The sequence below is a fragment of the Thunnus maccoyii genome, chromosome 22 (genome assembly GCF_910596095.1).
Source record: "Thunnus maccoyii chromosome 22, fThuMac1.1, whole genome shotgun sequence".
Taxonomy (NCBI): domain Eukaryota; kingdom Metazoa; phylum Chordata; class Actinopteri; order Scombriformes; family Scombridae; genus Thunnus; species Thunnus maccoyii.
In genome coordinates, this window is record NC_056554.1 from 14,641,307 (window position 1) to 14,702,254 (window position 60,948).

Genomic DNA, 60,948 nt, shown 5'->3' on the forward strand with positions numbered 1-60,948 from the left:
GCATCATTCATCAAAAAACTGATCAAAAGTCAATCTCCTCCATGATGTCCTGTATACATGCATATCTTGGCGTTTGTGCAAGTTATCTATCCTCACAGCCAAAGCTGAAGATATACAGTAGAAACTTCATCTTTTCTGTTTCATCCTGCACAGGGGTTCCTGCACTGTGTCACCACCGAGCTCAAAGGGGGAATCTGTGACTTGATAAGTCCGGGTAACATCAAGGAGAAGCAATGTTTTATTCATTGGCACAAAGCTCCTGAATTCGCTCAAATCAAATTCGCCCGCCTTTGTTTGAGAGATCAAGCTTGAGGTTTGACACATATAGAAATGATTGGATTTCTTAGACTTATAAAAAAAAAAAAAGGAGGGGGGGTGAGAAGGAGAGTTATAAGTGCAGGGGAGGTGAGGAGAGAGGAGGGTGATGGTTTTTGGGGAGTTTAATGAGAATAGATACATTTTTATATAATGTACGAATTAGCTTAATAGCTGAACATTGTTTATCGTCTGTTCCACAAACATATTTTCTATGAATTTCTATGAACCAAAATCGTGCACAATACCTTTTATTCTATTCTGTTTCACCTTCAGTTTTTCACTCTTTCACACAATCTGCTCCACCGTTGTCTCTGGATAAGTCAGCCGCTCTCACATTCGGGTGACCTTGGCACCCTGCTGATTCACTTGTTTTGTTGCGATTCTTTCATCCTGTGTGTTTCTCTCTCATGCCTTTCTCCTTTCAGATTCCATTTTTCTATCCCACCTCTCCCACTCTGATCTCCAGCTGTCAAAGAAATTCAAATAACTTTTGAGTAGCACACACTCAGGTCAGATGTGAGTTGCAAAAATTTAGGGTTAGTTTTACTTTCAGATTGGACAATGCGGTAATTGCCAGAAAGGTCTCATCACATGATAAGTGCTCAGTAAACCTGAGCCGAGCCCTGCAGGAATTAAAAATGATTAGCAGTGAATTTTTATTAAGCACCTTTGGGTTTTTATCTTATCTACTAAAATGTTCTCTTTTTTTTGTACTTTCTTTTGTTCTCATTTTAGTTTTTTGTCAGGTTTCACTGTGTTTCATCAACTAAAGCAAATTACACTAAACCCCTAGACTCACTTCACATATCACAGCAGCGACTTAGAGTGTCAGATGGGCTCATAATGTGATCCAGGTCACTGCAGCAATGTCACAGTACTGTCTAAGTCTGAAGCTATACAACTCCTGTGCTCAGCAGTTACTGTTGCAACATGCATGATACTGTAGTTACAGTATTAGTGTCAACACAGAACTATTTTTTGTAAGAATCATCATATTTTTCAATGCGAGACTGCCTGTCTTTGCAGGGGAACATCTTTGGGGAAACATGTTTCAACAACAAAATCACAAACTTGAAAGGCTTGTCAGGTCTTAAAGAGGATGTATCATGCACATTTCTAGTTCTATATCTTTATTCTGGGGCTATATAGAAATATCTTTGCATGACTTACAGTTCCAAAACTTCTTATTTATCTATTTATTCTTATTTAAACTTCTTACTGACTCTTTATGCAGCCCATTAGTTCAGGCTCTGTCAGAAACAGGCTGTTGTACTGTACGTTCACATAGATATGCTATAACTGTAAGGAAAGATGATAAAAAGCATAAATTGAGTTATCCTTTAATGCGTCTGTCTTCTGAGCAGTTTATGATCACATATCATTATGCAAAATACACCTCCTGGCCCCTCATTACCCTAACATTAAATATTATGCAGAAAACAAGGTGCGATGTAACAGCCAGTGTTGCACTCATTGCCTGTAATGCTTGTGATGTCAAAGTGTAATCTCAACCTGGCATTGCACACTAATACCCAGAATGTAAAATGTAATCAAGCTGGAGATGAGGGATCAAACTCCTCTGAAGCTGCTGACTGGCTTCTCAAGACAACATCCACATGTATTTTTTCAAAGCCATGCTGGAAGAAGCTGAGCGTCTGTCTAAGTGGAGGTGTCCTTGTCACATCTGTTAGCATGGCTCAGTCACACTAACTGTTTGGACTTCATCTCGTCTTCATCTTGACACAGTGTTGACGGTAAAACTAATTGCCTCAGAAAAGAACTTAACACCTGTTAAAATACCCACACTCGCTTGCTAGGAGGTAGTTTTTTGATACATGATCAAGGCTTACTTTGTCACTCTTGACTGTAAACTTGACTGTAACTATCAAACGTAATTTCAGGTGACAGACAAAAACACTACAATTGGGACTCAGCTTTTGGCTTAGAATGAGCCCTTTATATCAACATTGGGAGTGGGTAGCTTTCCACAGAGGCTGCCATGTTGCACCGCCATGTTTCTACAGTAGCCCAGAATGGATAAACCAAACCTTTTGCGTTTTTCATGGCCACCATAAGTTCTCCTAGACACTTGAAAGGAAAGGGTGAGGGAAGGGGTATTCAGTTGGTTGCAATCTGCAACCTCAACACTAGATGCCACTAAATCTTGGTTATTTAAGTACCACTAAACCACAAAAAAGACAAACCAAAAAAAAAAAAATTACTGACAGTTAAAAGCATTATGACCATGCATATTTGAGTTTAAAGGTTATTTAACCTTGTTCACCTATAATACACAGGTGTCTTCAATTATTTGTCTGATTAGGCCTCTTCCCAGCAGTTCATTGTTCGTTTTGTCAGTGAAAACTATGATAAACGATATTAATTGACGAAACAAAAATGTAACGGTTGAAATTTTAAAATGTGACAAAATGTATCACAATTAACAGTTTATGAAAGAAAACAGCTTCTGAATGATTAAACTGCTCTGCAATGGAGAGCACAGGTAGCTACAATAATGTCAAGTAAGTGAGAATGCTCTGTTCAAGTAGTTCACAGTAGATATTTTTAATGTAATTTCAGGAAAAGCACAGGTGTAATTGATAACATTATTTATGACTTCACTCCAGTTAGATATGTCAGTTTTAGAGCCCTGCTATTGTGCATGTTCATTCATCGGCCTGGCTTACTGGGACACTTAAGAGGAACAGAGCCATCGTTAACATGATTAGCTCCACCTGTGCTTTTCCTACTATGACCATTCAAAAGGTCTGCTGTGAAAAAAGGTCCATTACTGAGGAGAGGTAATCCATTGCATTATCACAAAGCAGGGTGATACACTGTGAGCATGAACCATCAAAGTCTGGTATAAACAGGTAAACAGTGGCTTTTCCACTAACCACACAATAAATGAGAACATCACGGTAACCATAGTAACTGTACACATAAAAGATGGTGACAGCTGGCTGTATCCTGAGAATACTTAGAAGAATGAAATGTTTTAAATAGAAATAAAAAATTGAGACTGATGAAAACTAAACTAAAATGTCTTTTTGTTTATTAAAACTAACATCACTCAAATTATTAAAGGGGACTGCATAAAGGGTACTTTTTAAGATTGAACAACACCAAAATCAGGTGCCAAAATTAACACTGCTTCTCAAGAGTCTGTAGGTGTGTACAGACTGTTTTATGTACTTGTTAGGAACACAGACTGTATATAAAGATGGACGTAATGAGGTGTGACATCACCTATTGGTTTTCTATTGGAGCTGGTTTGAAACCCAGAGTTGCTGCTTATGGTCGTGTCTGTTTGGAGCCAGGACCTTCAAAATAAGGAGTACGGGGTGTTGCCTTTCATACTCTGGACACACCCTGCTACCTCGGACCAACGCTATCACTAGTATGTGGCATTGCAGTTTAAGGTACTTCCACAGTGGCTTCAGCCTCGAGTGGTAGTTGCAACTTGGGGTTAGGATGTGACGACCTAAACACCCGCATGACAGCATAGCTCCACCAATTGTGAGGTGAGGTCTAACCAGCAAGAGTGATTGAAAGGCCTTTATGTAGTTTGTTTCTGAGAAGGCTTCATAAACTGAATATTTCTAATAATGTTCAATAATAGTTTTCTTAACCCACAGAGGAGTATCTAAGGTTTTAACTGAGGTTCAGGCATGAAAATCACCAGTGTTAAGAGCTGCAACAGTTATTATGTGTAGTAGGGTTTCATCTTTAATCTAATCCTAAATCATTGGACAGTATTTTATTGCAGGAACACTTTCGCATTTACCCTTTTCAATTAACCCAGTGGATGCTCAGATATATTTTCTATGTAGATTACAAGGTTAGAAATAAAACTTGCATTAAATATGGACACACTCATGAACCTTGAAATGTACTTTGTTTAAAACTGTCCCACCTTTGTCCTTGCAAGTGCTTCAGGAACTTGAACGCAGCATAAATCAGACAATGCTGAAATTAAGTCACGTGCATGTGGTAAATTAGAAATAACAGGGGAGAAAGCACCGGGCGATGAAGTTGCACTGCTTATTTGTGTCAGCTGATAGGTGTGGAGGGCTAATGTTCTGCTGATGTGATTGCTGTGATCACCTATGCAAATCTGATTAAGCTCTGTTTAATCACACCAAATCAATCAGAACTGTGTCATTCAAGTCAAAAGACATTTAGACGACTCCGCTCCTGACAAACATTTTTATGATTTGTTCATTTATATTAATGAGGCCTTTGATCTATTTCAGCCACTTTAAGGCAAGTAAATTAAACTCATGATTGCTTAATAAAAAGATTCACGCAGCGCTTAAGTGTAGTGATACTATTTTTTTAGAAACAGTTTTAATCAAGCCCACCTTTGCTAGAATTGAAGATGAAGCAGGTTACGTGGGCTCTCAGCGGAGATGATGGTGTAGAAAGTTGCTCCATCAAACCTGACACGGGAAAGTCATTGATAATTACCTCAGTCTTAGTCTTAGTGGTTAACAACAAGAATAGCTCATCATCTCTTCAGAATCAAAATACCAATACCTAATCAAGAAATCCAGAAGCCTCAGCGTCTCAAAGATTCACCACCGATGCAGCTGGCTAAAGCTAGCAAGAAAATGGACGTCTTTGTTAAGTGTTAGCCCACACTGAGTACTCTTGCCTCAGAGATAAGAGCAATTCACGTGTCCACAGAATACTGACGACTATACTGCGGAATATTGGCTACTGTGGAAGACATCGAAGGGAAAATTAGTACATTAAGCTCCCACATGGAAGAGGCTGAAGGACAGGTCGCTGCACTAGAGAGCGCCGCTGACACATCCAAACAACAAATCGAAGCTATCCAAGAAGAAGTGCAAAATCTACAAGATCACATCAATGATTTGGAATAACATGATTCAGTTTCTGTAGCATGAGATTCCAGTCATGCTGGAGCACCAATTCCCATCATTGGAGATACAGTGAGCTCATGGAGTTCCCACCAAGACAAGACCAGAGAGAGGGGGACCAGCTGTGGCCCGTCATGATCAACATGCTCCACTACCAAGTTAAAGAGGAGATACTCCGAGCAGCCAGAGAGAAGGGACAGATCTTATTGCAAGGAGCCGAGATCATGTTTTTCCTAGACTACTGCAAACAAATCACGGATCAGAGGGTCTCCTTCAAACAAGTGAAGACTGATTTGAGGAACAGGGGAGTGGAATATACACTCCGCTTCCCTGATTAAACACAACGGAGCACGTCATTGAATCAACTCGCCTGAGGAAGCATTGGAGTTCATCAGGAAAAAGATTACCAAGGAGAGCTGATTTAAATACATAACCTGTGGGGTAAATGAATACCAACTGGTGGGCTCCTTTCCCTATCTTAAATATTAGTAATCTGTACTGGTTACATACTAATGGAGCCTGTTAATATTTTGTTTCTGCTATTTATTTAGCTTTTACTTCCTGATCTAAGCAGAATGTCAGAGTTTCCCTGGATAAATTCTGTCACTATTATAGCGCTATCCAGTAGAGGTCGACAAAGACCACATTTAAGTTTTATTACTCTCCACCCAATATGGCTGATAGGACGTACTACAGATATGAAGCTAGTGGGTTGATGGAAAGTTGAGTTCAGTCTATGACATAGTTTACGTTTTCATGTCCCAGCCCTCGTACATTGGCTGGGTCTGTACATAGTTTGTTCATTAAAGGAAAAACCAACGTAAAGTGTCCTAGTAAGGTGTTGGGCTGTTACGTGCTGCCAGAACAGCTTCAGTGTGCCTTGGCATTGATTCTACAAGTCTCTGAACTCTTCTGGAGGGTTGAACACCATTCATATTCCCTTATTTGGTGTTTTGATGATGGTGGTCGAGAGCGCTGTCTAACATGTCAGTCCAAAATCTCCCATAAGTGTTCAATTGGGTTGGGATCTGGTGACTGTGAAAGCCATAGCATATGATTCACATCATTTTCATACTCATCAAACCATTTAGTGACCCCTCGTGCCCTGTGAATTGGGGCATTGTCATCCTGGAAGAGACCACTCCCATCAGGATAGAAATATACCATATAATATAGGATAAAGGTGATCACTCAGAACACCTTTATATTGATTTGCAGTGACCCTTCTCCCTAAGGGGTCAAGTGGACCCAAACCATGCCAGCAGCATAATAGAGCCACCAGATCCCCCTCACTGTAGGGGTCAAGCATTCAGACCTGTACCGGTTTTCCCTTTAATTTGTCACCCATCTGTAAATACATAATGCATACACAATGTACGATCACTTTACTATTCCATGGCTGATATAACTAACCTAAAAAAGGCCAGTTGGAACTTTAAGGGGCTTAACAATGTTGTTAAAAAAAGAAAATTTTGACGTATCTAAAATCATCTACAGTTGACATAGCCTTTGTTCAGAATACACATTTAAATAAGAAAGAATCCCTAAAGCTGAGGTGCTCTTGGGTGGGGAAGGGTTTTTCAATCTCAGGAACTGGCAAAAGTAGAGGGATCTCCATTTTGATTAATAAGGCAATTAATTTTAATGAAACAGAAGTGCTAACTGACTCGGATGACCGCTATGTAATAGTATCTCTGTAATATTTCTGCACCTAATTTAGATAGGCCAGAGTTTTTTCATAACATATCACAACTTCTCTTGGAGCTAGGGAATATTCAGATAATATGAGATGGTGATTTTTATCAAATACTAGATCAGGATCTTGATAGATCCCTGCCCAGATGTAATACAGAGAGTAGATCAGCTGTTGCCATTTGAGATTTAGCCTCTTGTATGGGTGTAAAATATTTCTGGAGACCAAAATCAATTATTTTCTAATCTTTCAGTTATATTCTGTTATCTCTAATATAGGTAATATAGTCATTTCAGACCATGCACCTGTTTTCCTTTGCCTAACTAAATTCTCACAGACACCTAAAAGCCGGAGATGGCGTTTGAATGTATCCTTACTGAAAAACAGTACATTCCTCAAGATGATTAGAAATGAAACTTTGCTTTTTGAGGAAACTAGTAGAAAGCAGGACTGTGCCCTTGACATCTGGGGGGATACTCTGAAAGCCTGTTGGAGAGGGAGAATCATTTCCTATGCTCAAGAAGAAGTCAGCTAATGAGAAATTCTCTGGGCAAACTTAAAATACTCGAAATCTCATCCTCTCAAACCAAGGACAGGTCCAAACTGAACAAGATAATTGCCACTAAATATCAATTGAATAAATAATATCATAAGAAAGGTGAGTGAGGCTTATTTTGAACCAGATAGACATACCGGGAGATGGGTGAAAGGCCTGGTCGGCTTCTAGCATACCACTTAAAACAACGAAACAGTATGAATCATATGGCTGGTATACGGCAGCCAGATGAAAATATCTCTACCTCCTCTAAGGAGATAAATGATAGATTTAGATCATCTTATAACACTCTTTATTCATCACAGGGCGACTTAGATAAAAGTTTGACAGTTTTTGTGCTGACCTTAATCTTCCGCAACTTTCTGACAGTAACAAAGATTTCTTGGAGGCACCACTAAAAATAGAGGGGATCTCTCAGGCGATTAAAAACATGCCACCAAACAAATCCCCCGGGCTAGATGGACTTCTTGCCGATTTTCACAGAACATTTGAAGATACCATAAGTCCTTTGTTGTTTGAGGTTTACAACAATGCATTTAAAGCTGGCACCTTGCCACAATCTCTGTGCATCACAGTTATATCTTTCATTCACAAAAAAGGAGAAGATGCCTCAGATCTTAATGGCTATCAACCTATCTCTCTATCTAATTGCGATCAAAGCAAAGATTTTTGAAAACCTTTTGTCAAAAGTTATTGGAAGTATAATCCACATGGACCAAACAGGCTTTATCCCAAATCACTATAGTTCTGATAAGATTAGATGACTAGTCAACCTACAGTATCTTGTATGTTGTCCATCCAACAATCGCTTCGCCGTTAGATGCCGCCAAAGCCTTTGAATGTGTTGAATGGAGTTACTTCTTTGAAACACTTAAAAGATTTGGCATTGGAAAAAACTTCATTACATGGATTAAAACCTTATATGATACCCCCTAAGCTTGTGTTTTAACAAATGGTCTTATATCTGATCTATTCCAGTTGCACAGTTGCGCGTTTGTTTGTACTTGCCTTAGAGGCCGTAGCTCAGAGGCTGAGGAATAATGCAAATATTCATGGAATCACAGTGGGCAGTAGTCATCATAAACTTTTACTGTACACAGATGATATGTTACTACTGCTAACACAACCAAAAAAATCTATACCCACCTTATTAAACTGTATATAGGAATTCACACTATTAATAGCATATCATATTAACTGGGATAAATCAGAGATTACACCTTTAGGTTTTTACAGGTTATTGCCCATCTAGTTTTATTTCATTTGTCTTCGAAAGGTATCAAGTACTTGGGCAATCAAGTAACTTCTGATTACAAAGATATGGTCCGAGAAAATATTAATCCACTACTGAAAATGAAATCTGATTTTGGTAGGTGGACCAAAATTCATCTTTCGCTTTGGGGGAAAATACACTCTGTTAAAATGATGACTGCACCTGTGATTTATTACATAGTATCCCAACTTCCTCTGAATATTCCCAACTCCTACTTAAGATATTATATTATAAGATATTATATATTTGATTTATTTTAGATTTTCTTTAGGGCGACTCACAGCACCATATAGGAATGAAGAAACTACAAGCTCATACAAAGGAAGGGGGATTTTCTCTTCCCAATTTTAAATGGTACTATTGGACTATCAATATAAAGTATATGAGTATATCAAGTAGTGAGGCAAGAGATAAACCAAGCTGGTTACAGATAGAGACTGAAGTTGGTGGTGGGCTGTCGCCCTGGTCCGAGCTATTTGTCACAAAGTTGCTACAACAGAAGGATCATCCTATAATCACAACAAAACAGTTAATTAGACACTATGGCGAAAAGCTGGGATTACCTACGTTTTGCATTTATGTGATAACCACACTAAGCACTTCCTAAGCTTCAACCAAATTATAGATAAATACAAATTACCACATAATCAAATTTGGGGGTATGTCCAAATGCAAAGTGGCTTGTCTAAATGGTTAGGAAGCCCTCTTACTGACCCCACGGGCAGCCCGATTGAAGAAATGCTGATTAGATCATTATCATGCAGGAGTGTCGCTTCAAAGATCTATCATTTACTACAGGAACAATTAAGTGACTCCTTCTCAAGGTCAAGAAACACTGAACAGGAGACCTGGCTGTGGACATATCTCCTGTGGATTGGGAATTGTTTGAATAACATTAATACAGTGTACAAGGAAATGGGTAATAGGTTTATTCAATTGGAAATAATACACAGTTGGCATCGGACAGCACAACAGCTATATAAATGGAACCTAATACCAGTAGATTCTTGCTCAAGATGTGAAGGAATTGGTGCCTCTATACTACATATACTTTAGACATGTCCAACATTTAAGGACTGGTGGAATAATAATAATCTAAGAGATTATGTTTTAAGTCCTAAACAAAAAGCGCCAAACCTCTGAAAAGCCGTCATCTTGGGCTCAACCACGGAGCTCCAGGACTCTGAGTTCTCCTTCAAAAAGAGATAGATTACTTTGGCTCTTATAACAGCCAAACGGATACTACTGAGACACTGGAGGAAGAAACACCCACCCCATTACTAAGATTGGTCTATAACAATGGCACAGTTGGCTGCTTATGAGAGAGTGACATACTCTCAACTGAATAAGCTTGATCAATATGTGTTTACGTGGGGCCCTTTCACCAACTTGTCATCTGTATCTTAGTGGTCAACTTGGTATTCCAGTGTTATCAAGGGTTCTCCAATTAAGTGAATCGATCCCTGTCTGTCTTATTTCTCTGTTTAAGCTTTCAATAAAATGTTCATTACAAAAAAAGAAACTGAAGATGAAATTCAAACTATGCTTTTTTCAGGATTCAGTCCCCATTTCTCTGTGTGTGGATAAATTGTGCAACTGGATGGTGTGTGTGCAGCCTTGATAAAGTATCTAATTTGATCAGAAGCATCTTGTAAAGCTACAAGTAACAGAGTTGCTTTTGTGGAGGCCAGCATGTTAAACTGAAACATAGGTTTTTTTGGGGGGACTTGTCTTGATCTGTTTTTCAAAAAAAAGCTCTACGTTTTCAAAGATACATTTCCCTTAACTTTCATCTCCACAGTCCTCAATCTTCTATTCATTATTTAGTCGCACCATCCCAGTGAGCATGGTTTTGGTAGTTTGCAGGTCATAAGACATCTAGACATCTAAGTTAAAACTGGAATAAATTTGGATGAAAGATGAAAGTTTTTTTTACACATCAAGGTTAAGTATTTAAACAACTATATTTCAATGTGAATGGAACCTGCTAGACACAGGAATATAGACATTTATTCTGAATGTTATATGTTTTTGATGTGTAAAAAAAATCTTAAACCTTTCAACCAAAGTTTTTTGGCTTGCAAATGACCAGAAGTATGCTCGCTCAGATGTTTTTAATGAAAGTTTAAAGTTGAGTTTGGACTAGTTGAGGGCATAGCGTTGATAAGTTATCACCTGTGTTGATATGAGTAATGTGTTAGCAAACAATTGCCTATTTCCTCATTCAGCAGACATGGAGAAACATTGTACTGTATTTGGAGTTGTGTTTCTGGCCACCCGGGGAAAAGAAAGTGCAATATTCACTCTCCTTTTATCTTTTTATTAGCTTTTTTGGTCTCCTCCAGCTCTTGAGAAAAATATCTGGCTCTTTAGCTGGTAAATGCTTCACCAGCTAGCCACTAACTGTCTGTTGTTTGGTGCCGGGAAGGTAGCCGAGCCTTTTCAGTGAAAACAGCTGCCTGCTGTCTCTGTAAGGTTAGAGTAGTAAGTATTAGCCAATACAATAATGTTGCAGGGCCATAAAAACAAAACACTGAGCTCAAAGACGTTCAAATGTTACATAGAGCTGAGGAGAATTGCAGATGGTACAGAAGCACATTGCGTTCACTGAAGAATTCACACACAAGTTGAAAATGTTTGAACTTGAGCAAAAACTTTGTGCATATCTCAGGTGTGCATGCCTCCTCTCAGGTGACCCCGTCTCCCCTGTGGTGTACCTGCCACCTGTCAGGTATACCCACCTCCAGTCAGGTGTACCTGCCTCCTCTTAGGTGTACCTGCCTCCTCTCAGATCTGTGTCTGTTTGTTGTAGAACCTGTGTGTTGAGAACGCCTGCACTGCTGCTCGTGATAAGACGGGCTGCTTCGCCTCCATGTTCACTGTGGACAAAGTCCTCACACCCCCTGATGGGAACCATCATGGATGTCCTGAAGGCCGACAACCGGATTTTATATTCACAAAGACAATCACAACCAGATCCATCGAGGAAGGAAGAGACGATCACGTCCTTCCTAACTTCTCATAAACACTGGTAAACTGTAGTAAACAAAACTCTTCAGTAAATCAAAGTGCTGCCAGATGACAGATATAAACATGCTGGTCGGGTCAGATTTAACATTTTGGTCGAGCAGTCAGAATAAAAACCTTCAGTTGCTGAAGCTGTGATGTTTAAAGCAGCCAAATTCCTTCACCTCCCTCCCTCACTCCTTCACCTATTTACTATCTCATAATTATGAGAGCTTGTAATTATGAGATACTAAATCATAATTATGAGATTTTTTCTCATAATTATGAGATTATATGTCATAATTATGACATAAGGCCTCAAATTTTTGGCTGGACTGCAATAGTGGAGCCAGCCCTATATGTGAATGTCCGTGACTGACTGAGTGAGTCACTGACTGAGTGATGAAGGCACACCATTGGTCAGCTGACAGCTGCCGAGGCTTGGGACTCCCAAGTATCCCAGAATGCACTTTGCACCAACCGGCAGCAATGGAGATTTTGAACCAGGTTAAAACATGTCACTTTATTAAGTTTTAATATTTTTTCAGACGAGAAAGTAACCATTGAATCTCCCAATATGTGGTCAGTTTATCCAAATAACACCCCTAATTGGAAATTAGCTCCACCGTTTTCGGAGATGTTTTCGAGGCTGGGTGAGACCAGCAAGTCATCTAAGCCACTAGCATCCCAACTCCTGAGATGACCGGCCAGTCAATATCCGGCATCATCCCAGGGAGAACATGATCCAATGAATCTAACAATTGTAGCTGCCACATGAGTTTGTCTGAATGTAAAGTAAAGCTTCATGTTTTAATTGGACTGGACAACAGCACTACCTCTGGAGCTCTATATGTACAGATATCACCACATTTCAATAAATATGAATGTATTAAAATGAACAGATCAGTCTATATTAAATTTTATTTTTTTATTGTTTTATTATAGCTACATTACAGACTGAATAACAATTTACTGCATCTCTCTGTCAATGAGGTTATTTGATGAGGAAAAAGTGTTAGTGGAGCTTTGAGTTGAGATTATTTTGTCACAGTACAGTCAGGTAGGTTTGTTGAAGCTGAGCTGGTGCTATCCTATTGCGGAATGATCGTCCTGCGTCCTCCCGTCCCCAGATGTTTGAGGATGTTTGCCAAGTCCAAACATAGTGTACTTGAGAAAGGCTCTATGTCAAATTGGCTTCATTCAAAGCACTTCTTCTAGTGTTTCATACGTGGTCCAGCCATTACTAGGTTTTGACCTAGTGTTGTCTTTTAGTTGGTGAATGCAATGCGCTTCCATAGGATAATAATTCTCTGTGGGTTTCACACTTCAAGCAAACTTCAAATTACACATGGTAATTTATTCCACTGTTCATAAAAAATATTTACCAGTGCAGCTGTTTGGTGTTTACCAAAACCCTGACTTGTACTGTAGACAATGTCAGACCCCCCCCCCCCCCCCCACCCTCAGGTAAAGCCTCCCCTTTGTAAATCCCTGTTTTGGCTTTGCTCTCGCAGACACAGGAACACCACATTCCCGACTGGAATGGCTTCATTATACTACAAACTGGCTGCAGGTTTTGGAGCATAAACATTCATTTGCACTGAGCCCTGCTGGTGCCAAAGCTGACTTTGTCTGTCCCACCATGGGTAAACATGGCAACTATCAACATGGACTCTCTGCTGCTGTTTCTTATAACGGCTATGAATGTGCACATCTGCTTTGGGGTCCGCTCGCAGCTTCTGTTTCCTCTCTTAAATTCTTTTCTTTGTCATTATTTCTTCATTTACATAATTTGTCAGTTTTAATTTTGCTTCTAAAACACTGACCAGAGTTCTCTCTCTTCCTTTATACTTCATTTCTGTAATGCTCCTCTTTTAAAAACATTCCACCTTTTCTTTTTCTTTTTTTTTTTTTTTTTGCGCATGAAAAAGGTAGATGGCAAGCCCCAGTAGGTCACAGTGCATTAACCACACTAATAAACCCATTATACTGCAATGGAATGGGATCCAAACGAGAGAGAGGGAGAGGGTGTTGAGTGATGGTGATAAAGAAATGAGAGAGGCTGATTTTGGCAGAGAGGAGTGGTAGAGATATGACGCACAGTGACAGGTGGGGTAAAAGCCTCACTGATACACACTCACTTTACGTATGTGTTCCTTTAAGGCCTCTGTCAATTCATTACCTTCTCTAGCAGCATTCATTAAGGGGAGGATCTGCCATCTTCTGCCAGAGCATTGCATCACTTTTCTCCTCCTGCATGGCTCCTCTTTCTCAACATTAGCGTCGTTGTGGGGCCAATTACAACTCTGCAGTGCCGTTCGGGGGCCATAAATATCCACAATGTGTTCACAACCTGCCATGCTCCTGTGAGGAAAGAGAGGAAGCAGAGAGGACGAAAGTAGGAAGAGAATATGGGACACGGCGGCAGCTGAATGCAGTTTAAAATGTACTGATCTAGAATCAAATCACAGGAAAAATGTTAGTTGCAGAGTGGATAGACGTAGATTTGTGGCTCTGCAATGTTGCAGCAATTAATAATTCAGTAACACCTCAGGAACCCTAACCCTAACCCTCAGAAATAGGGTAAGGGAATTATGCTGAGTCATGCACCACTTTAAATGAGGGGACTAATATGAAGTAACTAATATTTAATTATTTGTTTAACTATCCATCTATTTACCAAATCATTATCTACTAATTGATTCTGTGTTATTTAGAAGTTTAAAACAATTGAATGAAATAATAGCCATATAATAAATGACAATTAATTATAATTGTATTCAAGTTTGTTTAATTTCATTTAGCTATTTAATTTAATGTAATATAATTAATTTAACTTATTTAAGTTGATGTAATTTAACACATTAATTTAATTAACTTAATTAATTTGCTTTCATTCAATTTCATCTAATTATGTGCTAATTTTATTGTATTTAATCATTTATTTAATTGTATTGTTTTTATTTAATTGTATTGTTTTTATTTAATTGTATTGTATCATTTAATTTGATTTTCTTGTGTGGTTGAAAAGACTGGTCAAATCTTTTCGATGCCCCTAGGCAACCAAAAAGTCACTCATGTGACATCAAAGAGAAAATGCAAGATTCAGTGTTCGGTTGTCGTCTGCTGGTTACACCACAGTGAATCTTACTTCAGCTGAGATGGCAGAATAGGGAGACGGAGTGCCACTGAGAGAAATCTGTGTTAGACTAAAACAACCGAGGTAGGCCTGTATTTGTAAGTACATATCCGTTGGGAAATAGACTTGAAACACACACTTTTTAGGAAAGTACTTTCTTCTTATGTGGTCTTACTTGAACTTGACAAATAAAACAAGTCTGATTCCGGTCACCTAACATGCGCTGACACTGTGTACGTTTCCATGTCAGGGTGTGGAAGACATGTTTCCTGTTTGGTTTCCTCTGATGCTCTGCTGACACCATGTGATCGCCGCGGTAACTGCATCCACCAGTCGATGAAGGGCCAATAAGGTGGTCCTGTGTGTGAGAGGCTGGGATTTGTTGCTGTGTACAGTAGAGCCCAAACAACACATTCATCACCGGCAGACGTCCCTGCTCCTCTCCTAGTGTGCCGAATTGATGAACCATCAACACAAGTTTCATCATGTTCACTTTGTATTGATAAAGCAATCATGCATGCTTTTTCTTCTCTGTAGCACGGTTTTCCCCACTCTCAAGACAAATGGGGTGTCAGGATGATATTTTTCCCCACATTTCTGCGCTCTCCGCTGCGGGGAGGATGTGGGCTCCAGACGGAGGGTCGAGACTGTTTTCTGTGGGAAACGAGTCACAGCTGAAACTTTTAAGACGAGCTGCACAGCAAATATATCACACCCATAGATCCTCCAACATACAGGCATTAGAATCATCTTTATGCAGTATTTAGGGGCTTTCTTTATTTCAAAAAACTGATCAATATTTGTGGAAATTTGAAACAAATAGTCAATAAACAAAAACTTAACTGCGCAACAATTGTGATGAGTGGTTAATCGTTTAAGTAAATGCTCACAATTTGTGGGTTTTGGGTTCTCAAATGTGAGAATTTGCTTCTTTCCTTTGCTTCACTGTTTCTTCTTGTTCTTCAATTTGAATATCTTTGGGTTTTCAGATTGTTGGTTGGACAAAACAAGCAAATTGAAGACATCACCATGGGATAGTGATGGTAATTTTTCACCATTTTCTGACAGTTTATTGACTGAATGACTTACCAGCTTTAAAAACTAATAGATTAATCAATAAAGAAAATAATCCTTAGTTGCAGGCAGAGAGAAGTATGTCCTTTTTATTTTAAAGTTATTCCAGAGATTTATTATTGTACTTCTATAATAGTTAGAGACTTGCAGAAACAGATTTACAAAATAATTTTTAAAATCGAAGCAACAAAGGATGAGATATCGTGACTTTTAGTTTCTAGTAGGGTCAAAATCAGAAAACACAGTATCCTACAATTCCCATAATGCAACCTGACAGCATTGTTTCTTGGGCCTGATAAATGCCCACTCCCTCCAGAAAATAAACTTATGGGATTTTTTGAAATGTATAGAAAACAGTAAACAATTTAACCAAAATAAGCATGACACACTGCAATAAGTATGACTCTGAAACATCACTGATGCCTCAATTTTTTTATTAATTCTTCTACAGTATACAAATATTCACACACAAAATGTTCTCAAAAAAACCCTAATGTCTCGTAAACATTCATTTTCTCCTCGTCTTGCAGTTCTGACTTCTATTTCCTTCATTGTGTGCTGTATTGTCCACGACCTTTCAAATATATATATATATATTGTTTTAAAAACAGAGGCCACTGGATCCTCGCGTCCATTGTGTCGTCCTGTCACCCAGACACACCTCGTACACGGCGTCATGTCGCTGCTGACATGGTCGTCACATAATCACGTGACCCTGTCGACATAAATTGCAGCAGTGACAGCCAGTCCAGGATGAAGGGAAGAAGGCAGAAATCACAGTGTGAAGCAGGAGCTCTTGACATCAGTGCGCTCGGAGCAGGCCCAGAGGTGAGGAACAGGACCGTATTGCATGGGTCAGCTTCGAGCTTAGTGTGTGGCGGGTGGCAGATCTTGGTGTATCGATCAGACGTGGATCAAATAGTTAACAAATAATCCTTAGTGTTTGCCTTAAAATGCCTGACACAGTACAGACGGCGTGGTCGTCTGTCGATTACAGATTCTCTTTTTAAAAAATTACATTCCTGCAATCGTCTTAAACTTCCTGGCACGTGTGTGTATCCATTAATCTGGCAATGCCACGCATTTGGCAAAGAATTATTTGCACAGACAATTTGAGCAAAATCTGGTAGTGACACCAAGTTTTGGAAGGGGATAGGGGTAATTAAGACAAAAAATGGAAATGGTATGTTGGTATGGCTACAGGATGCAGTTAATCAAGTAGTAAGGGACAGCTAGATTACAGGGAAAATGACACTGGTCATTGAACTGGTGCGGGTTAAATCTGCATATGCAATGAACTTTCTTCAGTAAAGATCAGCTCATAGGAACCCCCACCAATATAAATCTATTTAAAAACATCTATAAGAACATAATAATGTGAAAACAAAGTATATATATGTATATTTATATATATATATATATATATTGAGACATGCATAAGCAGCAGCATTAAAGACACATCAGATAATTTTGGCTCTGACATCATGTGTTGAGTCTCCAATGCTGCTGCCCATGTATTCCTCTCATCTCTATATTTTTATTTAATATGTACTCCGCCAGCAGCGGCTCTTTCCCAAAATACCAGGAAAGCAGTAGTGCAACAAACTCTTAGCAGGATTTTTTTTTTTTTTTTTTTCCAAAGGAAATTAATCAAGTACGTGAGTTCAGGAGCCTCCGTAAACTGGAGCTCACTTCAAGCACAGACGGCTCGTGACCCGAACACTTCGCAAGATGCAATCCATAATTTGAGAGGGGAAAGTGGTTAGGACACCATAGAAGGAAACTGTCAAGAAATGTTCTAAGAAATCCTCTGATCTTTTTTTTTTTTCACTACACATGAGAATTTTCTGAGTCACACTGTGTGCTTAAAAATAAATTTATGGACTGCACCTTTAGACCCCGACACTTAGTGACTTTTTGGTTCAAAATTAAAAGAAGACAGTAAACAGGTCATGTGTTATGGCTGTCTGTACGACAACTGGCACGACCTTTGACCTTTCATTGACTCTTCCTTGTCCTTTGCAGGTTTCCCTGTGAGGCCCGAGTGAACTACATAAAAAGGCATTATTGAAAAATAATGCTACCACTCTGGGGAACGTTTGAAGGCACCCAGACTGAGCTACATTCCATCTTTGACCACCAAAAAAGAAAAAAAAAGAGAAAATGAAATGTTTTAGCTTACAGTGATGTCCATTTTTACATAGTATTAGGGCTAAAACAATTCTCAATATTTTTATTTTTGTCTCTCACTATCTTTGCAAGTTTTTATTTTTTCTTCTTAAATAAGCTTTTAATTTTAGAGGAGGAGCGCTTGATTTTCTCTCCATTGTCGCTGGAGTCCTGGGAGGAGGTGCTCTGGAGCTTGTGTTCCCTTCCCAAACTCCGGCCTTCCGAGTCCAGAGAGGTAAGAGACGGGTAACGCCCCACATTGGGCAGCATGCTCGCGGGCAGCTGGCCGAAGCTGTAGGACTTCTCCAGGATACCGTTGTACATGCCCTTCCCCGTCGCAGAGGTGACGTTCCCTTGCGAGAAGGTCGCGCTCTGGGACTCCGGTATGATGCGGGTGAGGTCGGGCGAGCCTCTGTGTGCAAAAGGGTGGTGCTCCAAGGCCGGGGACGGCGAGGTGGAGGGTGGGCCGGAGGGAGTGGTGGCCGGAGTGGGAGGCATGGGAGGAGGCGTGGATTCCCTGAGACTGCTGCTGCTGCTGCTGCTGGTGTGGGTGGTGGAGGCGGTGGAGGCAGGGAGCTCGGGAGTCTGGCTGAACAGCAGCAGCTCCTCACGGGAGATCTTGCGGTAGGGCGTCTCTGAGCCTGGCGTGCAGGGGTTGTGCAGCTGCTTGCGGCCAATGGAGGAGCTGAGAGAGTCTGTGTCGGAGCCGCCCTCCTGAGCCGGTTCCCTGAGAGAGAAGAGCAGACGCACACGTGTCACAACTGCCAAACTGTAAGTATCACATCAAATTATAAGAAAAAAAGAGATAAATAAAATTCATCTGTGCCCATGAAAATGTCTCAATTTCTATAACTTTGAAGCTTCAAAATGTAGTGAGTCTCATGGTGACTTTTTAAATCTGGTCATTTTAATCTCATAATTTTACCCTGACTATACAGTTAAAATATCAGACTGAATTACCTTTTTGCTACCTTTGAGGCCCTCCAATAATACTAATGTTGCATTCATGTCATGTGGGATTTCCCACCACCGGTAATAATCAGTTTCCAACTTGTAAATACTGTTTATGTCACCATTCACCATAAAGTTTTATTAAATCTGGGAAACTAATTTTTTGAAAGCTCAGATATATCTAACTTGGTGCTAAATAATGTAATTTAATGTTAATTTATTCTACACAGTGCTACTGACCATGCACAGAATTTTTTGGCCACTTTTTTTCCTTTTTGTTTTTACTGACACATTAGTAAAGCAAATTGGGGAAAAAGTGCTACTTAATTATGTTAGTTAATGACGGTGTATCATGTGCAGCTTCCAGTGGAGGTAATTCATGCATCTTCCACACACTACATCACCTGATAACGAACGTTGCCATTTAACCCCCAAGCTTAAAGCGTTAGTGAGAATGTCTGGATAAAACACCTGTGAGTCCAAACTGTAAAACCATTCCGCGGCGTTCCGGCCACCGCTACATACCCCCTCCTATCCGAGCTGAACATGATATGTTCGTCGTCTGCCTCGGGGCGATAGGAGAGGGACGAGCTGGCCATGGACAGCAGGTCGGGGTCTGGAGACATCAGCGAGGACTGCGGGGAGCTCAGCAGGCTCCGTCGGGAACGACACAAGCTGCTGCTGCGTGTCAGCGAGGGCCGGATCAACGTGGCTGCTGAGGAAAGGGTGATAAAGCGCCAGAGAAAAACCTTGTTACAATTTCTGCATTCATTTTCACATCAAAGTAGAAAGTATCAAAATCCTCTGCTGGCTTCCTCACTTGTGAACTGTGGAATGATGGGAGGCGTATCCTCGTCCAAGTCATCCACTCCTCCTGCGATAGGGTAGGGAGGCACCGAGACTCGCGGCATCACCACCCAGCTGTGGTCTGAGTAGAGGCTGGCCGTCAGGCTCGGCAGCCCCGAGTTGTTGACAACAGGGAAGCCGCAAAGCTTCTCAATCTGTTGCCAGCGGTGCAGTCGCTCCCTCAGGCATGCTGTTACCTCTGAGAGGGCTTTCCTAAAAAAAAACAAAAAAAAACAGACGAATGAGAAGGGCTGTGCTCCTGCAACAAAGTCCGTACATTAATTGTACTTTTTCAAATTGTGTCAGACTCAGTAAAAAGTCGTCTTTGCTTTGATTAGTCAGGATTTGCACAGAAGCCTGCTGGTTTTATATTCTTCTGCTTATTAAAGTGTTCATATAAAAGATTTGACTTTGTTCTCTCTTTTTTGTGACTTTTCCTTAAAGATCAAGGAATCCTTTATCAAAGTAGGACAACTTGGTTAGATACAAGATAGATAAAGTTTCAAGTTTAAGAAATTTTAGGTGGTTACTGAAAAAATTTAACAAAACAGAATAATGTGGTCAAGTCTGTGCCAGAACTTTGACACTATACAGTCAGATATCATCACTGTTTGGGTTTCACACATGCAAACTGAGCTGACCTTTTGTTGGTGTGAAATGGCACCAAAACCCTCATTTAACCTCTCAGAAGATGATGAATATTACATGTGTATATATATAAATGTATATGGGCAAAACAAAACATACTGCAAACAACAGCTCCAGCTTCTGCACAGCAGATTTCCATACTATCATATTGATAACATGCCAGCATAACATGACCTGGTATTCAATATGACACAAGGACCTTCTGTGTAACATTCAGTATCAATAAGTAGTGTCATTGGTTCACATTACTACAAATCAATAAGGCTGGTCAAGGACAGTGATGAAACCTCCTGTAGCCAACTGTTTGGCTGTACATACACATGTACTGTACATACGTCATTTAAAATAAGACTGTCTGCTGCATTAAATTAATTGTGTGTGTGTGTGTGTGTTCTTACTTGGCCTCTAGTATCTTGTGGTCCACCTCATCCAGTGATGAACTGTGGGCTACATGAAGAGTTCCAAAAACAGAACCTCTCTTCTTTTTTATTTTCTCTGCCTGAAATGCAAAAACAAAACATTTCAAAATCAATTTTTGGCTCATTATCTCTATCCAGAATTCTCCTCTGTGGTTTTAAGGGTTCTTGAGAGCTTGTTTTGATACTGTTGTTTCTTGTATCAAACAGAATATTAATATCAGGGTGGAAAAGCCTCTGAAACAACATTTATTTGAACAATATCATTTCTCTGCTATGACTAATGAAACTCTGAGGTCTGTTGGAGGCTCTTCAAGGAAACTGATTGCAAGTCTTAAGGGACTCTCTGAACTGAAATGGAAAGGAGACTGATGTCATCTCATTAATCAATCTACTGTATGTTTGCACATATCCTCTCCGGCCTGAATTACGGACTTCTGTCAGATGCAAGTAACAAAACAAAAAAGAGCAATGCACTTAAAACATAATTTGGCCAAATTGTTAAGAAAAGCAAATTAGGAAAATGGGACCATTAATTGTATTGGTGGATAATTCAATTCTGTAGATTTACTGTGGTTTATTAAGGAGCTTGGTGCCAGTATAAAACTTTATTAGACTTGCATATAGTTGTTTGTGGCATGCTCATATTACAATGTTGAACTTGTTGAAAAATGTGACTTTTAAAATGTTTTTTGAAATGGATTCCAATTGGTTGCAATTTAATGTAATAATCTCGAAGATTTTCATTTAAATAAATGTCTATCACTATTTATTGCCGATAAATCACTGATGAAAGCACTTGCATTTACAGTATTATGACTATTAAGAATTGGGTGTTGGTGGCGACTTTCCAGCCATGCATTCAAATCACAGGTAGCGCAGTTAGTGGCGCGTTTTCCATTACCCAGTGGTCGGTTCGCCTGCAAAGCGGCATATGTTTTTTTCCAGTCTCTGCTAGCGTGACACCGTGACACTGTTTGATCTCTGGGACTGAGGTTGAGTGAGGTCCAATAACACACCTGCAATTACTGCTTATCGCCACAGGTGCCGCCAAAGAAAACGAAACAGAGATGTTCGAGATTGTTACTTTAATTTAAAATAGACTTACACTTAATTCAGATTCAGCTTCCTGAGATATTTCTGCATTTTTAAGTCTCTGGAAAGCTGTTATTTTCCACCATTTTCAATTTTTATTTTCCATTTTTTCCATTATTTCTACCAACACTAAGTTTGCTGACACCTGATTGGAAACATTTTTGACGGCATTTAATTCGGAAGGCTCCTGCCACTCAACGCCCAGGACACTGAACTGAGGATGCCTGAAATATATTTTTAATTTGTTAAAATAAATGTTTGTAAATGGTTATATACAGTATGTAATAATTTCAAGCATCTTCTGTCAGTTTAAAATAGAATCTAACCAAATCAAATGCATTCATTTGAGAGATATAAATTCAAATTTCTCCAATTCAAATATTGCACAATCTCCACCGCATGTAATTTGCTGAACACTAAAAAACCCTCTTATCACCTTTGTGGTGTGTAAAGCAAACTGATGCTAAAAAGGTCTTAAATCACAAACCAGGTGTTTGCAGGTTAGCTTAGTGGTAACAAAAAAACATTGCGAGTCACTTTAGGTAAGAGCATCTGATGTTACCTCGTCCTTGGCGACGCAGAGCTGAAACTCAGCGCTCTGTTTCTTGATATTGTAGTACTGAACTTCCACCTCATGCGTGAGCTGGAGCCACTTTTGGAGAGCTTCAGGCACCGACTGCTCTGACTGCATCTCTTTCTCTGCTCGCTTCAGAGCCTTTCGCACCTACACGGGAGGTACAGGATACATCAAGGTGAAATTCACTGTCAAATATTTAACAACTTTTCCCATGAGATTGTTGATCAAATACTGTAAGTGAGGGCGAGTGCTTTTTGAATTTCAAATGAGCTGCATTTTACTGTTTAAATTCTGACTTCGCTGTGTAAAAATGAGCCCAATTCTGGCTCGTCTGCGAGTGGAGAACTCATTACCAAGAGGAACTGTTAGATATATTGGTGGTGTATTTTTTTATGTGGATGGAAATGGGGCAATCTTGTGCGTATGCAAAGAAGGCATTTTGTGGGAGAAATGAAAATTTAACATGAAAAATATGAAATGAATCTTTTCATTTCGAGGTGTTTTAGCAGCAGAAATGAATACATTTACATGCATAAGTAATGGTCCATATATTGGCTCTTTGAATAGAATATTTAAAAGCTTATTCATGTAATGATCATAAATGTGACTGTCCTGCATACATGAGCCAATAGAATATTCCTGATGTCTGCATAGAAACTGAAAGTAGGCAGATCATGAAGAAGCCAAAAGTAAACAAATTCCGGTTTTCATTGATTGAACAGTAAGACATTATTTAGCCATCTGATGAATGGATTATTTAAATTTTAATATTTAAACTGCATCATGCATATAATGTCTTTTAAGTTGTAAATACACTAAATTTCTTGCAATAATATATTTATTCACTTTCTAGCTTCTACAAACTAAAAGGTCAGAGGTCAGGTAGGTAGCATTCAGTAGTTAGCTAGTTAGTTACAAATTCAACAAGCTAATATTTAGCAGCATCTGTTATCTTAATGTTTAACATCAGCATAAAGTTGGATCATATTTTGTTTTTTTCCACACCTTGCTAATGTTAAAATGCTAGTTAGCATGTAGAAGTTAGCTAGTTAGCTACAAACATCTTAAAGACTGAAGATACATTTATATCTTCCCAGTGATACCTGAACATTTCACTCTTTCTGTGGCTCTCTTAGATTTTTATTTCACTTATAGCATATTTTATTACACAGAAGATACTATTAGCTCTCCATTATGAGTGAAAAGGTGTTAAATTTAATGTAAAGTAGTAGCCTATTTGCTTATATACTTTTGTGGCAGACCTCGCAGACCTGGGGTTCAGAAATCTGAGGTCCACTGTTGGACCCTCTTATCTAATATATTTTAAAATCTATGACGTCATCTCAACGTAAAGTCTATGGGCCGAGTGGGAACTCAAGTGCAGGGCCAGCAGGAGAAATACTACTACACATAATCAGTGGGCCGTAGACCCAGAAGTAAACCCGGAAGCTAGAAACTTTTTTGGCTCATGCACTGGGCGAGCAATTCCCATTCGACTGAACAAGTGCCATCTTTGAGTCCGGTGTCCAGCTCTTAAAATACATTCATGAGTTTACCTCATGCATGTAGCATTTCGGGGAAACATGTAGTCTGGGAAGCCATACCTGTACTAGCTCCTCCTCAGCATATTTGAGTCGGCTGAGCTCACATTCGGCGCCCTCTCGCAGCTCTCGAAGCCTGTGAGCCTCTTTTTTGGCTCCGGTGATCTCGTCCCTCATCTTCTGCTCGAGGTTCTGCTTCTCCACAGCCACCGTCCGGTTCTCCTCCTGTGCCTTATCCAGCCTGCGAGACAAGAGGGAAGAGTTTAGAACATAACATTTGACATGGTTCATGTTTTAAGATCCGTTCCATCCTCTATCTCTCTGTATTGGTGTACATTAAATTAGAACCACTTTTGTTCTCTTACCGGCTCTGCATGTCGAAGAGGCTCTGTTCAGCATGTTGCAGGCTCTCCAGATCCTTCATCATCTGAGAGATGTGCACCTTGCTGGACTTGTTCTGCACATAGGCAAACCAGCAGCCCCCGACACCAATCACTATGGAAATCATTAGGATGAAGTCTTTCATCCAGTTATGCTGTGGACCTGCAGTAGAGAGGCAAGAGCACTGGTGGTTTTTGCAAATACTATACATTTCCCTTTAATAAATACTGATGGTGTTCAAAATACCGTGCATACTTACGGAGAGGGGGGCCAAAAAGCACTGCATCTAGTGCCTTTAGGTTTAGTTTTTGTTTATGTCGTTGGTCTAATATCTTTAGCTGCATCGACATAAACAACGGCTCATTTGCCGCTATTCTGAAACATAGAGAGAAAGAAAAATCTGCAGTGAGAGGATATTTAGTGCATGTAGTCAGAATTCAATTATTATATTTGTCTATGTCTGTACAGTTAAGTCAGCGGGCCCTCTCTTCCCAGAATAGGGCGCAGATCCAAGTCTTAATTCCTGGCGTATGGCATGTGTGGGTGTGACCAACATATTTTTGCAATTTTCCCAACCATCAGCACTAGTGCACTCTGAGCTCAGCCAGGCATAATGTGGAGGAGAGAGTGAATATGTTATTAGTGGGAGGAATGCATTATGTGCAGGTGGAGTCGGGGCAGGTTTCAGTAATGACCAAGTTCCTCTCATTCTCTTTAAATGCAGCAACAGGTGAAACGGGGGAGAGAGGCTGAGTGAGAAATGAGTTCACCTCTGTGAAGCAGCTGATGTTCCAAAACACAAATTGAGGACATCCCAAATATTAATATACATCGATCCAAATATGCTGACAATGAACAGAATGAAAATAAAGCTGATGTGTTCTCATGTGTGCTGGCATACCGGTGCTGCTGCCAGTTTATATAGGATAATTAATACACTTAAACTCTGTGGTTCTCTTCCTCTGAAAATCATCATTTATGCTTTTAAGTATATACAATATCCTTAAATAGACAGATCCAAAATCAGGTTTGGAGATTTGCTGGTTAGTGTTTGAAAAGCACACAAGTTCTACCACTGTTTCGCTTAAATATTTGAGGGATGAATGAAGTGCTGGCTGTCTGTGAAGTAAGCAGGATTGTGTTTAAACCTGTTTTAAAATGTTTTCACAAACATGTTTTATTTGTTCATGGCATACAGGATGTTGATGTGTGCCTACTCTGTTTAGGAAGAGTGCACACAGGACCTCCGGTTGTCAAAGGCTATTTTACACACTGATTGGATACATGTCCATGTGCAAGACTGAAAACTCACTGTAATAATCCTTGTGACATGATAGAAAAAATATTTGATTCTCTAAACTCAGTTTGATCTTTTATTTAATAAAAATGTCCAGACAGATTTGTTGGAGCTCAGGACACATCCTGAGGACAGCTGTGTTACTTCAAATTATTTTATAGTCAAACTTGGAATATGTGAGTAACAGCTTTCCAGTCTGATGTTTAGAAAATGCAGAACATTAATTACTGCAGATCCTGACTGATCCTATTGCCACATTGGAAGATTTAAATAATTAATGAAGCTTCCTCTGCTGTGCAATCCCTGTGTAAACTGATGCACAGCCCCTCTCTCAAATTAGAGACTGCAGATGAAACACACGTATCATTCCTCCTGCTGTGTGAGGACTACAGCTGTTTAATAAACATGGAAAGAGATCAGACATTCTACTGGTTGTTCTGGGAAACAGAATCCGACAGAATGTATTTCTGAACTCTGGGTCACCGGATTACGCTCATGTGGATGATATTATTGGTCAGAATTTTCCTTAAAAACAAAATTGTGTTTTGATTATCATGTCAATCGGCAGGAAATTAAAAAAAATGTGTAGCAAACTGAAATGAAAGTTGTTTGGTGATTTCGGAGACGTTTGTGCGCCTCTGCCAACCGAGGCCATGAAAATTGCCCTGCGTCTGCCAAAATGAGCACCAAAATTACACTGCACCGCCTAATCAGCATAAACACAGCCTCAGCCGTGCCTCTCCTCCCATGTCAGTGTCAAGTGTGCTCTTTTGGTGCCTGGAAATCACCAAACAGACACAGGCGCACAAAAAGTAGACTTGCGCCTCAGGAAATTCTGCGTTTGGACCAGCGCTGGCCTTGCTCCTGCTGGAAAACAAGGCCCAATGTCTGTTACTCCTTATCATTTAAAATAACAATAAGCCCTTAAAATAATACACATTACGTGTGATCTTAAGGGTTACAGAATGAATAACACATTAAGGCGTGCCCTTCAAGTTATGGTAGGACTAATATATTAGACTTTTGGAGCTTTTAAGGAATATTTCCTAAGCCAACTTCAACAACAGGATCGCAAGATTTTATGTTTCCACAATTTTTCAACTATTCAATTTGCTGACTAAAGATATAAAGAAGTCCAGATGAACTGTGGCTAAATAGAACCTGATGCCGGGCTGTTTTGACACGTGTTGTACATGTCTGAAAAGCACAGGAGCGCAAAAGAGTGTTTTCACTGCTGAACTTGGAAGACACTTTTCTATTCATCCAACAGTAGGAAGGCTTTATGTGAGAAAATATTAGTTATTAACATTAGTTAATAGCCTGTTCTCAACTTCTTTGACTACATTACTGCTGTAAACAAAAAAATAATATAAACAGTGTGCTTTTTACTGGCTACTTCAATCAGAACACACTAGACTGGTCCTGCTGTGAGCCAATAAAAGTCATGAGAATTTAAGAAGAAAGTCATGGAGGGAAACAAAAAGGTTAATTGAACGAATAGTAACAGGCAGTAATGCATGTCTTTTAGTGTTGTGGTGCTGAATGGAGAGCTCATGTACCTCATATAACTGTCACTAGTATTTACATTATGTGACGTACTGTATGTCCTACTATAAGTCATCTCACCATTTCTCTCTCTCCATTTTATTCACTGTTTCAGCTTGTGTAGGTTCTTTAATAAATAAGAATGAACACAATTTCACAGTTTAGTGCCTAAAAAAGGGCTGCAAAATCATTGTAGATATCCTCTTTAGTGTCTCATGTCTCCAGATGAGTCAAAAAACTGACAAAAACTAATTCTGAGAAAAAAAAGTAATTATAATATAAGCACAAAAATGGTGAAATGATAATAAAAAGTGACTCAAAAATGGATGGATTAATTCAATCTCAACTACCTTTATCTAAAAAATATCAGTACGGGTCTTAAAGCTGTATATCACTCAAATAATAAGAAGTACAGACATGATTGTGTGGCTATGAGTGGGATGCGCAGCAGCATACTACGACTACAGTGTATGGAGTTCACTGAAACACCAGATCATTCTCATGTGCTCTCTGCCTAGTTCGACCTCCATGACACCACCGTCTCCTCGTTTTTCTTCTTCTTCTTCCCACGAGAAGCGTCCGCATACCAGCACCATCTTAAATGGCTCAGACAACATGGCAGTCTGTGGAAACTGTACCCCTTCGCTGTGACATCACTTCATGAGTCAGCGCCCAGCGGCCCTGTGTCGTAACACGAAACCCCTCAATAACTCCCCCCTTCTCACCCACCCTTCCCATCTACTCATGCAGTTTGCAGTGAGTCACATTCCACAAGTGTCCCGCCACTGTCTGAGTTTCTTCTGTAATTGTCGGCGCTCATATTTCTTTGTTAACGTTTTTGTCTTCACAGTGCTATCGGTAGGATTTCTGGATATAATTTGCGTGCTATTTAAAGATGGAACTATTTACAGATTGTATTGATGGATGCGTTTAACATCGTGTAAAGTAAATTGATGTGGTCTTGAAAAATGGAGGTTATAGCGGAGGTTACAAAACCAGACACAATGTGAACAACAGATGAGGAAACTTTTCTAAAAGAACAATACAGTCACAAATACACTGAGGAGAGAAAACTACTTGCATGTCTTTTTTCCCCCTTGTGTTACCTTTTATGACCAGCAGTGGGCAGCATTGAACAGAGTAATGAAAACTAAAGCTGCCTTTGGGTATTGTAAGAAAAATCATAATAAGGCTTCTGTTCATAAACACATTTCACTGCTCCTCAACAACAAAACAACCTAATTAGAGGCAAAGAAATGACATTAAGCACTTGTAACATTTGCCAAGAAAGTGCAGAATAATATTTTTTGCCTTATTAACAGCGGCACTGAAAGTGGAGCAGGGATGCACTGCACAGGTTAATGAGAGTTTGTGAGCGATAAAGAGAGTAAGAGGTTGTTTCGAGGTGAGTTGCACTAACCGTGGTAATGTGTTCCCTGTGACCCGGAAGTCCCGGAAGTTCCTCTCATACTGAGGCAGCTCCACCGACTCCTTCAGCCACTGCACCGTGTCCTCGGTGGTCCAGTTGTGGACTGATAGAGGGGGAGAGAAAAGAGGGCAGTTTTGAGCATTCAGCCAACAATTTTATCAACAGAAACTCATAGAGGAAGGTTTTTTTTTGTCATAATTGAATTCCCTGGCACTGGACTGTTTTCAATAAAGTTGAGAAAGAAACATACATTTTGCACAGCCAGGAATATACTAAAACTAGCAAAGAGTGTGACCCAGCAACCTGTGAAACTTCACGTTAAGTTCCCCTTTTTATCATCTATATGCAATATATAAATTTTTAATAAATGGTTTATAACACACTATAATGTAGTTCTTAACAGACATTTTAAGTGCTTATTAATGTACAGTATTTGTCAACAATTTTAACTTCACCTTCACCATTTTGCCATTCATCCTGCATCCAGTTATGGACGCCCACAGGATTTATAACGGTTTACAAATACAGTTCATGGATAACACTTTTATCTGCTAAAAAAAAACACATTATAGTGTGTTATAAACCGCTGTTTATATACTGCTTATAAATGATATAATTGGGGTAAAGTGTGGGGTAAAGAAAAATATCGTATATTTCCTTTAATATTTTTTTCAAAATATAACACACATGGTTGTTGTGGTTTCTAGGTGGCAAAGGCAGTGCAGGTAACAGAAGAATCCTGCCACCGCCTTGTCACAGTTAGTAACTGAATGCTATGATTAGTTTCTGCAGTGTGTGTGTTTATTTCAGATGCTAAGGAAGCATGAGTGCGTGTTAAGAAACCTTGCTCCAAAACCTCTTAGCATCACAGATATTTCCGGAGTGATAAACAAACACTTGCACATGTACAGACTGAGAATCACAGATTGGAGGTTGTCTTTAAAGACAAATCGCAGATGTGTCATTACAGATGGTGAATAAAATAGCGCTTAAATTTTAAAGAGTATTTTGCATGTACTGTACATAATTCACTCTCTCCATCAGTGCTGGGAGTGTTGAGCTCACAGAAGTATTGTTGAGTTTTAAGGTGACACCATCAGCCTGTCAGAAGGGTATCTCACCTGCTGATTACTGATTACCAGAAATAACACCTGTGTCACGTGATTTGGCGTATTTATATAGTATTTTCTTCTGCCTCCCTCCCTCCTCTTCTACTTCATTACACTCATGTTACACAGGAGAGTAAATGTAGAAGTGTTTGTGTTAGTGACCTTGGTTGGACCTTTCTTTACCTTCACAGGTCTTCCAGCTCCTCCACAGCTCCTCCACAGTGATGTGCTGGTCTTCGCGGTGCAGGTTGCTGTGCTTGTTGGTTTGCTGCTGCTTCATGTCTTCTATTATAAACTAGAAAAATAAGGGAGAGCAGAGTAAACTTTTCCAGGACTTTCAGAGATGTCAAAATAAATATAGTTTTGTTAGTTTACAACATTTTACAGTGAGCTTTCTGCTTTCGCTGAGAACTGTAGGGAAGATTGTTCTTGTCTGTGTGTTTCCATGTGTGGTTTTGAGAGCTGTAGAGAGCTGGCTTTGCCTAAAAGTCTGGCTTCGGATCACACACACACACACTCGCATACACACACACTTTCTTTTCTTGCTCCTTTCTTCCTTTTAGGGACTTTGAAAAGAGAAAGAGACCCATGGCAGAGGCATCACTTCCACCTGTGTGTGCATGTGTGCGTTTTTTAAGTTTCCGGCTGTCCTCCTTTGGTAGCTTAGAACTAAATGCCACTGCAGAGAAAGCCATAGCAAAAAAAAAAAAAACACCAAAGAATTGCCTGAACACCAGCAGCATTAACAAGGACCATGGCTGACTACCAAACACCTCAAAGCATTCATCTTGGAACATTATGTTTATGTGTGTGTGTGTGGCCTTGGCATAAAACTAAACCTTTAACTCATGCCTAATTCATACATCCAACCTGCTTTGATAACTAATTAGCTTTTAATAATCCTGCAGTTAATTATGCTATTCTGAAAACATGCACTGTAACTATGATGAGTGATTGCCTTGGCTATATTCTCTGTATTTAGTTAACATCCAGCGGGGGTTTTGCAATGCAAAATTATAGTCATTTTGAACTAGTAGAGTATACACTTAAGGTGTAGATTTGGGGTGAACTATTGGCATTAGTCCACCAATGTTACATTTAGGTTAGTAGTGCTTTCACTGTACTATTGTATGTCAGTAAGACCTGATATGACCAGACTCCCAACTCCCAAAAAAATCTGATTCAGTAGATGAGACTGCTACAGCTACCTCTTGAAGTTAGCTAGCTAAACTGCAATTAAACATTAAACAAACATTGTACAGAAATTGGATGGATAAGTGTTGGGCTTTATTAAAGTTACTATAATGAATTTGTAATTTGTGTTAAAAGGTTAAACTCTACCACTCGCCTGCCATTTGGCCCCCATTTTGGCCTAAATTTAACCAAACCATAACCATATTAGCAGTCCGTGAATGTTCCAGCATCCTGCAGGTGTAACATTGGATGGTAAAAGGGTAAAGTTATAGTTAGGAACATTTTCTTATTCAATTTCTTGCCAAGAGTAAGATAAGAACATTGATACTACTTTCTGTGCACTAAGTAGGGAACTGGAGCCAGGGAGATGTTAGCTTAACTTAGAATAAACCATAAACACTGGAAAACAGATGTAACTCCCCCATAAAACTATAACTTGTCTTTATTACATATCTGTTTGTGTACGGATTAAACAAACAAGATACAACGTGTTAACTAATGAGGTTTAGAGGTGCTGGCAGGTGTATTTTCGAACTTCAAACAGAGCCAGGCTAGCTAGGGTTCCCACTTTATGCTTTGCTAGGTTAACCACCCACTAGCCATACTGAACGTACAGGCGTGAGAGCGGTATCAAACTACTCATCCAAAGCTAAATTCAATTCCGTTTATCTGGACATGTTCTCCTCTGAAAGCCTAAATTATTGGTCCAATAAAATTCATAAGAATGTCGACAGTCTAACAGTGTATAAAGTGAAGCAAACATATATCAAGCTACTTTGTTTATTTAATGGACTACCCATAGATAAGATATGCTGGAGTTGCATGCAAAAGTCTAATATCAATATATTGCGTATATAAGGTAAACATTACATGAAGCATGCAGGTGTGCAGCTAAATGCTATTAGTTGTTGCTGAGGGACACACAAAGAGAAGCTTAGCTGGTAGAACTGAAAGTAAACATGTCTAAGCCAAAGTTTAAATTCACAGAGGAATTAAAAGTCCCTGCATTTTCAACCTTTGTGTGATTAGTTGGGGGCTGAATGTGCTGTTTGAAGTACTAGCACATACTGTCTGTACATGTCAGCAGCAGCTAAGAGGTAGCTAAACCAGACTCAGAAACCTCCTTTTGTCTCTACAGAAGAAAGTATGAACCTGCTGCAAAAGAATTGACAGATTTCAGTATTTTTCTGTCACCTTACACTGAAATTGCAGCAGAAGGTGTTCTGGCATTTCACTCCATTGTGAATCAAGGTACAGATCAATGGGTTTCACATCTGACACATCATCTGATAAAGACAGCATTCCCAGATTCTAACAGTGCTTGAAAAATGTCATGTGCCCGCACTAAGACAGAAGTAATCATCGATGCTTGACTGCGCTAACATTCTTCTGAGTCAGCCTTAAAAGCGCTTTAATCATCATGAAGTAGACACGACATACATGCAGACCATGTGGCCATCGTCTTCAAAATCTACCAAACACATCTCCACTGTGTGCGCGTGAGTGCTGCAGGTTTGACATTGAATACATAATGTCAGTCTGGTGTTGAGAGGCTGCCTGCTGCACATGTTTCCAGTATTTTTCCTGTCACTGGAAACAAAAAATCTCCCACTGTGATCAAGGAATTGAAAATGTCCTCTGTGAGATTCACTTCTGGCACATGCGCCCACTCGTGCATATATCCAAATCACAAATTCAAGCGATAGGATGGGATGGTACTTAAGTTGTCAAAGTGAACGGAAAAATTGTGTATCCATTTCTTTTACAATGAAGAGATTACTGGAGTAAGTAACAATAGTGACGGACATTGTAAGAGGGTGAAAATGCATGTACTCAAGTGGACAACACCCACATTAAGAGTTCTCTTCTTTTATTTGGACGAATCTGAATCTCCAGCCCGTATCAAACACCTGTGGGAAGTAAAGGTGTGCCAACTGGTGATGCAAAGTTCTTTTTATCAGCAGCCTAACACTTTAATACCACTTTCACCCACTGACCTGCTGTGTGACGCAGGATTAAACACACATTCAACTTGCATGTTATCATTCATAACAGGTCATGAGAAAATACAAGGGGTGTGGCCTTTTACTAAAGACCCTGGCAGATACTACTGACTTGTATTTATTCAGCATGACTGGGTTTTGATAGCAGTTTATCAAATCTGATATTTGCTTACCAAATCTGACACCTTTCAAATCTCCCATCAAATCTTACTTACTGCAGGTAGTTCGATGGAAGACGATAGCGAACGCCTCCACGCAGTAACAAAACATCTCTGAACTATTATAAGTATTAACAGTTTTAAATAACTAAAATTCAAGTTTTGCCAAACAGATACAATTTATGAAATTAGGCCAGCATGGGCAGTTTAGGTAAATAACCATCTCTTTGCTAGTAGAAAAGAAAGAGAGAAGATAAAAGTTGAGACAGATTGGTAACGACCTTGATTTTGGAGCTGGATCTGAAATCAAATCAGCTTTCCCACCAAACTCCAACTCTATTATTTGGTCTCATGAAAGGTTCGTGCAACACTATAAACACTATACTTCATTAAAGAACAGTCAAATTTATGGCTATAGGACTATAAGTGAACAGTAGAGTAAGTGGCAGGGTAGTAACTACAGATTTATAATGAGCATAAAGCAGTCCTACATTAACTTTATAGTTGCTGTTCTAGCCTGTATTCACTCAAGTCAAAGTTATTCCTGAGGTCTTTGTTTTGGTGTGAAAAGACCTTTTAGCACACCAGTAGTGGACAAAATACTCCGAGAGGCCTAAAGTCTTTGCACAGGGTTGTTTTTCTTCTTCACCTTCTTACACAATACAAATGCAAATGAGTTTTCTCGCTGATGTAAAGCCAGGAACAGAGTGAAGGAACCAACTGTCTGCTGAGTCACCGGAGAGACCACAATGTGTGCAATACTATTCCAAATAAATGTCTTGCAAAGCCTTTAATGCTCACTGTACTTTATGAGAAATGAAATCCTGCTGGCAAGGATGCAAACGTCAAGGACACTTGCCAGAGCACATGAACAAAAATAGAAAAGTCCTGATGAATGAAGACGAGCATTAGGACTTATTTTTGAAAAGACGAATGTTTAAAAGGTTATTTTTGGAATTTTTGTTTAGATTTTTTGCTTCATTTGTATTCACACTGTCAGATGTAACACCTTTAGGGACTTATAAGGGAGTATTACCATACCCCATACAAAAAGCTGCTTCATTAGAGTGCTAAAAATGGCTGTAGTTGGTTGAAGTGCTGCGTCATGAAACATCTCCTTGCAAGCAGCCTGATAGAGCAGCTTTGCATATGGTCAAAGGCGGCTTTGTAAAGCTTTATGGAGTCATATAAACTAAGTGGTGAGCCGCATATATAAAGATAGGTCTTTGTGTGGGAGCCTTGTGGTTTCTGTGGTTAACAGTTTAGATAGGATAATAGCGGTGTTAATTACAGCCACGGTGTGTAGCCTTCTGAAATGTCAAAGGAGAACCGCAAACAATAAAAGGGCACATTCAGAAATGGCTAAAATGGGCCTCTCCTGCTAGAGAAGGAATAAAGTGGTCTTAGATTGTGTTGACACTTTGATATGATAGTAAACACGTCCCCCACTGGGTGACAAAGGGTTGAAGAATACAAGATGCTGACATAGGACCAACGCTCAGCCCTGAAAAGACAATAATACTAACACTTATTCTATACGTACACCCGCAGAGGCCTAGCACAGAAAGGGTATGACACATGGTCAGACACAGGCAGGGGCAAACACCCACACATACACACACAGTAGCAAACAAAGACATATTTGTTCATGTCAGATTCCAGATAAAGGGTGGGCTGAGTTTGAGACACTTCCCATGAGCCTCTGCTCTCTCCAACAGTCTACTGTGACTCTATTCTTCTCCGGTATCTACCCAATCTGTCCACATCATCTCATTTAATGAAAATTATTATTCTTCGCTTATCTATCATCATCACCTTAAGTGGGTTTTTTTTTTTTTTTCTACCTCAGCGTCCGCTCAAAACACATTCATATCAACGTGAATCAAACTCGGTGATAAGAAACTGCAGAAAGAGGATAATTAGTTTGATTAATTGTTATTAATATATTATAAATTCAGGACAAAAAGTGTGGTATGCTTGGTCATGATTTATGAAACACATGAGCTACTTGGAGCGCAACCGATTTATCACACATGACAGCTGGGCAATCTCAATTGTGAAAGCATCACTTGCATGATAAAATCTTCCCCGTGCTTTTTCTTTTTTCATGTATTCAAAATTGGCTCTGTGTGGTCTGTTACCAAGATCAAAGAGGGCGTCTAGTTTTAATAGAGCAGAAGAGAATTCATTTTTCACAAATTCTTAGTTGAACTAAGTTATCTTCAAAGCAGCATAAGTCTACAATATTTGATTTTACCCAAATTACTAAAAATACATTTTCTCACTAACTTTTGGTGGTATCTATCCATGCATATAGTTTGGGTTTTATTTGTCCCAGTTTTGAGATATCCACTTTATAGATTTCTACCAAAACCCTGATACAATGGATAAATGGATAAAATCACAGTGGCCTAACAAACCTGGAGATATTGAAGAGATAGCTACCACAGTGTAAACCATTTGTGAGCTGAGGTTTTTGTTAAAGGAATAGTTCTTTTATTCACTTTCTTGTCAAAGTTAGATGAGAAGATTGATACCACTCTCATGGCTGGAATGAAGTATGGAGCAAGTTATCCTCTAAAGCTCACCAACTAACTTGCTGTATCTTGTTTGTCCAGCGTGTACAAAAAAACAAAATACAAAAACAACAATGTGTGGTTTTAAGGTTATTGTTAGTTATGTGTTTCAACTATTACTTGGCAACCAGGCGTAGTGACTTCTGGCAACCTCACCGTGATGACAAGACTCCAAGAATACACTGCATCCGGCTGCTGATTGATTAGTGAGCTTGAGAGGAGCTGGCAGGTGGATTGTTGAACTTTGGAGGGAGCGGGGCTAGCCGTTTCCCCCCTACTTCCCGTCTTTATGATAAACTAAGCCAACCGCCTCCTTGCTAGCTCCACACTTAACTCTCTGCAAGATACTTACTAAGCATATTTCCCCAAAATATTAATATTTCTTTAACCTATTTGCATTGTTAGATATAACTAGGTTTGGGCGAACTGACCCCACTACACAAAGTCCTCATGCTCTGGCTCCAAGCAGTAGGTCATGAATAAAAACTCTCTCTTGAACGCTCCCTCTAGAACATTCCCAGACAAGTCAACAAACACCTTCAAGAACCTTCCCAGAATTCCTCCTTTCTATAGATGCAGCCAAGACGCTTCATGAGCCTCCTCGAATTTCCTCTCTTCATACCAGCCTAAACAAAACTACAGCATATATACAGTATTGCTTGCACAGATGTAGAACTCACACGCAAGCCTAATTTTTCCACCAAGACACACACACACACACACACAGAGCAGCAGCACCGTCACCCCCCTTGCTGTGACGTGGGTTGGGTTCTTGCAATTTCAAAGTGATGCAACATGATCCAGCGGACTGTCTCCTTGGCAGACGGGCAGCCAAGCACCCCTAAGAGAGAGGACGTGCACCTGCCGTCCCCCAGCGACTGTTCTCACCATCAGACCCCCAAGATGTCACTCAAAAACCCCAGAGGACGCCCTGACTCGCAGGATTATGTTTAACGGGATTACAGCTGGATTCGATACCTAATAAAATTCTTCTACCATAGTCAAATTACACAAGCTTTCGGAGGACTGTAAAAAAGTGATTTCATTTTGAGACTATAAATACACACTTGTCAAGAGGTCTACATTTCTAGTTTGTATTTATTTAAGCTGATGAGGCAGGGAGGGGGAGAAATATCTGACAGTTCTAAGATCTAAGACCAGAACAAGCAAATATAGCTTCAGGGGTAGCAAAATCGATCACTTTCTGGGATTTTTTTTTGGCAGTTTTCTGGACACATATTAAAAATAAACTTCATTTCACTCAATTTCAAATGTCATATAACCATGGCAGAGCATGGTAATGCGGGTAAAAATAACATTGTGCAACAAAAACTGCCAATATCATGCCAACAGATTCTGATAAAAATCTATGTCTGCTTCACTGGAGAGCTACTTGTGTTTTACCACAACACTCAAGCACCAAATATCAACTTTTGAACAACTTTTGTTCAACGCGCTGACTGACTGTGACGTGACATGTCAGCGACTGATACTTCTTGGCCTCACCACTTCCTTGTTTGCTTACCCCGTCTCACCACTTCGCGGTAAGTGTTAACATGTTTAAGCACACATGCTAATGGAGGCTTCTTTTTTTTTGGTGTGTGAGCGTGTCGAATGGCACATGCTGCAGGGCCCAAGTATACAAATAGACCTGAGGTGAAGAAATCAATGAGATTATGGTTGAAAACAACCAATAGGATGTAAAACTTGTTCATTTCCAAAAGCGGAGGGAATCTAGTTTGGAAATATATCCAAAAGCGGATTAAAATGTGAGAATACACGCATATTTAATTCATCCTCGCCATGCGTACATATAAATGTGATCAAATGGGATGCTTTCAGTGTTGTCAGCAATCTCTGCACCCACGGATCCCTTTCCTGTGGTGACCAAAGCAGCAGCAACTCACAGTACCAGCCACTCAGAGTTGCTGCCCCCAGTCGGCTGCCAACCGGATATATCCATTCATTCTATTCAGATAAGCACAGATCTGTATGCGCCCTATCATGGACCAGCCGGCAATTGTAGGCGGCTGCATCTGTCATGTCAGTGACTCAGCAACCTGTAAATTATCTGTGTGTGTGTGTGCGTGTGTGTGTGCGTGTGTGTGTGCTTTTTATCTTTGTGTGGTGATATAAACTGTGAAACACGTGTTGGTTTTAATATGTTCGTGAGGGTTCATTTCCCTGTAACTTAGCAACACTGATTGGTGTTAAGTTAAAGAGAAATGTTAAGAGTAAAGCAAATTTTACATTACAAGGCTGCCAGGTGACTAACAGATAACTGATGAGGCCATTTCCTATTAGATTTATGCCTGAGAGACACAATTTTCAGTTTGATTGAGCAATTTTAATGCAAAAGCAAACTCCTGATGTAAAAATAAGCATCACTACAACAAAGTCAGTTGTACAGTTGTCAGATCTGGCTGTTGAGATTTTGACCAAGGGAGTCGTGAAAGCACAACGTGCCAAACTCTGTTCATGAATTACTTAAAAATTACCAAGCTGAGGATGCTTGCAAGTGTCGTACACCACTAGATGCGACTTCACACTTTTGCTACGACGTCACAAACGTACAGGGGGTTTCAACCACACTGATACACAGATAGTGGATCCGCTGCTGCCTCGAATCTAGCAACAGAGAAAGCACAAACCAAGATTTATGTGCTCACAAGTACTCACAGTATCATGTGTTTAAATAAGGGATAGGCTTCTTACATTTTACTGAAGCCACTTAACATGCAGGTGAATGTTGACCGCTGCTACTTTTGTCACCACAACCGTATATCTTCACTGCTTGTGTGACAAGTCCTCATGTCGTCTTTACTACCAGCGAAAGAGTGCCTGAAATGTGTGTCATGAAAAACTGGATATCCTGCCCTCGGCTAATGTATAAGATTAAAATATGACCATCGTTTTAGTCATCCTCTCAAATTTTGGTATGTAGATGGGGGGAGAGAAGAAGGGAATCCTTATTTGCATGGGTGCAAGGTTTCTGCAAGGGGGGGAAAGGGGTGCGTGGGTGATGAGGAGGACCTTGTCAACCTCAGGACAGATGCAGATTGACGTACCTTTAACTCCCCCCCAGACACTTTGCTTATCACTGCCAGGAAGAGACTGACACTTTACTGATACTGACAGTAAATAGTGTCCATGTCAGGTCAATTTCATTTATACACCCCAAAATCACAACTTTTCCAGCAAGAGTAACATGAGGCAATTTATGCTCAAGGATGTTTTGACATGTGAAGAGGAAGAGCCAGGAGTTGACCCCCTTTCATGGCCATTTTTACAGTATGAAATGCAGTAAAAAAAAAAAAAACATTGAACATTGAAGAGCACAGATCATCTGGCTGCTTTTGTTCCTGTATTTCCAATATCTTTACCTGATGATCTCATTTTAGGTATCACTTTAACAGCTCACATGATGCATTTTAACATTTAACTTTACTGTATTTAATTGTGCCTTAAAAGGTAATGACTTTTGGGTTCAGATAATTCAGGAGAAACCACTGACTGTAAAAGCTAGCACTATGCTATACAATTGTTAATGTTGTTACTGGTTATTTTCATTAATTTTGACATTTTTAAAGTTCAGTGTTGACATTGTTTTAAGCCCTAAAGCCTTTATGTGACATCACTGGAGAAATTTGATTCAAACTTTGCATAAAGATCCTGAATTTGAGCCTTTTTTCGGTTGCCAATCTGAAGAAATGAACTGTTAAATTTAGTGTTACGTTTTGAAAATAGCTACAAGAATGTGAGAGTGAAATGTGATCTTTGCAGCGAAGAACAGACAGGTCTATTCACTTTATGTCACAGTTAACCTGACAGTGAAAATCCACTTGTTTCGGTCCTGTGCTCCCGCTCACACGACAACATCCGTAAAACCAACTGATAGACAGCCACTAATTTGGTGAAAGGGACATCCATCATGTTATGAAACCCTGCTCCGCCAGCCACCGGAGAACCAGAGGAGAAGCTTGGGAGTCCTCAGTAATGAGTGGCGGCCAAAAACAACTCGGGCTTTCTGCTGGAAAGAAACAGCCATGACTCATTGCCCTTATAAAGACAAAGGGTGAAAACGGGGCAGGGGGCTCGGATACAGAGCGTACAGGCATCACGGATATATGCGCCTTAATGTGGGCTGGGGGCCAGTTCTACCACCAGCAGCCCTCAGGGGTCTTGACCACGGTCCTGAGTGGTTTCTTTTGAACGTAAGAGGTCGTTGATTACCAAGAGACGCACAGGGCATGGCAGGTCAGAGTGCTCTCAGATGTCAGCCCTACCCTTCTAGTCGCTCACAGAAATCTGCCCTTTCTCACTCTCGATACCCCCCCACCCACCCACACACATCCACACACACCCACACACCACTTCATCTAAAGTTATTTGATCACTAGCAAAGATTTTACAGCAACTTTATGCGTCTGTAAATATTTTTAGTTGAACTAAAGGGCACAAGATCTCAAATAAAGTCATACAGTCGTATTTGTCTTAATTCTGACACATTGAGAAGTGATAAAATAAAACTACAGATATCTAAAGCTTTTGCTTCAAATTCAAGTACAAGAAAATGCTACTAAGGATCTGTGTGTGTGTGTGTTTTTGATGATGTGTCCCTGCGTTAGGAATGCTGACACCAATTTGGCTGCCTCCGCCGATGACTAACTGCTAAATATGAAAATGATTTGACTTTCAGGGCAGCTAGCAAGCCTGATACACTGCCACAGGCTGTTATTCTCTGTTAGCATTGTAAACTAAATATTTACTCGTAAGTGGTGATCCACTTTCACAGGTGGCTGGATGTTTGCTGAGACGGTAACTCAGGGAAAGCCCGTGGTAGTGGTCAAATAGTCACAAGACGACAAACAATTGCATTCCAGGAAAAACAGGTTTAACATTGTGCATATGTCATAATTTTAGGATTTCCCAGTCTTACTTGTCTTCCTGGTGCATTAGACACATTAGATAGTATGAAATACAATTACATTCAATGAAAATGAAATGAATAAAATGGGTGCAATACGTGCACACACAGTGAAAATGCCCGAAAGAAACAACTTCTGATTGAGTAACATAATATTTGTGGGTTCCGACATGGACATGAGTTAATTAAAGTTAATTAAATGATAATCCTTCTCAGATTGTTCCATTTGAGGGATTTTTAGTGACAAAAAGTGATGAAATGATTCCAAATTTTCAGAGAAAAAGGCTCAATTTCAATAAATATGATTTTTTTCTGTTTTTCTGATAAGACAGTTTAACCTTAAGGTCACAGGTTTGACCTTAGGTGTGGTTTAAATGTGTCCTCTGGCAACACTTGAATCCGAGTGTTGGCTTGACACCTAAAATCATAAATGTACATTTATTTACAAAGCTCACCTCCACGCTCTCGTTGACCTCTATTCCCCCGTCGTTGTCGTCATCCAGCTGCTTGTGGATGTGGCGCAGGGCTTCCAGGCTGAAGCGGTCGGCCTCACCTATGCATGGTGGTATCACTATGAGACACGGGTCTGCAGGGGGGACAAACGACGCAGGTTAGAGATGCAGGATCAGGCCGAGGTTAAACAACAGCCTGAGGACACAACGGTTGCGTGTCCAGCTACTATGTGTCAAACAGATCAGTAATTAGCATAAGTCCTTGTTCTCATGACACTTTCAACAAGAGCAGGATATACACTTGGATTTAGAGTACGGTAAGTGTTAAACAAACAGTTTAAGTCATTTAAAACAAGCTTTTGCTGGAGGACACAGATGTTAAATCAAGATACCCTGACTTCTAAGGAATTGCTGCTGTGTAATTCATTGAAAACTGCACACCGAGATGACACATGCCATGACAACGAAGATTACATCCCAAATAAAACAGTCACACAAAGCAAAACATAATGACTAATGACATAATGATCTATTGTAGTAAAAGTGAGGTTGTGTTTACAAAGTTAGCCTACAAAGTTTTATGGTATAAATATATTTTATGACGCAAGAAAATCTCTTTCTTTCCTTTTGGAGTGAGAAAACTTGCTGAGGACATCTTTGGTGTTCATTCAGGCAACAAATATTAACATGTCGGTGTCCTTTAAGCCCTAAGGGGACAGTGGAGAAGACACACACCTGCGTATGCACTCCTGGCTGGCAGTTTGGGTTGACCTGGCTCCACCCGTCTTCAGGGTGAAGACAGCAACCACCCTCTAGATATTTATTAAAATGCACATTCACTTCCTTGTGTGACATGGAATAAGGAGAAGTTGTAAGATTACTCTGTACTTTTGAAAAACTGGTCCTAGCAGGCCTCCTACACTGCAGTTTTCCTATTAAACAAGTAAAACAAGATCACTTTTGTCAAATATATATACTTGAAATTTGCCCTAATTAAAATATGATCTATTGAATTAAGCAGAAATCTTGTTTGTACATGTAATATAATTATCCAAAATCAAAATATACCAAGATATACATTTTAGGTCACATTCCTAAACCCCTCAGTCATTCGAGGTTAACTCAATATTCAAATATTTAATTCAATTTAAAGTAAAACTTTGGTGCTTCTGATTAAAGTGACTCCAGTTGTGGCTTTTGTCACAATTGGCTCAAATGTCGAGCCTCTTCAGCACACAGTCCACTCCTGCTGGACTCGATCGTGTGCTGTTGTCATTCCTGTAGCGTCCCCAGGCACCCCCCCCCCCCCCCCCCCCCCCCCCCCCTTGTTTTTATTCGGTCCCCCTCCCGTCCCACCGGGGGAAACGAGCCCATTACTTCCAGCCTTCCAAGCAATGGACAGTTTGAGCTGGCCAGGTGCCAAACTGTCTCAGCGGAGCCACATAACTCACACACACACACACACGCACACACACAGATATGAACACCCAGAGAAACGGCGGCTCATATACAAACAGATACACACATTTTAAGCGGTTTCATCTTACACATCACTCAATAAACTACATACACAAGGAGAGAATGAAATATATTGGTAACTGTCCAACTGTCCGATCCATGCCAAGGCCTAACAAATAATGATGCTCCCCGTGTGGCAACAGTTTCAGACCAAACACAAAGCCACACGGCAGCTGAGGGAGACACCCAAACAACAGCTAGACAGCAACACACACCCACACATGTATCAGGCGTTCAGTTGCTCCTGGCAGTGAGTGGTGTTTCACTGTCAGAGAAGCTACCAGGATGATGAAAAATCCAATAGAAAACTACAATTCTTATTCTTGGTGCACAATATACAATTGCAAAGTACTTTTTCACTTGTGCAAATGAAAAAAAAACAACCTGTTTTTGCGCCAAAATTTTTATGAATGCTCAAAAAGGAAAATGTACAAATAATCTCACGTCTTTAAAGCAATAGTTTCACATTTTAGCAAATACACTTATTTACTTTGTTGTCCAGAGTTAGATGAGAAGATTGACACCACTCAGCAGCCGGTTAGCTTAGCTTAGCTTAGCATAAAGATTGGAAACAGGGGGAAACAGCTAGCCTGGCTCTTTCCAAAGGTAACAAAATCCACCTATTAGCACCTCTAAAGCTCACTAATTAACATTTATATCTTGTTTGTTTAATTCTTACAAAAACCAAGGTGTAAAAAAGTTGTGGGGTTTATTTTTTCCCTTTGGATGGAGCTAGGCTAGCAGTTTTCCTGTTTCCAGCATTTATGCTAAGCTAAGCCAACCAGCTGGTGGCTTTAGCTTCATATTTAACGGACAGATATGAGTGTGGTATCAATCTTCTCGTCTAACTCTCAGCAAGAAAGCGAATAAGTTAATTTTCCAAAATGCCCAACTATTCCTTTAAGCACTCTCAAGTATTTCAGTTTTTATTTGAAACACATGTCACAAAATCCATTCCGTACTCATAAAAATGACTAAAAAAGTTGCAAAAAGAGTCATAACTATGTTGGATTGACATAAAATAGAAAATGTGTATCCATGAACATGTACAGTATAGAGTATAAGTAACACTGTGGCATTTTCTGAAGGTTTTTGATGTAGGATCTGTTTACTAAAACAAGACTTGACACGATAGTTATAGAGTTGCCACTTGGCAGTCCACGGAAGAAGCTAAAGGAGACATTTGATTGGATGTGTGCCCGGGCTAAGTTTGGATGAGAGGACACTGGGGAGGATGTCCGTGTCAAATGAAGAAACTGGCATTGGCAAAGGGGCTGCGAGCGGACTGAGCCTCACGACTATTGAATGGCAGATGAGAATGATACAGTGCTGGAGGTTGGATAACCCGGTGATGATTTGTTTTCGTGCAAACGGATACAGTAGCGTCTGAAACTGTGTTTCAGTGGCTTTAATATCTCCACCTGTGTCAGCACAAAAGAAAATATCTAACTTCCATGTATGACAACACACTGTACACCTATCAAGAGCAAGCCTGTTTAACCTCTACCCTACTGTTTGTTGTACAAGCGCACATAAAAAACAGTCGAACACTGAGGAACAAACCAACCACAAAACCCTGCAAAAAAAAACTCAGCTGCTCCTCTTGAAGATAAATACACGACTTGAAAATGTCTATCTATCAACAACAGGAAATATTATACACACAAATACACACACTCTTTCAGATGAGGCTTATTTCAGCAGTGTCAGTCTGTCAAAAGGCATCTGATGCTTGAGAACAAGTTACATAATGCATTTGCTTAGCTCGCCAGGGCAGTTTACATAGCAAGATGTTTGCATAGCATGCATATCTATTTGGCTGTTTGGTTATTTAAACAGGGACAAAACTCAAATACTTTACTTGTGTTTTACATACAAACACACACAGATGGCTGCACATCCTGTTGTGAGTCCCACTTTTATTATGTTTTGCAGAGACGTCAGAATTGATAACAGCGTCCTGCTTTTAACAACATCCTGTGATGTTGGATCTTTTTTTCTTATTGTCACTTCTTTCTATACTAGTGTCCTAATTCTGTTCTGCGTGTGTGCAGACTTCTCTTCTGAAGCTCAAACAGGAGAAGATAATGCTCAGATAAAAAAAATAAAAATTAAAAAAAAACACTGTCATTCATGGTGACAGCATTTAGGCTGGACCGCCTGGTGTGCAATTCACAAATATGACAGCACAAGCCGTTCCTTACCAGATGTCCTATTTTTGAGTATGTTTAGGGACATTTGCGAACACTACAATGGGGAAGTATGTGACAGGAAGTGGTCGCCGGTGACCCCAAGCATTCCGGGGGGACGTACGCAAAATCAAAACAGCCGGGAGAAGCAGTCCCAAAAGATGACAAAATTGGAAAGCACTGGGTTATTTTTAACCCGTCAGACTCCCGGTTGTCAGGATGTAAAAGCTCAACAATGGCAGAGGTCTCCCTTGCTCACACACACGCACATGCAGATGTTAAGTACACACACACACACAGCATGCAAACACAAGCAGTTGTACAGTAATTCACTTTGCTACAACTCACAAAAATGCCTGCCAGCTGTCACAAAGGGCAGCGGGTTTGCTTCAAAGGAATCTGATAACAAAAGCATTAAGCTGTCAGCCGCTTCCTTTAAAGTGAATCCCGATGCTTCAAAAATTTTTTTTTTTTTTTTTTGCACAATATATGCATGTCATTAAGACGGTTCTGTCTTTAGTTTCACAAAAAAGCTTGTTAAGTAGGTGACAGGAGAAGCAGACAGGGAAGTGTGTGTGTTTGATGCGTCTGTAGTGACTTTTTGGGGACTTCCTTGAAGCTGGTCCCTTGAGACATCCGGCCATCGTGTTTGTACAATCTATACAGCAGACTTGACTTTCTTACCCCGCTGTGCTCTGTGCAAATATTAGAGAGCACTATCTTCACATCTTCAAGTGTCAGATAAACTTTTTTTTTTTTCATGCAGGTTTGCTCGCTTCTTTTCAGCCCCTATGATGGTTTGATGTGCTAATATGACAGAAGTGACAATGGGAGTGAAATTTTTCTACACTTGAATTATCTTCATCTCGCTTATTTACCTCAGATCAGCAGTGGGACAGGACAGTGTATTCTGTACTAATGCAATCGGTCTTCCAGAGAATAATTCCCTTTCATTCAAATCTAAAAGAAATATAATGCAATAAATTAAAAGGATAAGTCTGCTGATATTCAATTTTTACTTTTATTGTCAACAAATGTCATGAAAAGACATCTATAACAACTATAGCCTGTGTAGCCAAAGTCTGATATATCTTGTACCTCTGTGTCATAGACCTTCATCACTGTCCAAAAACTATTAGAAACTATGGTACAGTGGGCACTTTAGTTTATTTTGAGTCAATCCCACACCATCCTGCTGCTGCGAACACTCGCTGCTGAAAATAGTCCCCGACAAATGCAATATTTATGTCCGTTTGAGTAACATTTGACTGGACCTGCGGTGCCCAGGTGTTTTAGAAAATGACTAAGCCTGTATTAAAAATAAAAGTATAGAGCTGTGACTGGTTTTTAAAGATTTAGATCGTCAGTAGGAACGACTGAGGTTGGAGATGAGAGCCACATACGGGGAGAAACAGTCTAACACATTGACGTGTTGGTCCTTCTCCTGGGATTTGTTGAAATATATAGAATATTGCCAGCCTTATCTTTTAAGAAATTGAGTTTCTCTGCAATTTCATGAAACATTATATTATATATTACAGTATAATTGATGTAACTGAAATGCACCGAAGGACAATTTCATGAGAAAATCACTGAGTTTCCTGCACAGTGGAAATCCCATTTTCCATTTTTTAGCCAAAAAAAATTAAATAAGCATCACTTGAATACAAAAATATTGAACAAATAACTCTTTTCTGTCCATTTCTTTCAACAGGACAGCAGCAATTAACTGCAGCTTCAATACACAAAGCCCTGTAGCTGTTCAGTCCCAAAGAGAGAGCTGACAACTGAGGTTGTGAACCCCTGCGCTCATGGCACAGAGGTGTCATGCCAACCCCTGGTAGTACTCAGAATGAGTTCTCCACCTGGGATGAGGTACAGACATGTCCTTCCTCCCCCACATCTCACTTCAAACCTGATCTAGGATGAGAGGCCAGATTAAGTGTAAGAGTATCTGTGAGCGGGAGTTTGTGGGCAGAGGCGAGGTGGAATTAAGATGGAAGGATATGATGAGTTTGACATGCGACTCTGGGGAGCCGAGAGGCCTCTTCTTACTCGCAAACTGCTCGAGTGTTCTCAGTGTCCTCAGCTATTTCCTGCTCTCACACACACACACTCACAGTGTCTCTCTCTCTCTCTCTCTCTCTCTCTCTCTCTCTCTCTGTGTCTGTCTCTCAAGTGCAGACACAGCAGACATATCGCAGACGTCAAAAACACACACCTTATTGACACATGCGGTGCATATTCAGACAGATTCTCAGGTGTCTAGGATGCTGTTGTCCAGATGGCAGTGGACTCGACATGCAGATCAGGATGAAGTAATGAGGAAGCAGATCAGTGAGCAAACACGCCACACGCTAAAAAAGACGAGCGTGAGCTCACAGAGGAGCTTCTCCTCTTCGTATTTCAGCATTTAGACAATGACCACATCTAACATACTCTCAGCCAGTGTCGAACAGTAAGGTTTGCTTTGTAAAACAATTAAATACGGATGAAAATGATTGAACGATTGCAGGAAAAGATCCAAAAGCAACATCGGATACTTCTATGCATGATTAATTGCTAAAATATGTGTGGAATTTACCGAGCAAACACTACACCTGTCAGTAATGATAGATGACACAAAATTGTTTTTTTAAGTGCCGAAAACCTCACAACTCACTAAAGAGCAAACTAGGGCTGCAACAACTGGATTGACAGAAAATTAATCACCAAAGTATTTTAATAATTGATCCATCGTTTTGATCGTAAACTGAGTATCTTTGGGTTGTCGTTTGGGACAGAACAAGATCTTTGAGGATGTCACCTTGGACTTCGGGAAACTGACATTTTTCACCGTTTTCTGATATTTTATAGCCCAAACAATTAATCAGTTAATCAAGAAAATAATGAACAGGTCAATCGATAATGAAAATAATTGTTAGTTGCAGCCCTAGAGCAAACTATTGAGTGTGAGGAATAGTAAATGAGTGAGTGCTGGTTGTCCAGATTTCACCTTCAAACATCCTTGGGAACACTGTGTATTTTATTATTCTAACAGTATGCCAGGTAGACTGTGAGATGCTTTTTAAAAAGTTCGATTAATATGCCTTATAAAACTTTGCATTGTCTAAGACAATCTACTTTCTACTGTATTATCGTCTGCTTTAACCTCCAAACAGGCACCCCTATTTTTGTGCACAAGCCCACAAACGATGTAATGTAATGGATTTTAATAAGCAGCGCTAACTGTAAGCATCCTTCCCAACAACCCTCAACCTTGAACCTGTTTCTTCCAGTCCCATTTTTCGCTACATGACCCAGCTGCTCTGAAGTAAAGGCAGCCTCAAGGTTAAGCGACCACCTGCTTAGATGTCACTCGGCTCTCCAGTCATCCAACGCGGCGAGGTGCACCTTTCTACATATAGTAGATTAACACACTGTGTCAGCCGTGTCAGCAGTTCATTAGATCCGCTGGCAACCTGCCGAACCTTATCAGCTTTCTAACATTTACGATGTATGCACTTACCATACGGATGATAAGTGAGATGTTAAGTATATTCTCATAAACTCCTGCGTTTCACTGGCGCCCCGAGCAGCTGTGAGTCAGACTAGCTTTGCTCCAGGGGCACCTCCCACGTCTGACCCTTCCCTGTGATCACTTAAAAGTCATATGTCTGTGATTCTTCTGAATAAAGCTTAAAAAATCCTAATTGCGCTGCATTTACCGATCAGATGCTCCAAATTGTGTGAAGTGGGGGAGGGGAGGATTGTGATGTCAATGTGTACCAGACTTGTTCCCCCTCATAAGTGCCCATATGGCAGGGCAGTGTCATAAGTCATGCTGATGGGTCAGTATTAAAGGCAAGTAAATAAAGCTTCTGGAGAGTCTACCATTTCAGCTCATCAGCATTCATTAATAAGACACAAATATCATTAGCCGCCTATAAATGCCACAAGGAAGTTAGTTGAAGAGGAAGAAACAAGATACAGAAAATGTTTGTATCTTGTCTCAGTTTGCACAAGCTGTTAAAATGGACACGGGTGTAAATTTAAAACTGTCCTCTTTCACTTCTTATTCAAGAGAATGACACAAGGGGAAAAAAAGTTGGCGAGTAGGAGGGAAAGAATCTGACAGATGATTGCAAATGTCTCTATCCCACAATTAAATGAGCAAATGATCTGTCTTGATGCCCTTGCAAAAAGGAAACATTATGTGTTTGCCAGGTATTGAGGGGGTTTTTGTTGTGTTTGAGTTCCTGCTGTGCTGACAGGTGAGCTTTCTAACTCCTCAGGGTGCCCTGGGGGCATGGCGGGAGAATGTCTTACTGCAAAATCATCAGGTAAGCAAACACAGAAGCACAGCGTCACACACTAACGCATAGTTACTCAATTTCCCACACAACACTCAAAACTTTGTCTCCGGCCCAATCAAAGTCTTGCAAAACCACACCGAGCTACATCAGCCTCTAGACAGTTAACATGTCTCAACCAAACCTGATCCACCCAGAACTGTATTATCTCTGCCCCAATTTGTAATGTAAGAAGCCATGGAAATAATAGATTACACAAACATTAAAGCTGGAGGTGGATCAGCTCAGGCAACTACAGTTAAGAAAGAAGACTTAGAAACTACCTGATGATTGATTCAAACAGGCATAGAGAGCTCTTTGTCTTTGACCTGTTGAACCCAGTCAATTCCCCTGAAACAGGGATATACCTTACCCCCCTAAACCACCTTAACAGGCATCAGTAATCCTCTGCTTAGGCCACAGATTTTTTTTTTTTTAAAGAGCAGATAAAGGGAGGGGGAAGACAACTAGAGCAAAACGTGTGGAGGCCCACCAAGTCTGATCTAAAAACTTCCAGAAAAGGAGACGCTCCTTGCGCCCGGGCGTCCGTGGAATGTTTTAATAACAGCCCCAAACACGAGATGTGTGGCGTGTGCGCCGGGCCCGAGGAAGAGAAGCAGGAGGAAGGAATGAAAAGACAAAGAAGAGGCTACACGCTTGTTTAATTTGCTTGCTTGGCCTCCGACATGCTCTTCTGGATGTAAGGTTAATGGAAGGTATGTCTATACAGAGCGAGACGGAGAGAGAGAGAGCACACGCCTGGAATAAGGACGAGATACAGCCAAAATGATCACATGTTAAAAGTTAACAATGAACAATGAATAGCATGACAACAACTCCCATTACCACATGGACCACATGGACCATGTGGTAATTGGATCCAGTTCTGGATGGACAACGAGTGAAACTTTTGAATAACAGTGATTACAAGTAAAAATAAAGTCATGCACACAAGTGTACAGAAGATAGGCTACATCCTAGATAACCCCCAACTGGGATTTAGTGTTCCTCATCTATGACATGGCCTAGGGAAAGGAAGGATGAGGGTTAAGACTTTCCCACTGGAAGTATCTCTATTAGGGTATGGTACCCCGTGTTCTCTGACTTTGTCCAAATTAGTTAGAAAAATAAAAAAAACAAGAAAATAGTAACAAAAAAGCAGAATCCCTCCAACCAGATGTGTTGCGTTTGGCCCCCAACTGCATATCTAACCTATTATTTCTGTCTTTCAATGGGAAGGATCATATTACAAGTAATTTATCTCAAAAGGCGCCTGATCTTATTAGTGGCATGACAACCTTGGAAGGAAAATATTTTGCACCTCCAAGAATAGAGCACTTTAAAGTGCAAAAACTCCCGCACACTTTCTCATCAGAAGATTTACTGTCATTAATGTTTACATCCTGTTGGATCTTACATTGCCGGCACATCGTTCAAGATGTGTGCAAAGTGTAAATGTCCGGACTGTCAAAATCCGCAGCTCCGACCTTTGCGGGGCCTTGGAAGAGAAAGATTTAAAACAACATTAATGTGAAGGAAGGAACATTGAGAACAGCCTGTTAAAACTTTTACTGCTACCTTTAAACCTGCAAGGTTTGTCAAAACAAAACCGAAGACAGTGTGCTCAGTGGGGAGACACACGAAGGTCACATGTTTTTAGAAGTGGCACTAAGAGATTAATTAAACGGTTTTGGGCACTCCCTTCAATGCGCAACCATGGGAATGTCTCCGTCTGAGGATTTGTAACTGACAGCAGACAACAGGTTTGACTCTCTGCCAACTTCCTGTGTATGTATTTTCCCTTCCTGCTTGACAGGTTTCTGTTGGGAGTTTTTTTTTAGACGGTGTTCCTAAATATGGACGCCTGTACAGAAGCTAAGAATAAGGGTCATAGTTCAGACAATAGCAAAGTAAATACATGGAGTTAAATTAAAATAAAGATGCCTATCGAACCCTGAAAAAAGAAAACATCTGAGTCTCTTCATGCAGAAGATAAACAGCGGCAACACAAAGACAAAATGTCAACGGTGTCATGACACATTTCTTACTGGCAATGAGATACTTCTAAAGGTTAGCAACCTTCTGCAACTCTTAAAAAAAACATAAGCTGCTGTCTCTGACATGAAACAGAGCAGAAACAAATCATGTGCAGACAGAAGGCCTAAACCTTTGTCAGACCTTTGACCCACTTGCTGCTTGAAGAGGAAGGAGAAGAAAGCAAATGAAAGTCATTGTGTTGTTATCAGGTCCTCTGATGTGTAATACAAACTGGGTCCATTTTGGAGCAGATCAAGGGAAGGATAAGTGGTTCCTGAGAATCCACCTGTTGGTCCGGACATGCTACTGTTAGCAGCAGTAGGACGGATTAGCAGTCAACTCACCATGGCCTTACAATGCCCAATCAGAGACGCTTGAAAGCAACTGTTTCATGTTTCTTTTAACTGAAGTTCAAGTTTACCGGAGTTGTGCTTCACAAGTCTGAACTGACGTTGTTTACCGTTGTGCCCACATCTGCCTGTTAGGCGTGGTCTCTGCTTGTAAATCAGTTTGTTATGAGCACAGGTTGGACCGATAACTTCAGAGGAGACAGACTTGAGAAGGGACAGCATACCAAAGAAATCCACACCGCTCTTTGCCCCTCTTACCCTGGCCACCCAATCACGTGCCCTCTGCCAAGGGAAAGTCCCTGAAATCAGAGGGGACTGCACCTCACTTTTAGGGGTGTGACGGTACACAAAATTTACGGTTCAGTATGTATCTCGGTTTTGGAGTCACGGTTCGATACAATTTTGGTACAGCAGAAATAGATCCATTTGACATAACAATCCTTTGCTTGTTTGCTTTGTTGCTAAAAATGTGAAATCTGTTCACCTTTCTGAATTCAATCTTTATACCTTAGGAAAGTAACACTTCAGTAAATACATGTTATTAGCCAGGAAATTACATGCAAAGTGTGAAAGCCATGGTGACAATTTTAGGCTTCTGTGAAGGGCATGGTGTTGGCCTCTTCCTGTGTTAAGGTGACGAGTATTAGCACAGCGGATCCCACTCTCATAACAGGACAAGGCTGACCTTTGTCACCTTTTATTCTGGAAACATGTAGAGCTGATAGCAGAAACTGTACATTTCCTTCTATGGATTCAATGATTATATTATAATCATTATTAATTTTGTCTATAAAATGCAAGTGTACACTATTCTGCTTGTAAACTTGGTGGTGGAAATGCACAAACAAGGGTTATATTGGACCGACAAAGACAGTGAAGAAGATCACTGCTAGCAAGTAAACATGGATGCAATCAATGTACAATTTAGAATATTCAACAGCACAAAAAATGGCTTTACAAATGTTTATGTAGTGTGATATGGGAGGACATGCACATTTGTTAGACCTCAAGGATACATGCAATGTGTTTTTGTAAGAAAACGCTGAATCTAAAAGACATTTTGTTTGTTTATAAGAAAACTCCACGGGGTACCTTTAAATCTTTAATGATACAAAGTAGCAAAATCTCACATTTGAGACGTGAGCAATAGCAAATACAATTGGGATTTTTCCCTGATAAATGAGCTAAATGACAAATCAATTATAAAAAATGCTCACTTTGAAAAGCCACAAACAGAGGAAGTGAGAAACATAAACGGAACCTAGATCTTTTTTTTTTTTCTTTTTTTTTTTTTACTCATTTGTTTACATCTACACATCTGTGTATGTTGTTGAGCTCCTTTATTTATATTTTGTTCTTCCTATCCACACGTAGTATTGCGAGCTTGTGTGTATCCACCATGAAGGGCTCACTCAGCCAAGAGTTGTGCATTGCCAGCTAGGGGATCAACACCTTAAAGTGTGGCGGAGCTAACAACAATAGCCCGCGCGGGCCTGGGTGAGGGCAGACAGTCCTGCTACTGTGGGCCACTTGCAGCAGGAAACACTGTACAGCAGTGACCTACATCTCTTACTGAGGCGCTTTCTGCATGAGTGAATCAGCTTACTGCTTATGAATGAATTATCTAGAACACACCGGTGGGTTCTAGATAATTCTTGTGTTAGCATTAGAGATTCAAGAATGTAAAGTAAGGAGCTGTTCGGTTTGACCTAAGTTTTTTGACAGTGATATAGTGTTTGAGGAAAGAATGGTATGAATGACAATACATAGAGCATTCAAATTATGAAGTTCACATGCGGTAAGAGATATTTAAATAAAATATTTAGACGTTAACAATACTTAAACAACAATAGCATTTAGCAATGTAACAAAACCAACATGAACGTGAATCAGGTCATTGATTGTCTCAGTGCTTGTTAGTGATTTCAAAACCCAATCTATGCTTTCTGGCATAGCTGGTGACTAGGGGGGGGGGGCACAGCGGAGTAAACCATCAAATAAAGCCCCATTATCTCCCTGGTGAGCCCAGCTGAAAGTCGGACTGGCCTGGTGCGGCGGCGACAGATCTCAGTAATGAAAAGGAACAGTCTGAACCCGCCACGTCACTGTCAGTATTGGGTCAGCCGAAACCACAACAGGGAGCATGATGGAAAATACACATGGAAAACTTAACCAGTGGCTTTATAAATACACAGAGGTTGAGGAGGGTTGGGGTGGGGGGGGGGTCTGTTTGGTGACGGGTCTCATTAGGCTGGATCACAACCCTAAAGCCCCCTGATTGAGATGGGCGACAGCTGTCCACTTTTGGGAAAGCCGACTGGGCAACTGAGCGGCGTCAGTGCGACAACGCAATGCCAGACTTTTGTTTGAGGTTACTAATGATCTACAGCTGGACCCGTGCTCTCTTTTGACAGATGGATTTTGCATTAAAGCAGTATTAATTGATTTTTTTTTGGCCATTTGGGAGCAGCAGACACTGACATACAGTACTATTAAGTTAATATGATGAATGTGTTGGCAAACAGCATATATACAAGGGAAAGTGAATCAATACAGTAAGGTTGAGCTAAAAGATGCTAAAAAACTGAGGAGTTGAGAGGAACTGAAGAGTCTTTCACATTAGACATTAGGTCCTTTGTGTTTATAAAAATGTTTTAGTGCTGCTTTAAAACTGGAGTAACTGATTTTTGGCCAATTGGGGCCAGCAGGAACAAGCTGAATACAAATCACTGACATTATATCACCTTATAAAACTGATGGCAAACATTTCAAGACATCTAGCAGATATGTAGCAACATTAGCATTCATTTGGAGTTGTGTTTCTGGCCACCTAGTAACAGTAGGTCCAAGATCCTCTCTCCTTTTAAGTCTGTTTTGGTCTTCACAAACTCCTTAAAGAATTACCTGGCTGTTTAGCTTCCTAACTGTGTTCACCAGCTAGTTGCTACCTTTGACTGTCTGCTGTTTGGTGCTGGATAGGTAGCATACATTGGGTATAGCAGAGTTTTCATGCTGAAAACAGCTGCCTGCTTCAGCTAGAAATGGGGTTGATGAAAGCAGTGTGAGTGAACCATAACATTGAAGTTGTGGGCCGTGAAATCAAACCAATTAGCTGAAAGATGCTAAAACAATGCTGTGTTGTACAGTGATGTAGAATCGTTCAGCTGAGAGTCGGGTGATCACTTTCTCTGGGTTTGTCATTACAAGCGACCTCTTTCACATTAAACATAACTATTTGACACTTTTTTTAATATAAAAATATTAAGTTGTGCAGCTTTAATCGAGTTGATTGCAGAATTTTGGTGAGGTATGACCTTTTCAGCACCATGTCATGATTCTTTTTTTTGCTTTGGCTCATGAAGGACCCTTCAGAACAGTCTGTTCTAGTCAAAGAAAGGAAATGGCTTTGCCTGTTGAGTTGTCCTCCACAGAACCAGGACATTATGACTCGCTCCACGTACTCAGTGACACTCTGTCTGTCACTATTAGCCCACAGAGCGAACCCAAAACTCGTTCTACGGCTCCAACACTAAGAATGTCTGGTTTTCCTCAAGCGTGTGTGTGTTAGTTTGATCAGCAGCGGCGGAAGTATCACAAAATGCAAATTCCTGTGCTCCCCTCAGTATTTAAGCAAGCACTTGTGAGACAGGCAAATGTCGACGCTCCTTTCAAAACGAATCCCTTCATGAACGCAGGTTTGAGATAGCTGACGTCACCTCATATTTAGCTTCATAAACAAATATTCAGATAATTCTCCCCAAACATAGACAAGCCTCAAGTGAAATCTTCATGACTTTGCAAAGCTGTAGATCGTGTAGAAAAAAAAGTAGAGTGTGAGAAAGATCTACTCGTGTTTGCCTCGCTACATTCGAGTACATATAACCGAACCTACAGCAGCCAGTTTCTGCATCAGCAGGTTATGTAAAGCTTATGCTAAATGGGGGCTCTGTATCTGAGACAACTATCATCCAGCAGGCACATTATTTGAGAACTGGGTGTTCCTTGCATCCAGAGGGAAGGGCTTTGTTTGTTGAAACGCCAAACAAGCTGAGTACACAACACCATTAAAACAGGAGAAGACCACGTTCACATTGCCCCTCAACCGATTTCCATTGTAAATGCCTCACTCCCTTTTTGCTGCTGATTGTAAAAAAAAAAAAAACCCACTATGCCCAATTGCTTGCTCAAGGTGTAGAAATGATTTGATTCCTATTGTTTACATCTACTCTGAATTTGGCCAATGTCATGCATACTGCAATGCATGGAAGCAGATTTACATTAAACCAGTTGAAAAGTCTTACAATGAAGAACAAGCTTTTTGTGGTAAAGACAAAGCCATGAAAGATGTCATATAAGTTAAACTCAGGCTGAGTGTAAAATGAGTTTAATACAATTCTACACCATGACCTCTAAGTCAAAACATGCTGCTGTTTATCTGCAACACCATAATCAATTACTTCACCTTTGGCTTTCCTTCCAGAAAACAGAAGTTCCTGGAAGACAAGAATCTACCAGTTAATCAGTCCACAATAAAGACATTGGCTTTAGTTCAATGTGATGGCAGCTGGTTGCTGATGTGACCGCCAACTATTAACTACTGGGCTAAATTGTTGAAATTTAATATCCTGTTTACAAATTTCTAGACTTTTCAGACCTAGTAAGAAACTGTGACATGAGTTGTTTCATGTCGAAGGTGACAAGCGCTCATATACAACAAATTGCGCACTTAAGTAATCATCCTCTATCACCGTTGCCCTCTTTCACATCTCAACCGCCAGTCTGCTCTTTTGAACATCCTAAATCAAAGGGGAGCTGCCTGACCCACCAAATGTTAAACCTCACGCCCCCAGTCTCGCCCCCTAACCCTTCACAGCATGATAAATGGCAGCTTTGAACCCTAAACTGTTCCTGCAACAACAGCCTCGTCTCTAACCTCAATTACCAGAGCAACAAATTCTTTCTTTATTACTTTGTGCACGTGGCAATTACAGGCATATACACGTGTGTGTGTATATGCAAATATACATGCAAACAAACAGTCATTCCCAAAAACAAGCATCACTCAGCAGAGTAACCTCATTTCTTAAAGTGCAAACATCCTATAAAGGATGTGTTGCTAGTCATAGGTGCAATGAATCATATTCTTAAAGATTCTGAAAGTTAAAACCAAGATTAAGGCACAATCAAGCAACTCCAAGATTCACTTCAACAGCTCTTTATCTGAGAAAACACTGTGTATACAGGACCTACATGAACACACACACAAGAGTCTTGTGTTTTTCTCTCCTGACGCCAAGACCAGCAAAAAAAAGGCAGCTGACCTTTCCAGGGAGCCGGCTGGGAAATGGGTAACGCTGCGGTCATGTTTACTGACACTGTATTAAGTCACCACTATCTCTGCATCCACTGCACTTCATTGTTTGCGGTGAGAGAGGGCTGACATTGTCCCTTGGCCCGTTTTACACTGCCGAGCTGCTGTTGTGGAAAAGGCCAAGTGTGCTTCTGCCTTATTAATCAATAAACTGTGTATCCCCGGTTTATTTTCAGGAGCTGCTTAACACTTGTAAACAGACAGTCATGAATGCTTAACAGCTGTCTAGGTTTATTACTTTCTCTAGCAGCCTTAACAGACGGACAGAGGTGGATGTGTTGGATGAACATAAATATATAGATGAGTCTATAGGCCTCCATTTTCAAAGCTCTGTGTGTGTGTGTTTGTGTGTGGTGTGTGGTGTGTGTGTGTGTGTGTGTGTGTGTGTGTGTGGTGAGGGGGGGGGTTTCTTCAGTTGCAGTGCCTTGTGGCTGTAAAACAAAGAGCTCATTTAGTATTTGTGCAAACAGCCAAGAGTGCAAAAGAGTCAAAATATAAACACTTGAAATGAAAAATTTAAATGTACCTTCATGGGATTTCACTTGAAACCGTACTTAAGACGAACGCCAATATTTACATCAGTGACACCTTGTTTGAGCTATCTGATAATCTACATGTGATGGGATGTGAGAAAGTGGAGGATATCTGCTTCAGGTAAATGTGTCACTGGTTAAGACGCAGCATACAGGCAGCGGGCCCTTGTCGCATGTCATTCCCCATCTCTCTCTCTCCCGTTGTTTCCTGTCATCTCTCCTTTGTTACCCCCCCCCCCCCCCCCCCTCAAAAAACGGCAGTTCGACAAGAAAATTCCTGGAACTAGAAATTTTGGAGCGTTCAGGCACATCTGGTGGATTTTAGCATACAGTTGCCTATTCACACATCCAACAGAAACAGAGCAACATTAGCATTGATTATTATCATCATTAGTATTATTTGGAGTCGTATTTGTGTCCAAATGATTAATATAAAATATAACTATAAAATACAAGTACTTATGTGATCCATTGTTGATATAAAAAGATTGATTACAGTCACCTTTAGTGAACTCAGTTTAAATCTTGGTTTGTGTTTAAAGGGCTGTTTGAGAGAGCAGACTTATAACTAACTGTCCAGTACATAAAAAGCAGGAACAGATTTAATGCACAGCCATAAACAAAACTATTCATGGTTGTCAACATAGATTATCATGACTGTCCTCTCAAGTTATTGCAGATGCCTTGAGTATTGTTTGACCTTCTGTTACTCTATTGTCACTTGCTATTAAACAGGACTGTGTTACAGGACTGAGGGACTTTCTGAGTGACTATCAAAAAGCAGAACCAAAGGAAGAGTTAAAGGAAGTAATCTACTTCTAAAAACAAACACTATCCTCCACTAAGACACTGAAACCTTAGCTTACGATCATAACAACACGAAGTTATTCAGATATATCAGATACCAGTAGATTCAGTCAGCTGGGTTAAAGCTGTATTTTCATTTTTTATGAAAAGAATTTAAACCTTTCAAGACACAATCGAAAGAAGGCTTGAATGGGCTTTGAATGGATATACTGGTCACACAAGCACGTACTTAGTATGTCGATACATACACCATTATGTACAATATAAACACATACCAGTTTTGACGTTTTTACCCTGAAGCTGCTTTGTTTATTTGTTGGTTTAAAAGCCTAGGCGAGGGCTGCAAGATATATTGAACACATCTGTTGCATTACTTCTTCTTATGTAACAATGTCTGTCTGTATTGTCCCTGTTAAAAGGATCAAACAAAGAAAAGAAATAGCAATTTCTCTGCATGCGTGGGCCTTTAACTTTGTCAATTAAGGCACCTGCCATGTACAAAAGCCTCAACAGCCAAATCAATATTGCCTGGTTAAAAAAAACAGATGCAAACAGATGGAAATCCTCTTTTCATTAGGTTATGTGAACTGTACAATTTCAGAATGGGGGGGGGGGTCATCTGTGGGCTTGTGGCAATGATCAGCATGACTCAAAACACGTTCCACTGTAAACAGAATAGCATTTATGTAACCCTCTTCCATCACAAGGGACCTATCATCTTGTAACCTACATATTTTAGATGCTACTTACATTGCATATGTGTGCATAATGAATTGATGCATGTATGTTCTGATGGAAAGATTTGTGCCAGGCATACTGTAAGGTTTACCCCCCCTGAAAACAACATCATCCTTGATGACACATGAACAGTGCCATTACAGTAAATACTCATGCCCTCAGAGAGGATGCATCCTGCATTCCTGTCATGTCATGCATTCCTCAGCAATGTACAGAGAGAGGTAGGGGGGGGGGGGTAGGAATATAAGGTGACTGTGGACAAAAAATGCATCACTTTCCTTTAAGCCCCTGCGCAGGGCTTTCCCCGGTTTTCCCTGAGAAAGCCACGGGGGAACAAGAAGGAGGAAGAGGAGGAGGAGGTGGTGGAGGAGGAGGAGGGGGAGGAAGGGGGGGGGTTGATAATACTGTACATGCGTAAATAAATTGGAGACACTTGTATCCGACATGAACTGTGCTTACCTGTGATAGCTACATTTGCAGCATCAGACGAGTGGCTGGGTAGATCATTCGAGTAAGTGCACTCCAAGCCCAGTACCGCATAGATGACGAGTCCACGTAGCAATGCATTCACTGCCTTGTGGATGTAACTCATGGTGGAAATGAGGCGAAAATCTGGTAAATTCGTATCCGTGGGACCGGGGAGAGTGGGGTGATGGGTAGATTTTTAAAGCAATCCCAAGGAGAGAGAAAAAAAAATGATACTAATATATCAGGTTCGGACTGGATAATACAACAATAGCGAGCCAAAAAAATATAAAAATTGGAGCAGAAATATGACGTGTCACGAGAAAAAAAAAGGGACACCTGGAAAATGCACCAACTTAAAAAAAAAAAAAAAAAAAAAAAAAAAAAATCCCGCAGTCGACTATTTTGAGGAAACCCACCGGCTAACAGCTGAAACACAAGCAGGCACTGCTGTCACAAAACCTTACAGGAGGAATACCTGCAAAAGAATAGTTCATCGTGGGTCATCGGCAAGTCAAACTACTTTGAGAGAAGACCCCCCCACCACCACACTCATAAAAACAAAACTAATAGCCTCTAATGGGTTTTTGGTGGCTGTTTCAGAGGGGTGACTGCTGCGAGCACCCCATGCCTTTGATGTCTAATTGAATACAATTAAAGAAATGTCTAGCTGGATAAGGAGAAGACCACATGCAGCCTGGAGGAATCCCCTGTCCAAAAACAAAACAAACAAACAAAAAAAATGGTAGGAGCTTTCTACCCGTGGATATCCGTGAGCCACAAATAATATCAAGTGCTGTATTAAATCCTTATGTAGGCCTGTGAGAAGGAAGATAATAGTCTCTGTACTTCCACGTACAGTATACAAACACCGGGGACAGCTTCAGCATATTGAACTCGCAGTGTCTCATAGGTCCGCCTCTTCATACGAAAGTAGCAAATCCCATTGCATCAAAAAAAAACACACACACACATTCGTGTCTTCCTCCGTTTGCTCTAATCCGTCTCCGACCTATATCAGCCGATATCCGCCTACTTTCTAAATGAAGTTTTTAAAAGTCAGCTTTTTTTTTTCGTGGCTCGGTGTGTTACTGTATCCTCCTGTCATATCAGCTGCTCGCCGGCTGATGCAGACTAGGGAAGGAGAGCCGACCGGGGCGGAAGTCAGTATGCAAAATGGTTTGACATCAGGAGGAGGAGAGGAGAGGAGAGAGAGAGAGAAAGAGAAAGAGAGAGAGAGAGAGGGGGGGGGGGGGCTTTACATTTGGCCCCGACTACTGCCGCGTGTAGGACGGGATACTTTATAAGCGGTGACACCGGGAGAGGTTTTGTTTTTAAAGGGGGGGAAAG

General features: G+C 40.3%; 1 protein-coding gene and 1 long non-coding RNA gene across 6 annotated transcripts; one reads left to right on the forward strand and one right to left on the reverse strand.

The window, feature by feature from the left end:
• Positions 1-14,764: 14,764 nt before the first annotated feature.
• LOC121889024 lies at positions 14,765-15,394 on the forward strand. The gene is made up of 2 exons (XR_006093418.1): positions 14,765-14,955; positions 15,122-15,394. It is a non-coding gene; the product is annotated as an uncharacterized LOC121889024 (long non-coding RNA).
• A 998-nt stretch (positions 15,395-16,392) lies between these two features.
• Positions 16,393-59,920, reverse strand: stim2b (stromal interaction molecule 2b). Of its 5 annotated transcripts, none has more exons than XM_042400712.1 (12): positions 59,593-59,920; positions 41,263-41,393; positions 30,133-30,244; positions 28,832-28,943; positions 24,829-24,944; positions 24,554-24,731; positions 24,252-24,429; positions 22,633-22,794; positions 20,958-21,058; positions 19,886-20,124; positions 19,591-19,777; positions 16,393-18,841 (listed from the first exon to the last, which is right to left on the reverse strand). In XM_042400712.1, the coding sequence occupies exons 1-12, from the start codon at positions 59,723-59,725 to the stop codon at positions 18,211-18,213; spliced, it is 2,280 nt and encodes a 759-aa protein (XP_042256646.1). In that variant the 5' UTR covers positions 59,726-59,920; the 3' UTR covers positions 16,393-18,210. The 5 variants fall into 5 exon arrangements, with proteins under 5 accessions (XP_042256646.1, XP_042256644.1, XP_042256645.1 ...); XM_042400710.1 differs by having other exon boundaries at positions 19,537-19,777; XM_042400711.1 differs by having other exon boundaries at positions 19,591-19,780.
• Positions 59,921-60,948: the final 1,028 nt, after the last annotated feature.

Bases quoted from the DNA above. Each gene is read 5' to 3' on its own strand.
- stim2b (XM_042400709.1), bottom strand. From the start codon at position 59,725: ATGAGTTACATCCACAAGGCAGTGAATGCATTGCTACGTGGACTCGTC. The intron at 41,394-59,592 runs GTAAGCACAGTT...TCCCCCCTGCAG, and splicing joins TGCAAATGTAGCTATCACAG to ACCCGTGTCTCATAGTGATA. The intron at 24,945-28,831 runs GTTAGTGCAACT...TCTATGTTTCAG, and splicing joins ACAGGGAACACATTACCACG to AATAGCGGCAAATGAGCCGT.